This window comes from Gossypium hirsutum, chromosome D06 (genome assembly GCF_007990345.1).
Source record: "Gossypium hirsutum isolate 1008001.06 chromosome D06, Gossypium_hirsutum_v2.1, whole genome shotgun sequence".
Lineage (NCBI taxonomy): Eukaryota > Viridiplantae > Streptophyta > Magnoliopsida > Malvales > Malvaceae > Gossypium > Gossypium hirsutum.
In genome coordinates this window covers 26,540,406-26,612,494 of record NC_053442.1, presented here as the reverse complement: position 1 = coordinate 26,612,494, position 72,089 = coordinate 26,540,406, and the positions used below count along the sequence as shown (strand labels likewise).

At 33.7% G+C, this 72,089-nt stretch overlaps 5 protein-coding genes across 7 annotated transcripts; 1 reads left to right on the top strand and 4 right to left on the bottom strand.

Moving 5' to 3' along the window:
- Positions 1-29,390: 29,390 nt before the first annotated feature.
- Positions 29,391-30,298, bottom strand: LOC107900357 (pathogenesis-related protein 1). The gene has a single exon (XM_016825983.2). It carries the CDS (start codon positions 30,293-30,295, stop codon positions 29,747-29,749), a length of 549 nt encoding a protein of 182 aa, XP_016681472.1. The 5' UTR covers positions 30,296-30,298; the 3' UTR covers positions 29,391-29,746.
- A 14,450-nt stretch (positions 30,299-44,748) lies between these two features.
- LOC107901629 (uncharacterized) lies at positions 44,749-47,545 on the bottom strand. Of its 2 annotated transcripts, none has more exons than XR_005914577.1 (4): positions 47,121-47,545; positions 45,721-45,870; positions 45,122-45,202; positions 44,749-45,024 (listed from the first exon to the last, which is right to left on the bottom strand). XR_005914577.1 is itself a non-coding variant. In XM_041095431.1 (4 exons), the coding sequence occupies exons 1-4, from the start codon at positions 47,535-47,537 to the stop codon at positions 45,021-45,023; spliced, it is 636 nt and encodes a 211-aa protein (XP_040951365.1). In that variant the 5' UTR covers positions 47,538-47,545; the 3' UTR covers positions 44,749-45,020. The 2 variants fall into 2 exon arrangements, 1 of the variants encoding a protein (XP_040951365.1); XM_041095431.1 differs by having other exon boundaries at positions 45,122-45,186.
- LOC121218340 (uncharacterized) lies at positions 47,545-47,913 on the bottom strand (the record flags this gene model as incomplete). The annotated part of the gene is made up of 1 exon (XM_041095432.1): positions 47,545-47,913. A coding segment is annotated over exon 1 (369 nt), but the record flags the coding sequence as incomplete, so codon positions are not given.
- A 9,602-nt stretch (positions 47,914-57,515) lies between these two features.
- Positions 57,516-62,945, top strand: LOC107901630 (coatomer subunit beta-1). Of its 2 annotated transcripts, none has more exons than XM_016827704.2 (6): positions 57,516-57,798; positions 58,851-60,910; positions 61,147-61,656; positions 61,879-61,964; positions 62,259-62,502; positions 62,580-62,945. In XM_016827704.2, the coding sequence occupies exons 2-5, from the start codon at positions 58,865-58,867 to the stop codon at positions 62,461-62,463; spliced, it is 2,847 nt and encodes a 948-aa protein (XP_016683193.1). In that variant the 5' UTR covers positions 57,516-57,798; positions 58,851-58,864; the 3' UTR covers positions 62,464-62,502; positions 62,580-62,945. The 2 variants fall into 2 exon arrangements, with proteins under 2 accessions (XP_016683193.1, XP_016683192.1); XM_016827703.2 differs by having other exon boundaries at positions 57,516-57,821.
- Positions 62,946-63,271: 326 nt separating this feature from the next.
- Positions 63,272-64,648, bottom strand: LOC107901631 (putative peptidyl-tRNA hydrolase PTRHD1). Its single transcript, XM_016827705.2, has 2 exons — positions 64,208-64,648; positions 63,272-63,687 (listed from the first exon to the last, which is right to left on the bottom strand). Exons 1-2 carry the CDS (start codon positions 64,550-64,552, stop codon positions 63,505-63,507), a joined length of 528 nt encoding a protein of 175 aa, XP_016683194.1. The 5' UTR covers positions 64,553-64,648; the 3' UTR covers positions 63,272-63,504.
- Positions 64,649-72,089: the final 7,441 nt, after the last annotated feature.

Genomic DNA, 72,089 nt, shown 5'->3' with positions numbered 1-72,089 from the left:
TGAAATACACGAGAATGACATTACATGATATAATGAAGTATGAGATGAATGATGATACATGTAAGAAACTTGCTTGGTAACTATGTTCATCCATGTTTATTGGTTATTATATGTGTTTACATGGCTAACATGATGAGGATATATGTTTAGGCTTTTGGTCATGTCATGTATACTTACCTTAAATGTTATTAAATGATAAGTTAAATTCCATGTTATACGAACTTACTAAGCTTAAATGCTTACTCTGTGTTATTTTTCATGTTTTATAGTTATTCGAAAGCTCATTTTGGTTGGAAGATGGTCAGAGCAACCTCACACTATCCATCGACTCTTTTGGTATTTTCAATAAATTTATTCCGGTTATAATGACATGTATAGGTTATTTTGGTTAATATTGGTATATAAATGTTTTGTTGAAACTAACCATTTGTATGGCTTGTCATTGGTATACTTGATGTGTATATAAGTAGCCTTATCATGTTTGGTGTGTGTTTGGAATGGTTGAATGATGGAAAATTATAGGTATATTGAGAATTGGTTGATTTGGTATATTTAGAAAAATTATGCATATATGTATTTGGTTATCGAGGTAAATTTTGGAATTTGATTGACATGTTTTCAAATTGTTATTTGAATTGCCTATGGGTATATTGGTTGTATGTTGTGATAATACATATTTAAGACTTAATTTTAGCTTGATTTGAATGCTATGTTATGGCTTGTTGATGTGCAAATGATTGTGTTTAGGTTGGTACCAAATTGGGTGAGAAATATGGCTTGGAAATGACCTATTTTTATCCACACAGGTAAAGACACGGGTGTGTGTCTCAGCCCCCTGTATCTTTTAATTGCGCAAGCTAGTATGCTCAACACGGCTTAGCACACGGGTGTGTGGCTTGGTCGTGCGACCCAAGTCAGAGAGTTACATGAGCATGGACACAGTTTGGGACACGGCTGTGTGTCCTTATTTCGAATGCCCACATTGCCTAAGACACAGACGTGTCTCTTGAACGTGAGAGCCACGCGGCCTGACCACATGGGCGTGTGTCCCTTACACCTTTAAAAATTTTAAATGTTTGAAAAAAATTCTTTGAGTACCCGATTTAGTCTCGACTTATTCCAATCATGTATTGTAGGCCTCGATGACTCGCATAAGAGACAATATGCTTGTTTCTGATTGGTTTTCGACATGAATGTTATATGAAATGAGATGTTTGTTTAATTGATTTGTAAACTCTGGTATTGCTCTATAACCCTGCTTCAATAATGGATATGGGTTAGAGGTGTTACATTTATTGGTATCAGAGCTACGGTTTAGTCGATTCTCAGGCTAACATAGCGTATACGAGTTTAGCTATACAAGCCATTATATAACCTGTGATAGTGTGATATCTCTTGACTGTTTTAAAACTTATTTTCATATAGCAATGTAATCCAACCGAGCTGATTCCAAAGAAGCTGAGAGTAACGCTCAAGCCTCCGTTTAAGAAGCAACTTCGAGTGGTACAAGGCCCGTATCTAAGGGCCAAAGAGGAGAGGCTAAAGAAGCCTTCTTTCAGATGATGAATGAGTGGTGCACCGAATTTGTAAGAACGAACCCGGCTACTCAACAACCTCCACCCCTCTTGTTCCTCAATCAGTTCCTAATATTCCTCAAAGTACGGAGCTTATTAGAGCTGGTAAGCCACTTATTGATAAAATCCGTAAGTATGGTCCTAAAGAATTTTGAGCTATAGCTGAAGATGATCCTGAAAGAGCAGAGTTCTGGTTAGAAAATACTATCAGAGTTCTTGATGAATTATCTTGTTCACCGACTGAATGCCTTAAACGTGTGGTATCTTTATTAAAAGATTCAGCTTATCAGTGGTGGAACACATTAATTTTTGTAGTACCAAAAGAGAGGGTCACTTGGGAATTCTTTCAAATCGAGTTTCAAAAGAAATATATCAGTCAGAGATTTCTTGATCAGAAACATAAATAATTTTTGGAGCTTAAACAGGGTCATATGACAGTGTCCGAATATGAACCAGAATTTGTTCGATTAAGCAAATATGCTCAAGAATGTATTTCGACTGAAACTGCAATGTGCAAGCGATTTGAAGATGGTTTAAATGAAGACATAAAACTATTAGTTAGAATCCTTGAGTTGAAAGAATTTGTTGTACTGGTTGATTGAGCATATAAAGCTGAAGAGATGAGCAAAGAGAGAAGACAAGCTAAGATTGAAGTCAGAGCTTCGAGTATGAGATTGACGGGAAAGTCATACCAGTCAGCATCAAAGAAATCAAAGAAATATCATGATCGTTCTACTACTTCTGTGGGATACTCAAGTAGAGATAGAGGTACCCGACACTTCAGTTCTAAATCTCAGTCTACATTTGTAGTGACTGTGGGTAATACTAGAAACACCAAACCCATGTGCAATCACTGTAACAAACTACATTTTGCTGAGTGTCGAATGAAGAGTGGAGCATGTTTTAGATATGGTTCCTTTGACCACTATCTTAGAGATTGTCTGCAGAAATCTAGAAAAGAGAGTATGCAAACTTCGAGGCTAAGCAACACAGCTGCGAGAGGTAGACCACCTCGTAATCTCAAAAATATGAGTGATAGTCATGGTGCAACGAAAGACTCTACCGTAAGATCCTAAGCACGAGTACCAGTTAGGGCTTATGCTATTCATGCATGTGAAGATGCTTCTGCACTAGATGTTATTACTGGTACTTTCTCTCTTATTGATACTGATGTAACTGCTTTAATTGATCCCGGTTCAACCCATTTATATATTTATACGAAATTAGTGTCTAGTAAAAATTTACTTGTTGAGTCTACTGGATTCGTGGTTAAAGTATCGAACCCTCTTGGCCAGTATGTGTTGGTTGATAAAATTTGCAAGAACTACCTGTTAATGATACGGGGTTACTACTTCCCGACTGATTTGATGTTATTATCGTTTGATGAATTTAATGTGATTGTGGGTATGGATTGGGTAACTTTGCATGATGCTATGGTAAACTGTAAACAAAAGCATATCATATTGAAATGTCAAAATGGTGAGATGCTCCATATTAAATCAGATAAATTGAACAAGTTACCTATTATGATATCAGCTATGTCAGCACAGAAACATGTGAAAAAAGGTTGTAATCCTTATCTTGCTTATGTATTGGATACTGAAGTGTCTAAGTCGAAGACTAAGTCAGTGCCAATGGTTTGCGATTATTCTGATGTGTTTTTAGATGAGTTACTTGGATTACCACGGGTCAGAGAAGTTAAATTTGCTTTAGATCTTGTAACGGGAACAACACTGATATCGATAACACCATATAGAATGGCTCCTACAGAGTTAAAAGAGTTGAAAGTATAGTTGCAAGAGTTGACTGATAGGGGTTTTGCTTGACCTAGTTTTTCACCTTGGGGTGCACCGGTTCTATATGGTGCATTGACTACCGTCAACTCAACAAAGTTACAATCACGAATAAATACCCACTGCCTCGCATTGATGATTTTTTTGATTAGTTGAAAGGTGCCACCGTGTTCTAGAAGATTGATATTCATTCTAGCTATTATCAGTTACGAATGAAAGATTCGGATGTGTCTAAAACAACATTTAGAACTAGGTACGGACATTATGAATTTCTTGTGATGTTGTTTGGCTTAACCAATGCATCTACAGTATTTATGGATTTGATGAATAGAATTTTCAGACCGTATTTGGATAGATTTTTTATGGTATTTATTGATGATATTTTGATATATTCTCAAGATAAGACTAAACATGTCGAGCATCTGAGAATTGTTCTGCAAACCTTACGAGATAAACAACTGTTTGCTAAATGTATCAAATGTGAGTTTTGGCTTTAGGAAGTTGGTTTTCTGGGACATATAGTATCGGAGGAAGTCATCAGAGTTGATCCGAATAAAATTTTAGCAATTGTTAACCAAAAACCACCTAGAAATGTATCTGAAGTCAGAAGTTTTCTGGGACTAGCTGGTTATTACCAGAGATTTGTAAAAGGGTTTTCGATGTTAGCCACACTAATGACACGACTATTACAGAAAGATGTGAAATTTGAATAGTCTGACAAGTTTCAGCAAATTTTTGACCAGTTGAAAGCCTTGTTGACCGAAGTACCAGTTTTGGTTCAGCCTGAATCAGGTAAGAAATTTGTGATTTACAGTGACGCGCCATTGAACTGTTTAGACTGTGTTTTGATGCAAGAAGGTAAAGTAATAGCTTATGGTTCCAGACAGTTAAAGCCACATGAAAGAACTATCCGACACATGATTTAGAATTGTTAGATATTGTCTTTACATTGAAAATTTGGCGACACTATTTGTTCAATAAAAAATGTCATGTATTTATCGATCGCAAGAGTTTAAAGTATCTAATGTCGTAGAAAGATTTGAATTTGAGACAGCGTAGATGGCTCGAACTGTTAAATGATTATGAGTTGGTTATTGTTTATCATCCGGGAAAAGCGAATCTAGTTGCGGATGCACTGAGTAGAAAGTCTTTGTTTGCCTTACGAGTGATGAATACACAATTTTCATTTTCTGAGGTTGGCTCAATTTTAGCTGAGTTCAAAGCTAAACCGATGTTTCTACAGCAGATCTGCGAAGCTCAAAAATGTGATAATGAGTTTCAAGCTAAACGGATACAGTGTGAGTCGACTTTTGATTCAGAATTTCAGATAGGACTTGATAATTGTTTGTTATTCAGAGGTTGAGTTTGTGTACCGAGGAATCCAGAGCTTATACAGAAAATTTTGCACGAAGCTTATAGTGGTAGCATGTCTGTTCATCCGGGAAGTAATAAAATGTACAATGATTTGAGACAAACGTATTGGTGGCTGGGAATGAAACATGATATTTCTGATTTTGTATCTAGATGTTTTATATGTCAGCAAGTTAAAGCTGAACATCAGGTACCTTTAGGATAGTTACAGCTAGTAATGATACCGAAGTGGAAAAGGGATAGAGTTACAATGGATTTTGTACCAGGGTTACCCTTATCTCCGAAAAAGAATGATGTCATTTGGGTTATCGTTGATCGTTTGATGAAGTCTGCACATTTTATTCCAGTACGTACAGATTTCTCACTTGACAAATTAGCTGAATTATATGTTTCAAAGATTGTCAGGTTGCATGGAGTGCCAGTTTCCATTATTTCTGATAGATATCCGCGGTTCACATCACGGTTCTAGAAAAAGTTACAGGAAGCTTTGGGTATGCAATTACATTTTAGTACCGCATTTCACCCTTAAACTGATGTCAGTCCGAGTGTGTGATCCAGATTCTTGAAGATATGCTTCAATTGTGTTTTAGAATTCGAAGGCAATTGGGAGAAATATTTGCCGTTAATCGAATTTGCATATAATAATAGCTTTCAGTCAAGCATAAAAATGAAACCTTATGAGGCATTGTATGGTCGTAAATGCAGAACTCCGTTATATTGGACTGAGCTCAGTCAAAAAAAGAGACATGGGGTTGATATGATTCGCGAGACTGAGGAAAAAGTGAAAGTGATTTGAGATAGCTTAAAAGCAGCTTTAGATCGTCAAAAATCTTATGTGGATATTAAACGTAAAGATATAGAGTTTCAAGTTGGTGACAGGGTATTTTTTAAAGTTTTGCCCTAGAAGAAAAATTTTCGGTTCGGTCGTCAAAGAAAACTGAGTCCGCAATTTATTGTGCTGTATGAGATTACGGAAAGAATCAGACCTGTTGTATATAAATTATCTTTACCGTCAGAATTAGAAAAGATTCACAATGTCTTTCATGTGTCTATGTTACGACAGTACCAATCTGACCCTTCACATGTTATTTCTCCGATAGATGATGAAATTCAGTCTGACATGACATACAGTGAGGAACTGATCAAAATTCTGGCATGGGAAGTGAAAGAATTGAGAAATAAAAACGTAACGTAGCTTTAGTACAAGTTCTCTGGCAGTGAAATGGAATAGAAGAAGCTACATGGGAACCCAAAGAAACTATGAGAAACAAATATTCGAACCTCTTTACTGGTAAGATTTTCGAGGACGAAAATTCCTTTAGGGGGAGAGTTATAACAACCCGTTTTTAATGAAATCAAAACAGTGGTTTCGGGACCACAAATTTGAAGTCAAAGAAAAAATATTATTATTTTTTGGTCTACAGTATGATAGAAATACCGTATAAAAACTTCGTTAATAACTGTTTACATACCTAATTGGATGAAAAGAACTAAATTGCATAAAGTGAAAAAAATTGAATTCTAGTAGCTAAAAGGATTAAATAGCTATAGAATTTTAAATGGGAGGTCCTTATATAGTAAATATATCATTTAGAGTAGTTAGTGGATAAGAATGTATTCATCATTCGAAATTGGATAAATTATTAAGGTGTATTTTGGAAATTAGAGATTTAAAGTAATACTAAATAAAAGGAAAAAAGAAATCTATTTTCATCATCTTTCATAAAAAAACATAGAAACCCTAGCCATGGAAGCTTGAGTTTTAGCAAGCTTATGTTACTCATTTAGGTAAGTATTTTTGTTCCATTTTTAATCATTTTTATGTTTTTGAGATCTAATAGCTTAATCTAGCTATCTCGGGGATTAATTTGCAAAATAATTAAAGTATTAGGGTTTTTTCATGGATGATTATGCTTGAATTATGAAGTTTTATGATGGAAAATAAAAGATTGTTATTAGATAAACAACTTTTGTAAAAAGAATTTTGATGAATTTATCAATTAGGGACTAAATTGAAAAGATGATAAATTTATGGAAAATATATTAATTTCATGAAATACATGGGCTGCTAATGATTTGTATGAAAATTGGCTAGGCTTGAATAATGATTAAATTGTATGAATTTCATTTCCCGAGCCTAGGGACTAAATTGTAACTAATTAAAAGTATAGGGGCAAAATAGTAATTTTTCCAAAAATATTTGTTGGACTGAATTGAATATGAATTATATTAAATTGAGTTAAATTCATTTGTATTGATCCGCATAGACCTAATACGGAGTTAGATAGAGGCAAAGAAAAAGTATCGGATTAGTAGCCTACGTATCTACGAACATTTGCCGAGGTAAGTTTGTGTAACTAAATTGTACATTTATATGTTTGAATTGAAAATTATGTATCTGAATTGTATAATTTTCATGTATAAATACCGATCACATATTCGACAATTACTGAGTCCCGTTTGAACCTTAGAAATTCAGAGGATACAAATGACATGTCATTAGGGTTACTGTTTTGGTTGTGGTCCTGCATGTGTTGCAGACACACCAAAGTTCTCATGAGCTTTTCGATATTTAGCTCACACGAGCTTTCCAATTTCAGCTTTTATGAGCTTCTCGATATACATCTCGTATGAGCTTCCCGTTACTTAGCTCATATGAGCTTCCCATTATTCAGCTTGGAAGAGCTTCCCGTTTACATGCTTGTATGAGCGTGCATGTACATCAATTGACGAATTATAGTTTTGTACACTTTGAGTGTACTACAGGTGTATCCAACGATATTTTAGATGGTTCAGCAGACAAAGTTCTGATATGAGACAATATGAGTTTGAAATGAATTATTATGGGTATATATTTGAAATACACGAGAATGACATTACATGATATAATGAAGTATGGGATGAATGATGATACATTTATGGAACTTGCTTGGTGACTATGTTCATCCATGTTTATGGGTTATTATATGTGTTTACATGGCTAACATGATGAGGATATGTGTTTAGGCTTTTGGCCAAATTGATTTGGACATGTCATGTATACTTACCTTAAATGTTATTAAATGGTTAGTTAAATTCCATGTTATATGAACATACTAAGATTAAATGCTTACTCTGTGTTATTTTTCATGTTTTATAGTTATTCGGAAGCTCATTTTGGTTGGAAGATGGTCGGAGCAACCTGACACTATCCATCGACTCTTTTGATATTTTTAGTAAATTAATTCCGGTTATAATGACATGTATAGGTTATTTTGGTTAATATTGGTATATAAATTTTTTGTTGAACTAGCCATTTGTATGGCTTGTCATTGGTATATTTTGATGTATATATAAATAGCCTTATCATGTTTGGTGTGTGTTTGGAATGGTTGAATGATGGAAAATTATAGGTATATTGAGAATTGGTTGATTTGGTATATTTAGAAAAATTATGCATATATGTATTTGGTTATCGAGGTAAATTTTGGAATTTGATTGACATGTTTTCAAATTGTTATTTGAATTGCCTATGGGCATATTGGTTGTATGTTGTGATAATACATGTTTAAGACTTAATTTTAGCTTGATTTGAATGCTATGTTATGGCTTGTTGATGTACAAATTGTTGTGTTTAGGTTGGTACTAAATTGGGTGAGAAATGTGGCTTGGAAATTACCCTTTTTTGTCCACACATGCAGAGACACGGGCGTGTGTCTCAACACGGCCTAGCACACGGGCGTGTGGCTTGGTTGTGTGACCTTTTCCAGAGAGTTACACGAGCATGGACACGGGTTGGGACACGGCCATGTGTCCCTATTTCAATTTCCCACACGGCTTGAGACACGGGTGTGTGCTCCCTGCACCTTTGAAAATTTTAAATTTTCTTTGAAAAAAATTCTTCGAGTACCCGATTAGTCTCGACTTATTCCTAACGTTTATTGTGGGACTCGAGGATTCACATAAGGGACAATATGTTTGTTTCTGATTGGTTTTCGACATGAATGTTATATGTAATTAGATGTTTGTTTAATTGATCTGTAAACTCTGGTAATGCTCTGTAACCCTATTTTGGCGACTGATACGGGTTAGGGGTGTTACAGGATAGCAGAGAAGACTAAGCGCTCATCCTAGATGAATCGAAAAGGTACAATTTTAATTAAGTTTTTATTACTTTAGATATCACAGCTAATATCTTCTTTTGGAAAAATTTTAAAACTCTGGTTTTCCCTAAATTTATTTTCCGCTGTGTTTTCCAAACCCGTTTTTTTCCAACAATTGGTATCATGAGCCAAGTTGTATTCTCTCTATAAGTATAAACAAATAATTAAAATAAATTTCTCTTCTTCTTGAATGATTGATTACATAGAAAGTGACATTCTTTAAATCTTATGCATTTTTTGAGTTATATATGAGAATTGATGCGATATTATATATTTTTTATATAATTGTTTTTGTCTGAGGTTATGGTTCTTAGGAAATAGACCATGGACTATCATCTCCACGTAGGGCTATATTTTTTTAAAATTCATAGAATTCTTACGAACTGGAAATGGATATAGGACTTAAATGTAATTTTTCCAAAAAGAGTCCATGACGAGGAAAAGATGAGATGATGGTTGAAGACCCAAGGAATACCTTGTGGTGAAATTTTATGTAATTTTATTTTTCCATTTATTTTATAGAAATAGATTCATGAAAAACTTAGCTGGAAATTTTATTTTTATTACCTATCTCATTATATATCTGTTTTATAATTGTTTATAATATTTATATTATGTAATGTTATAATTGTGATATATATATGAGATGATCCACAGTTAATTGATTAAAAATAAGAACTGTGGTAATGAGAAAATACATGTGTTGTATTGTTCTATTCACTTCTTTAGGTTATTCAATAACTGTGAGAAGTGTAGTCATAAGAAGGTGCATGTCTAGGATTGGCTCTGGCTAGGAAAGACTTGGTTTTTAAGTGGTCAAATTTGACTCACCTCGTTTTCCTGGGACCGTACTTGGTGCACAGTTCACATTCACTTCTTTGGTTTTTTCCTTAAAATAAAATGTGGGGAATCAAAATTGTTTTTTTTATGATTGATTTATTCTTGCGAATGAATGTGAATATAATAAAATTGTCATAGCATGTCATGCATATATTGGAAGCATGTCATTTAGATTAGGTAAGAATGCCACTAGGACTATTGTATGGTCATTCTTGAAATTTGGGTTAAAAAACCTTGCATGTTTTTAAAATATTGAGTGGCAAAAGGTCATTGAACTATACCAATGGCCCCATTGATGGTCTTTAAGTGATAGCATGATAAAGTTTCGAGCTGGTTCCTACCCTGGCTGCACCCCAAGGTAGACTTTGTCATGTGGGTTCACTAGATGAGATTTCCTTTAAAGGACAACTAGTCATGCATGACTTTCAAAGAGATTGTCCCAAGATGACTCACAAATGAAAGCATGTTCATGATGGGTGTTGTGTCAATGGTTACACACTTAAGATCATCTCTTATTAAATAGTTTCCCAAGAAACGATATTTAAGCTAGAGATGATGCCCAAACATTAAACGATCATTAGTTCGTGTGGAGTCTTAAGGATTAAGATTCACGTACTAATTACATGTAATCAATGTTCTTGCTAGTTAATCATAGGACCCCAAGGCAACATGGTTGATGGGTGTGAGAAAGATCGTAGCAACAGAAAAAAAAATCAAGGTTTTAATACAAGACGCATGAATCATACTGCATTCTTGATATGTTGCTAAAATGAAAAATATTTGCTTAATAAAAAATAGTAATTAATGAATTCTTTATTTTTTCCAGTTCAAATATGTCTCATACTCCTCTTATTAGCAGTCTTACTGAGAATAAATTAAATGAGGATAACTTTCGAGAATGGAAATGAAACTTGCTGATAGTTCTCAACTGTGAGAAACACAAGTTCGTTCTTGGCGAAACGTGCCCTCTTGAAGCTTAGCCTAAAGCGAGAAATCGCTGGAGAGATTCTGAGTAGTGTGTTGCAAAAGCAACACGAGATTTTTCGTACTGCCAAAGAGATCATGACAAATTTGGAGGATTTTCTTAGAGGCAAAGTTACATTGGCTCAAAAATCCGCTATTATAAATTTGATAAATTCTGAATAGACAACCGACACTCCAGTCAAAGAACATGTGCTTAAGCTTATGGGATTCTTTGCAGAAGCAGAGGACAATGGGGCTGAACTAGACGTGAACAATCCAATTGAAATAGTGTTCAAATCCTTAACCAAGGAGTTTGTTGGTTTTAGGGCCGCTTACAACTTGGGGAAGAATGCGCTTACCTTGACTTAGCTCATGAAGGAATTAAAATCCTATGAGTTGATGCTGAATGGTGGTAAGCCAGTTCAAGAGAAACCTGAGGCAAACTTAGCTGTGGACCCCTAATCCTCTAAAGGGAAACAAAAATCTAAAGGAGAGAAGATGTAACAGCCAAAACCCGACCTAGATGTTATGGCCGAATCTGAGAGTGTTACAAAGAGGGATTTTGAAATCAGTGTTACTTCGATAAAACTTTGTATGGTGGTCTGATAAATCATCCAAGTTTTATAACCTATGTTCATTTATATAACTATTACTTAAAGGGTTATTTAATTAACTCATTTGCCAAAACATAATTTACAGCGCAAGCCTTAAAAACCGTTATATTTTAGAAATCTAGTTTGTATTTTCAAAAAAACCTTTGTTTTCGCAAAACCGTGATTCTAGTCAAATGACACAATTAAAGAGTTAGAAACGCATGCAAAACCAAAATAAAATCAAATAGTCCAGAGAGTCCAATAATTACAAAACTCTCAGAAATAATTCTTAATTTAAATAAAAACCATAAATTAAAACAGTTCAAGAACGTGTGGTCACTATGAGACTCCGTCGTACCGATCTGCCTAAGTCTGTGGATTACATGTATAGAACGAATAAATAGATGTGAGTTTTTGTAAACTCAATGTGCAACCCAACAGAAGTAGACATGCAATATACACAGAAATCTTATATACAGTCAGATACAAATTCGGATTTAAGTCCATTACAAATACAGATAGCAAAATCAAATAAGCATAACAGATATACAGAATCCTACCTCCATCCTCAACACACCATCTTCGACCATCCCATCACACCATGTGGGGTTAAAAACACTCACCCATCCCTACACACCATATAGTGTTGATACGACACATAACAGATAATATGCAGTCAAGCTTCCATAATATAGGCCAAGAGTCGCCATACAGGTCACTTCCTCTACATATACAATTCTCACCCCAATCATAGATACATAATACAGATACAGAAATATCATGCTTAACATGCTCATATACAGATAACATATATACATAACCAGAATAGTCAGATACACATATCAGTGTCCTACTCAGAGAAGACTATCAGAATATCAGATCACATAATTTAAGGTTTGGCTAGCCCTTACCAATCCTACAGTAGGCCCACAGTCGATCGGAATGAACCGTGCAACCCTAGGATAATTTTAGAACTATAGGCTCACATGCTCGTGTGAGCCCACACGCTCATGTGGCCTACACACCTAAACTGGCCTTGCCTATGTGGCCCATACGCCCTACTTGGCCTAGCCCACCATCACACGGTCGTGTCTCGCACACGGCCAACCACACGGCCGGGCACACGTCCGTGTGGCGTCGACAATGCTCTTTTTCGGCTTTCGTCAAACCTTGATTTTTCGTGTTTTGGGTACACACCTAGTACGATTTTGATGTGAAAACAATCCCAAGCCTTCCGAAACCTAAAAACAAAATACCCAACTTCGATTTAGAAGATTGATTAACTCATTCGTCAACAAAAATCCAACGCGAAACTAGCTTACCACTGACCACAAACCACCACTAACGCGTACTAAGCCGTTGGGCTGCAATTTGCTACTTCACGGTCTTCTTCTACGCAACACATATTCACAGAGATTAAATCCCCTACTCACCATCTCGCCCCTTACCACTCGAACCAGCAGGCTCATTTTGATATGAGTTTACTAAAGATAAAATATAGCCCAACCCACCAAGGATAAGGCTAGAATAAAAAAAATAACCAAAATTTTCCAAATGAGGGACTTGAACCGAAGACCTCATACACACACCCAAAACACTTAACCACTGAAGCAGATACACACTTGTGTCAAATTTCATAAAAACAAACTTAAATTATTCAGGGCATTACAACTCTACCCCATAAAAGAAATTTCATCCTTGAAATTTACTTGATCCAAACAGATGAGGATACTACTGACACATCAAGTCCTCAATCATAGATACATAATATAGATACAGAAATATCATGCTTAACATGCTCATATACAGATAACATATATACATAACCAGAATATTCAGATACACATATCGGTGTCCTATTCAGAGAAGACTATCAGAATATCAGATCAAATAATTTAAGGTTTGGCTAGCCCTTACCAATCCTACAGTAGGCCCACAGTCAATTGGAATGACCCGTGCAACCCTAGGATAATTTTAGAACTATGGGCTTACATGCTCGTGTGAGCCCACACGCTCATGTGGCCTACACACCTAAACTGGCCTTGCCTATGTGGCCCATACGCCCTACTTGGCCTAGCCCACCATCACACGGTCGTGTCTCGCACACGGCCAACCACACGCCAGGCACACGTCCGTGTGGCGTCGACAATGTTCTTTTTCGGCTTTCGTCAAACCTTGATTTTTCATGTTTTGGGTACACACCTAGTACGATTTTGATGTGAAAACAATCTCAAGCCTTCCGAAACCTAAAAACAAAATACCCAACTTCGATTTAGAAGATTGATTAACTCATTCGTCAACAAAAATCCAACGCGAAACTAGCTTACCACTGACCACAAACCACCACTAACGCGTACTAAGCCGTTGGACTGCAATTTGCTACTTCACGGTCTTCTTCTATGCAACACATATTCACAGAGATTAAATCCCCTACTCACCATCTTGCCCCTTACCACTCGAACCAGCAGGCTCATTTTGATATGAGTTTACTAAAGATAAAATATAGCCCAACCCACCAAGGATAATGCTAGAATAAAAAAATAACCAAAATTTTCCAAATGAGGGACTTGAACCGAAGACCTCATACACACACCCAAAACACTTAACCACTGAAGCAGATACACACTTGTGTCAAATTTCATAAAAACAAACTTAAATTATTCAGGGCATTACAACTCTACCCCATAAAAGAAATTTCAGCCTTGAAATTTACTTGATCCAAACAGATAAGGATACTGCTAACACATAATCTTTGAGCAACTCAATCCATCGGTGTTGCCTAAGATTCAACTCCTTCTAAGTAAGGAGGTACTTGAGACTATTGTGATCAGTGTAGATGATACACCTCTAACCATACAGATAGTGCCTCTAGATCTTTAACGCAAATACCACAGTAGCTAATTGAAGATCATGTGTCGGATAAATCCCCTCGTGTGACTTAAGCTGACGGGACGCATAAGCCACAACCCTACCATCTTGCATTAGTACACATCCCAAACCGACATGTGATGCATCATTATACACTACAAACTCCTTACTAGATTCAGGCTATATCAGAACAAGAGCCTAAGTCAGAACAGACTTGAGCTTCTCAAAGCTTGATTGTTGCGCCTCAATCAAGACAAAAGGAATACTCTTGTGTAGAAGCTTAGTCAAATGAGCCGCAATCAGTGAAATCCCTTCAACAAACCGTCGATAATAACCTGCAAGACCCAGAAAACTGCGGATCTCAAATACGTTATTAAGCTGCTTCCAATCAAACACGGCTTTAATCTTCCTAGGATGAACTCAGGTCCCCTCAGCAAAAACCACGTACCCTAAAAAAGTTACCTCTCGCAACCAAAACTCATGCTTGATCAACTTAGCGTAAACTTGTTTCTCTCAGAGTATTTGAAGCACCACTCTAATATGCTTATCATGCTCATCCTCAATCTTAGAGTAAACCAAAATATCATCGATGAAGACCACGATGAACTGATCCAAAGACAACTGAAAAACTCGGTTCATCAGATCCATAAATACAGCCGGAGCATTCGTCAGACCAAATGGCATAACTAGGAACTCATAGTGCCCCTAACGAGTCCTAAATACCGTTTTATGAATATAAAATTCCTTAACTCTAAGCTGATGATACCCAGATCAGATATTTATTTTTGAGAGCACTGAAGCCCCTCGAAACTAATCAAACAAATCGTCGATCCTCGAAAGTGGATACTTCTTCTTCATAGTCAGTTTATTCAAGTGCCGGTAGTCAATGCACATCCTCATGGTACCATCATTTTTCTTCAGAAACAGAACTGGTGCCTCCTACGGAGACACAGTAGGACAGATGAAACCACGATCCAAGAGCTCTTGAAGTTGACCCTTAAGCTCTATAAGCTCCTTCGGTGCCATTCAATAAGGAGCGATGGACACCAGAGCTATACCCTATAGGAGCTCAGTGTCGAACTCAACTTCCTGATTTGGAGGTAAACCAAGTAAATCCTTAGGGAAAAATCCAAAAATTATCTCATTCTTCTGATATTCCTAACGGAAGAGTCCCAACAAACTAAAACACTAACGTAAGCCAAATACGCCTCACACCCTTTTCAAACCAATTTTTAAGCCACAAGAGCGGAGATTACATTAGACAATTAATCTCGACGCTTGCCAATCACATCCCCCTCCTTATCATCCTCGGTCTTCAGAACGACCCTCTTAGTCGTACAATACAAGCTAACTCGATGCTCAACTCCCCAAACGGCAGCTCTATCAAAATTTTCAGAAACACAACCTCTTATACCTCTAATGGAACATTTCTATATAATCTACTAACCCGAATAGATTGCCCCAACGGGCTCAGTGCAGTAATCTCACCAGAAGTACAATCAATAGGAATCCTCAAGTTCTCGAAAACAGTACTAGCTACATATGAGTGTGTAAAACCTATGTCTATCAAGCAGTATAGGGAACATAAAAAATAAAGAACGTACCCGTGATCATATCAGGGGTGATTCTGTCCTCCCAGTGTCGAGTAGCATAAACCAGTACAAGCTACCTCACCTCAGACTGATTAGAACCTCTGCCCGGTGCTCTCTATCCTCGGCCCATACCATTACCTCCCCTAGCGGGTCCACGGCCCCTAGGTGGCTGCTGTACTGCCCTCTTAGGCTGAATAGAACTTAGTCATGAAGTTTCCATCGGATTAGCACGATGTGGACAAACTCTAATTCGATGCTCCAAAGACCCACACCGTAGACATGCCCCTAATCTCCTCCAACACTCGCTCGGATGGCACCTACCATAGTCACCGTAAGACTGAATCCTAGTAGGAGAAACAAGAACCTCCACCCTAACAGGCCCATCAGGTCTAGCACGTTTCTTAGGCCTCTAAACAGAACTAAAGGGCTCTGAATCCCTCTTATTCTTACCTCTCTCTCAGTCTCTATTCTGGTGCTCCAAGCGCTTAACCTCCTTGGCGATCTTCGCCTTATCCACAAGAACTACAAACTCTCTCTCCCTCTGTGGAGCAATCAGAACCCTCAATCTGTCCTCAAAACGAATACATTTCTCATACTCAGATGCCATCATGCCTCGAGCGTAGCGGCTAAACCTCAGAAACTTAGCCTCATACTCGACCATAGATTTATCACCTTGCGTGAGATTCATAAACTCACGCATACGAGCATCAACATAGCTCGTGCCGACATACTTCCCTTAGAAGGTAGTCTTAAAATAATCCCAGTTCAGACGATCTGATTGAGTACCCTCTTCAACTGACAGCCACCACTAATAAGCCTCATCGCGAAGCAAAGAGACTGCTCCCTTTAATTTATGCTTAGGAGTATAGTCGATGTTGTTCATAATCCTTTCGGTGGCCTCCAACCAATACTCGGCCACAGTAGGGGCAACTTCAGTGACACCCCTAAACAGCTCAGCTCTATTGGACCAGAGTCGTTCAATTATCGAACTACGACCCCCAGATCCAGAATGAGGTCCAGTGATCCTGTCCAACACTCTCAACATAGCTTGGGACAGTGCGTCATCCCCAGCCGAGCGACTTTGAGACCCAGTCTCAGTAGCAGGTGAAACCCGTGTCTCACTCGTATCTAAATTTGACATACTACCCAGAGAGTAAGACTCATCTCGAGCCCCCTACAGCGCTCGCCGCGCCCACGAATACCACGATCGTGAGTTCCACGAACACTTATCGTAATTTAAATTTATCTACATTATAAACTTTTATGCATCAGTTCCAGTGTTTATTAATAGATATTTTATGCTTAATTTATCAGAAGTTCAGAAGTATTTCAGAGGTTTCAATCTCTAACTAACTCAGTATAGTTTTAGAAAGTACTAACTATAGTGATTTAAGAAAGTTTTATCTAAGTTCAGAAATACTTATAGGATTAGTGTCAGAGACTCGGTGTACCACATACTTACTCAACATTATCCAAATAATTTGAAAACCAGTTTTTTTTTTAAAAACAAGTTTGGAACCAAAAAAATTCATAGCCCGATGTTTACAACCTAGCTCTGATACCACTAAATGTAACACCCCAAACCCAGCCTAAAAGTTATGGCTGAATCCGAGAGTGTTATATAGAGGGATTTTGAAATCAGTGTTACTTCGATAAAACTTTGTATGATGTTCCGATAAATCATCCAAATTTTATAACCCATGTTCATTTATATAACTATTACTGAAAGCATTATTTAATTAACTCATTTACCAAAACATAATTTACAACGAAAGCCTTAAAAACCATTATATTTTGGAAATCCAGTTTGCATTTTCAGAAAAACCTTTTTATCGTAAAATCGTGATTCTAGTCAAACGATGCAATTAAAGAGTTAAAAACACATCCAAAACCAAAATAAAATCAAACAGTCTGAAGAGTCGAATAACTACAAAACTCTTAGAAATAATCCTTATTTTAAATAAAAATAATAAATTAAAATAGTTCACGAATATGTGGTCACTGTGAGACTCCATCGCACCGATCCACCCAAGTTTGTGGATTACCTGTATAGAACGAACAAACAGATGTCAGTTTTCGTAAACTCAGTGTGTAACCCACCAGAAGTTGACATGCAATATACATAGAAATCTTATATACAGTCAGATACAAATTCGGTCTTAAGTCTATTACAGATACAGATACCAAAATCAGATAAGCAGAACAAATATACAAAATTCTACCCCCATCCTCTACACACCATCTCCGACCATCCTATCATACTATGTGGGGTTAAAAACACCCACCCATCCCTACACACCATATAGTGTCGATACGACACATAACAGATAATATGTAGTCAAGCTGCCAGAATATAGGCGAAGAGTCGCCCTACAGATCACTTCTTTCATATATACAATTCCTACCCCAATCATAGATATAGAAGATAGATACAGAAATATCATGCTTAACATGCTCGTATACAGATAACATATATACATAACCAGAACAATCAGATACACATATCAGTGTCCTACTCAGAGCATACTATCAAAATACCAGATCACATAATTTAGGGTTTGGTTAGCCCTTACTGACCCTACGGTAGGCCCACAGTCGAGCGAAACAACCCGTACGACCCTAGGATAATTTCAAAACTATGGGCACACATGCCCGTGTGGGCCCACATGCTAGTGTGGCTTAGCTGTATGGACTCACATGCCTAAACTGGCCTTGCCCATGTGGCCCAAACGGCCTGGCCCAAAACCCACATACTCATGTGGCCCATACGGCTACACTCACACCATCACACGGTTGTGTCTTGCAAACCGCCAGCCACATGGTTGGGCACACGTCCGTATGGTGTCGACAGTGCCCTTTTTCGGCTTTCACTGAACCTCAATTTTTTATGTTTTGGGTACACACCTGATACGATTTTGATGCAAAAACAATCTCAAGCCTTCTGAAACCTAAAAACCGAACAACCAACATCGATTTAGAAGATTGATTAACACATTCGTCAACAAACCATTGCTAATTAGTACTAACCTATTGGAGTGCAATTCGCTGGTTCACGGTCTTCTTCTATGCAACACATATTCATAGCGATTAAATCCCTTAGCTACTCACCATCTCGCCAAACCAGAAGGTAAAGTTCTAACCGATAATTTGGAAATCAAAAGCTACAGAAATACTAAACTCCCACTTACTGAAACAAAAGAAGGAAATCGAAAAACCAAGACGCAAAGATTTGATGACAATTTGTAAAAAAAATAGAAAGAGGTAGTAAAAAGAAGAGAAGAACGAGAATGTAGAGAAAAGCAAAACAAAATCGACGTCATATTTTTAGGAATAGAGAAAAATTTTGAAAAAATAAAATAAAATAAAATAACCAATTTGATTACAATCCCACTACATCTACTATCAACCCAACCAACTCAAACTCTCTCAGCCAACCGAAATAAAAATTAACACCTTCGCTCTTGTAGGGATTCGAACACAGGACCTCCAGCACAGCAACCCTTTACCACTCGAACCGGCAAGCTCATCCTGATATGGGTTTACTAAAGATAAAATATAACCCAACCCACTAAGGATAAGGCTAGAATAAAAATATAACCAAAATTTTCCAAATGAGGGACTTGAACCCAAAACTTCATACACACACCCAAAACACTTAACCACTAAAGCAGATACACACTTGTGTCAGATTTCAAAAAAATAGACTTAAATTATTCTGGGCGTTACAGAAAAAGCCGACCAAGTCTTCGGTTCCATCTCGTGTGGATAGGAAGAAAAAGTCAAAAGATCCTCAAAAGATCAAATGTTTCTTCTGTAGTAGGAAAATACATTTCAAATCATACTATAATGAGTATTTGGATTACCTAACCAAAAAGGGAAAAAGTATAAAACTCTTTATGGTTGAAGCTTGCTTAGTGGAAGAATCAATTGACAACGGGGTTATTGATTCTGTAGCCACTAACCATTGTGTGGTTCTTTACAAGGGTTCAGCGAATCGAGAAGTCTGCAAGATAGGAGCCTCTCGTTGCGGACCGGATATGAGAGCTATGTTTCAGTCGAAATAGTGGGAGAAGTTATTTTACACTTTGATAATTTTAGAAAGATTATTTTAAAAAACGTGTTTTATGTACCTCATTTTAAGAGAAATTTAATTTCTGTAGCATGTTTATTTTATAACGGTTATACCATGACATTTAATAAAGGGATTGCTATTCACAAAAATTGTTCTCTAATCTGTAATGGATGGATGGAAAACAATCTCTACTTTATCAAACCAAATAACTACTCAATGCTTCAAACTAAAATAGTGAACAAAAAGCTTAAAACTTCTCACTCTAATGAAAGGTACCTATGACATTTAAGACTTGGTCATATTAACCAAGAAAGAATCACTAGACTCGTGAAAGATGGTCCCTTAAGTATGCTTAAGGAAGTTAGTCTTCCACAATGTGAATTTTGCTTGGAAGGTAAAATGACTAAGAGGTATTTTAATGCGAAAGGTACAAGGGCCAACCAACCTTTAGAACTTGTGCATACTGATGTACGTGGTCCCATGAGCATCAGTGCCCGAAGAAGTAATGAAAAAGTGAAAAAGTGAAAAAGTGAAACCTTTGGAACCAAACTTTACAACTATTGTCGATATGGATATGTGTATCTAATGCACTGAAAAAGTGAAACCTTTGATAAAGTTCAAGAGTTTCATGCAGAAATGGAAAAACTATTAGGTTTATCCATAAAGAATATTCGGTCTGACCGAGGTGGGGAATATTTTCTGATGAGTTCTTAGAATACCTCATAGAGAATGAGATTTTATCCCAATTGACTATACCGGGCACTCCACACCAAACAGGCGTAGCTGGGAGAAGGAATAGAACCTTACTTGATATGGTTCATTCAATGTTAAGTTATTCACAACTTCTTACTTCCTTCTAGGGAGATGTGATACAAATGGCTTGCTATTATTTGAACGATGTGCCAACCAAGTGTTCTTGTAAGACACCTTATGAACTGTGGTATGGAAAGAAACCCGCTCTAAACCACTTTAGAATATGAAGTTGTCCAGCACATGTTTTGGATAATGATGCAAAGAAGTTGGAGGCACGGATAGAATTGTGCATGTTTGTAGGATATCCAAGAGGAACAAAGGAAGGATTATTCTACAACCCAAAAGATAATACAATTAAATTTTCTACTCATGCTACTTTTCTCGAGGAAAGCTATATGGATAAATTTAAGCCTTGAAGTAAAGTGGTATTTGAGGAACTTTTGGGAGAGGTAGAATAATCACCAAGTTCAATTCTCGCTATAAGTTGTAGATTAACCTGCAAATGATCAACATCATAGGAGAATCCGTCCTAGTGGGAGAGTTCTAAGAAACCAGACTTCTTCATCTATGATGGTAGTATTTATAATACGGAAGTCAATAATGAGGATGATGATCCATTCACTTACGAGGAGGTTATGTAAGACGTTGATTCCAAGCTCTAGAAATAGGCCATGAATATCAAGATAGATTCTATAAAATCCAAAACTATGTAGGAACTTGTAGACTTACCGGTTGAGATTAAACCCATAGGGTGTAAGTGGATCTACAAGAAGAAGAGAAATATGGAAGAGAATGTGGAAACACACAAAAATAGACTTGTAGGGAAAGGCTACAAACAAAAAGAATGAATCGATTACGATGAGACCTTTTCTCCAGTAGCCATGCTCAAGTCTATCCGCATACTCTTATCCATTGTCACTGCTATTGATTATGAGATCTGGCAAATGGATGTCAAGACAAAATTCTTGAATGACTATCTTGATGAGACTATTTACATGGCTACCCCAATGGCTATGTTGTTAAAGGAAATGAGAAAAAAGTTTGCAAACTGCTAAGATCCATTTATGGACTTAAGTAGGCGCCCCACTCATGGAATAAAAGATTTAATCAAACGATAAAGACTTTTGGATTTGAGAAAAATGTTGATGAACCTTAGGTTTATAAGCGTATAAAAGACAAAAAGATGGTATTCCTTATTTTGTATGTCGATGATATTCTACTTATCGAAAAAGATGTAGGAGAATTATCATCGGTTAAACTATGGATAGCTTAATAGTTTAGCATGAAAGACTTAGGTGTAACTAGTTATATTCTTGAAATTCGAATCCTTAGAGATCGAAAGAATAAAATGATAGCTCTATCTTAAGCTTCATACATCGATAAGGTACTAGAACGTTTTGCAATGTCCGATGCAAAGCCAAGCGTTCAGCTAACCGCATCAAGATTTCATTTTTATTTAAATGATTGTCTTAAGACAGTGGAAGAAAAAGAGCAAATGAGTAAAATTCCATATGTTTTGGTAGGTCGAAGCCTTATATATGCGATGCTTTACACACGTTCAGATATCTTTTCACAGTAGGAATGGTTAGTCGATATCATGCGAGTCCAGGTCTAAGGCATTGGCAAGCTATAAAACATATATTAAGGTATCTTAAAAGAACCAGGGATTATATGTTTCTATATTCTTGGGAGGACCTTACTCTTATTGGATACACAGACTAAGACTTCCAAAGCTATAAAGATTCAAGGAAATCGACATCAAAAAATGTATTCGTTCTAGGTCGTGGAGCCATAGTATGGAGAAGTGTAAAAAAAACTTGTACTGGTGACTCTACTATTGAGGCCAAGTATATGGCTGCTTCTGAGGCAAAAAAAAAAGCAATATGGCTTCGAAAGTTCTTAACTGAACTTGAAGTTATTCCTGGTATGGAAAAAGCTATAACACTGTATTGTGATAATAGTGCTGCAATAGAAAATACCAAGAAAATGAGAAGTCACAAGAGGACGAAACAAATTGATCGAAAATATTACTTGGTACGAAAGGAAGTAGCCGAATGAATTGTGAATGTGATGAAAGTAGCTTCTGAAAATAACCTTGTGGATTTGTTTATTAATACTCTTGTAATTAGGAGATTTAACAAACACGTTAAGGATCTGGGAATGCAAAACATGACGCATTTACTTCACTAGGGCAAGTGGGAGATTGTTGGGAAATGTGCCTATATTGTAGTAAACATGTAAATGTTTTCTATTTATTTAAACGATGAATAAATAAATAAAGTTAATTTCACATTTCACGATTATGTCTTTTATATTTTGCATGCATCGCGAAATTGTGACAGGCAAATATTAGCTCATTGATTGTCTAAAGTTCAAACTAAAGATAAGTGACATTGTAAAGAACGTTTACATTGCGAGAAAGACAACTTACTTCAGTAGATAATCTAAATGAGTCTGTAATCCCATAACAGAATTTGATTCAAATACTAAAAGGGATTATTATGCCGTCTACAATTCCAATTGGGGAGATGGCTAGTCTTGGCTATCGGAGCAGTTGACTCCACGAGTAGAGACATAGATGTATTCATTGGTAGAATGATACATTGGACTGGACCCAAGATGAATTAATTCTAAATTCGTTTGTGAATTAATTTACTTGTAACATCTATGGTGTGATTTACCAAAATTTTGAGTTAATCATTGACCATGCGTATGCAACTCATGTGCATTGATATAAGTGGAGGCTTATGCTCTAAAGATGATCGAGCCTATAGTCAGTATGTTGGGTACATGACTTGTGTATGACATGGCTTTACTAGCAACGGTGGAATTCATAGCTCAATTAAAGAGTTAATGATATCCTCTCATTGGCATTGTGTGGATTGATAAATATGAAACGTGACCAAGGGTTGCTTGTTCTCGAACGAGTAGTTTATCACAGTTATTTGTTGATAGTGATCATATTAATCATTAAGAAAACACAATGGTGACAATGAGATAAAATAGGATTGTATTGAGTGAACGAATTTAACTCAAAAGAATCAATGATATCATATAAGGGTAACACACACATGACGAGGTCATTGGATAAAGTAGTTGAATGAATTACTTTTGTAAAGAGTATACAATAATGAATTTTCAACCATGGTACTTCTTGTGGACTGACTCCATGATTAAGTAATTATGAATTATCGAAATGATGTTTCTAGATATAATTGCAATCACTAGAGCCTAATTGTATATGTCTGATTGGCCCCTCCATTAGCTCAACAAAAGCTCGATCGGACTACATTTGAATCAGAAGAAAATTCTACGACTTTGAGAATAATTTAATTGAGTCAACTTATTCGATGTGAAATTAAATTAGGAGCTCGTAAGAATTGTTAAACTAGAGAATTTGATTAAATAATTTTCTTGAAAAATTAATTTGGAAAATCTAAGTGATTCGAAAATTTAATTTTGATAAAGTAAAATTAAATTAATCAAATCAATTAAAATTAATATAATATTTTTGGAAGTTAATTTTCAAGTTAGATAATTACGGCCAATAGGTAATTGATCTTGAAAATTGGACCTGAGATTGTAAGTTGGGCCCAGGTGCCCAAAACTGAGACTAAGACCCAAAAACTGGTCGAACTGGGCCTAATATGTGAAATTGAGCCGACGGTTCAACCGATGGCTAGACTGAATTGGTTGGGTCGTTATTTACCTTAACCGAACCGACAGCAGTCAACTGGCTCGGGGTGTAGTAAGGGTGTCGCATTTGCATCACTGGACACGGCAGTGTTGGTGGCTATGATGACGATGGTTGGTTATCGGTGGTTGAGTAGTGGAAGAGTTACACTCTTATCGGGACTCTACTAGAGAATTTGATTTTAGATTAGTTATTCCAAACATAATATTATTTTAATAGTTTAACATTAAATTTAATTGAATACTTATCTTAATAGTATTTTATTAATTTAATATTAAAGTGATTATCTTAATATTAAATTTAATTGAATGTTTATCTTGTAGATAAAAATTCTATTATTTTAATAAGATTTAATATTAAAATTAATCTAATATTTATCTTGATAAAAATTAGATTAATTTTAATATTAAAGTGATTAAGTTTAATCATAATTGAACTCTCTAAACTCTCCCTATATAAATAGAGTCTTGGGTCATTATTTACACACACTTGAATTCAAGAGAAAGTTGTAGAGAGAAAATTCTCTGAAGAGATTATTCCAGAGAATTTCTAGAGATATTTTTCTGACTTACAACTTGACCCAAAAGTTTAGAGAAATTACAAAATTACCCCACTGGTAATTTTTGTGAAAAATTTTCTGATTTGAAGCGATCCCACACTCGGAAAACGTGAGCTTGAAGATAGTGGAGAAGACTACTCGATCAAAATGCTCATCCTAGACTAATTGGAAAGGTGCAATTTTAATCAAGTGTTTATTACTTTAATATCACAATCAAGATCTTGTTTTGGAAAAAAAATTAAAACTCTAGTTTTTCCCTAAATTTATTTTCTGCTGTGTTTTCCAAACTTGTTTTTCCCAACAGGTTATTGTCAATCGCTTTAAGGTGGTTTTTCCAAAGGTTATTGTACAAGAACAAGTCAGGTTCATAGTAGAATGCAACATTTCTTACAATATCATTATTGCATAAGAAGTCATCCACTCTATGAGAAGCAAGCAAAAGAGTAGGAAATGGAAGGCTGTGAAGATCAATATTAAGAAGGCTTATGATTAGATTCACTAGGAATTTATTGAAGCTTCTTTTAAAGCCATATATATTCCTGATCTCTTAAATAATGTTATTATATCTGCTATATCTAGTTCTACTATGCAGACTCTCTAGAATGGAGTGTCGTTTTTGAAATTCAAACAGCCAGGGGTATTCGGCAGGGGTGCCCTTTATCACTGTACTTATTCGTTATGTGTATGGAGTGGCTTGGCCAAAACATTCATTTGAGAATATAACGTGGTCGGTGGCAACCTATCCACCTTAGTCATTCAGGTCCAGCTATCTCTCATTTGGTGTTTGCAAATGACCTTATCATTTTTAGGAAAATGGATGAGAATCAAGTTAGGTTGCTGAGTGGAATCCTAAAGGATTTTTGTAGTTTTTTCGGTCATCGGGTGAATGTAAGGAAATATAATATTTTCTTCTCTAAAGGAGTTAGTGAAGAGATTAGGAAACTCCTTAGTAGCATGTTGGGATTCAACAGGTTACAAAATCTTAGTTCTTATCTGGGAATCCCTCTCCTTCATGAGAAAGTGACCAATAGTACTTTGAGGTTCGTTGTTGATCGGGTTCGTAACAAATTACAAAGTTGGGAGGCTAGAAAATTATCCTTAGCTAGTATAACAACCTTGGCTTAGTTAGTTTTGTTAACAATACCAAGCTACTTCATACAATCAATGAAGATCCCTAAAGGATTTGTCAAGAGATCGAACAACTAGTTATACAGTTCATATGAGGGCATCGATAGGGGAAAAGAAGATGACGCTTGTCAGTAAGGAGACTATTTGTCAACCTAGATCTCGTGGGGGCCTTGGTTTTAGACATTTGGAAGACCAGAATACGTCCTTCTTGATGAAACTTGGAGGCTTTATGAGTTTAGGTTCTCAAATCAAAATATAGAGTCTCTACTAGATTACCTGAATCCTTAAATAAGGGGTGATGTTCTTTTCTATGGATAAATCTCTCTAAAGTTTGGCCACTTGTCAAAGAGAATCTTTTATAGTCTGTCAGGGATGGTAATTTGGTCAATTGTTGGCACGATCCTTGGATCCCAAATTTTAGACCTCTGATTAATCATATTCCCCCTTTTTCAAATATGGAGAGAGAGACTGTGCTTAGTGAAATGGTTACGAAAGATGGGTTTTAAAATATTGATTTATTTTTCTTATGGGTGGCAGAGTATGTGGTTAAACACATTATGGGTATCCCTCCACTTTAGCTGGAAGCCGGTCTGAATAGGATCACTGAGGCTAGATCCTCAAATGGATCCATTTCAATCAAGAGCACTTTCTGGAAATTCAAGGAAGGGTCTTAGAATCCAAAGAATGTCATTTAGCAGCTCCCCTGGAAGTTTCAAGGCCCTCAGTGGGTTAGATATTTTATTTGGCTCATTCTCAATGTAACACCCCTAACCCGTCTCCGTTATCAGATTAGAGTTACGAAGTATTACGGCACACATTCAATCAAATGACATCGCAAAACCATTCAAATATTAATTTAAATATTAATATTCAATCCAAACATTAAGCATAGCATATATGCACTTTTAAGCCTTAAATCGAGCTTACGGGGCCTTAAAATAATTTGGGAACAATCAAGGATTAATTTGAAACAAAACAAAAAATTTTAGAAAAATTTAAAAAATTTGGAAATAGGGGTCACACGGCCGTGTGACAAAGCCCAGACTGTATGGCTTAAGAACATGACCATATGGACAAATTGTGTACAATGCGAAGTAAGGGTCACACGGTCGTGTCATAAGCCGTGTCCCAAACCATGTGATTATTCAAAATGAGGTCACACGGCCGTGTCGCTAGGCCGTGTAACTCTCTGTGACCGTGTGGACAAACCTGCACCTAAAAATTAAGAACACACGGCCGTGTAGTGAGACCATGTGTGGCACACAACTGTATGGCAGCCCGTGTCCTAGGTCGTGTGCACCTTAAAAAGCGTACAAAACAAGGCAAACTTCCATCCAAACCTTAAGGACCAAGCTAACTCAAAACCAACCATATTCATACCTTTAAAACATATTCAAACAAGCTTAAAATATACCAAAACATATAGCTTAGGTGCCTAACCAATGTGTTCTCATTGACATCACAATTCACTTATCAAACTCAAATCATGTATCACACTAAACAAAATTGCATTCAAGCTCTTAAGTCCATACATAAAACTCATGCCAAACTTACCATTTCTTCCTATTCAATCACATTCATTCTTACCACGATTCAAATAGTTCCCTAATATTTATATCAAATGACCAAAATAACTTTATATGAACATATTCATACTAAAACTAAAGACACATACAACCGCAAGCTATTACCAAGCTTAAACATTTTTACATCAAACTTATAAGTAACACATGAAATAAATATTTAAAACATATACAAACACAACTATTACATGTCATAGAACCCAAAAATAAACATATCAAAACCTACCAAAATGTATCTAGATAGTATGATCTTCAAGTTGATCCGATCGTCCGATTCCACAAAACGTTATCTACAAAGAAATAGGAAAAATGACACAATTAAGCTTCAATAGAGCTTTGTAAGTTCAACGATTGAATCGATAAAACTTACTGTATTAACATATCAAACGCACAATAATAGTTAATAGACAATAATCCTGTCATTCACAACCATTCAACAGGTGAATCTTTATGTTTATACACACATTATATAACCTAATCAATTATTCTAAATCAATCAATGCAAATTCTCATTTTATACATTTAGAAGATCATGTAAACATTTATAAAATTAAGTAACGAATCATATAACCATTGAAAACCTACCCGATGAACTATATAAACGGATTTGGATACGCGGTTAACCATCCAGAACACACCAAAACACTCAAACGAGACAAAACAATTGAGAACACACCTGGGCACCAAGTGCTAAGCTCGAAGGCCTTACATCCGCCCCCGGTAATACACCAAAATCATTGTAAATATAACACGACAATCCGCAATAAATGCTAGACTCCGGTATACTCAGTGAACAATAGCAAGTCAATAATCACCATCTCAACACAAGTTGCCGAACCCATGAACAATATAGAATTAAAGATTTGATCAACTTGGCTTTATTTCTAGTATTTGCTCTGGGAGTATGTTAACTCATTCTTTTCTTTGTCTCTAGCTTTCACTCTACTTAGTTAGAATTTAATTGAGATGAAAATAATCTTCAAAAATTCAAAATATTATAAAAAAAATTTCTCAAAATTTTATAAATATATATTCAGAAAATTAAAAATTACTAAAAAAATCTTAAAAAAACATAAAAAGGCTAAATTATATATATTTTTAAATTTCTAAAATGATAAATTTGAAAGCTTAAAAAGTGAATTATGAAATCAAGTTTATCAGATTAATTATCTTGTTTTCTTCTCCCTTATTTTATTTTAAAATAGTTTTCAAATATATATGGTATTTATGTTTTTAACTTGGAATTTTGGTCATATTGTTAACAAGGTTTCAGTATGGTCAATTTAAATTTTTTTAGTTTAACTCAAACATATTTATTTGACTCAACTCGAATCTCATTTCTCTATACTCGATTCGAAAAAAATTCAAATTAATTTTGATGATAAAATAGAATTTTGCAACTTTATTAACTTAAAATTTTGCACTCGATTCGGTCTGATCCTCGCATCTAATTGAGATGGTAAAGTAACTCGAGCTTATTAGTGGTTAGGTTTTTATTTGGTTTACTCTTATAATTTTTTTAATAAAATAAATAAGGTAAAATAACATATGAGTTTTTAATTAAAATGTTAGAGGCCACGGATTAACCGCCCATCCCTAAAATTTTACCAAACTAACTCCCTTTCGATTTTATAACTACTTTTATTCATTTTAATTATAATTTTTTAAAACTTTTACAATGCTATTAGAAATATTATCACACCCTCACGCATATGAAATTATGTATTTAAAACATGATTTTTTGAGTGATAAATTTAAGGTGTTGCTAACCCAATAGACATAAACTTATGCAAATTTTTTATTATTTTTAAATAAAAAGACTAAAGTACTTTTAAATGATATAATTTATTTCAGATGTGAAAGAATATTAAAATATTGATTGGTGACATCAACTTAAGTAAAGGGCTTTATAAATAATATAAATAACATTTTAACTATTATAATAATATGTAATTTAAATAAAATGGGGGGTTTAAGACAGAATTGAGATTAGAGGCAACAAAAATTAGGAGTAAACCCTATTCGAAACGAGTGATACACCTCTGTCTTTCTTGGTCTACTCTACCATCATCAAAGCCAACCATATTGGGTTAAATACTAGTTTATATACCGAAAACAGTTGGAAATGGAACAGCATCTGAATATTAAGAGTGAAAGCAATTAAGAACGATTTAACACCTTCATACTATGTACCACTGCCACACTTTGCACAAATTTCAAATCAAAATGGCTTTTGGCCTATCACATTACCATGGGGATCATAGTTACAAGCGATCAACGTATCTCCGCTTCTGCACACAACTTTGGCGCATCCAATCTTCAAGCTATCCTTCCAAATCATTTGAGTATAATGTAAGCAGTCTTTATTTTTGGTGCATGTATTCTTTTTATGGTCGTAGTAGTCTTTCTCCTCCGCCCACGCGGCCACTGCATCGCCTGGTTTCCAATCCTTGCCGCTGCCCCAGAAGAGATTCTCCCCGTAATCGCTATTGGAATGGATCAAAGCACAATCTGCTTGCCTCTTATGTGCCCACCAGGAAGCAAATTTTGCCAGCTTTTTGCTCCATTTGAGAGGAGGCAGCCGCCGCTCTTCTCTTATAATGTTGTGAGGTATTAGATACTGTTGAATTGACATGTCAGAAGCTTGGTTAAGTAAGCGTCTGGACATAAGTTGCGAAGAATCTTCGTCGGTGGAGTATGAATAAGATAATGAAACAAGTGAAGAAAGGAGGAGGAAAGTTCCTTGTGTAAACTTGCTTCTCATCTCCATAGATTTTGGAAGTGCCTTTTGATTGGAGATCACAAGTCAATAGTATATATATAGACCCTTGCACTGAATGGTAGATTTTGAAAGGGAAGGGGGGTGGGGGGCGGGATTTGGGTTATTCTCATAAGATGTCCTTGAACTATAGTCCAAATTCTAAAATAGTCCCAAACTTCAAAATATTTTAATTGAGTCATTAAAATATTAGTATCGTATCAATTAAGTACTTCCATCAGCCTTGCCATTAGCTTAGACGTTTAATGTCATTCCAGATATGATCATGTGGAGCATATTTAAAACGTTGTCGATCCAATTATATACATTTGTGCATTTACTATATGAACATGTTGAAGGGAGACCGACTTCTTCTAACTTTTCAAAGTGTCACTAGCTAGATCAAGTGGTAGCTAGATGCCTAACAATGCCATATAAAGGTATGGGTTCAAACACTACAAAGCGCAGAAGCTTACATTATTTGGTTAATAGTCGTGAGTCATGCATGGTCCATTCCTACGAGGTGCTCCCACTCAATTGAATTTGTTACCTCTTCAGAAGACAAAATCCTAACTAGAGACAATGCCAAACATGTTAAGGGATTCGCCAAATTTTGGTGGATGATACTGTGAAGATTTCTCTAAAAAGGATTGACCTCCCATCAACAAAACGATTTAAATTTGACATGTTAAAAGAATAGCACTCTTAGATTTTAATGAGACTTTGTTTTTTTAACATGTCATGTCCATGTTATATATTTATGTTATATATATTCACACATGTTTTCATTTTTTATCATATGTTTTTGAAAATGTTTAGCATCATATCCAAATTGGCATTTAAAGCATAAGTTGATAGTATGACATAAATGATACAATTCATATACTTTGAGACTTTGAGGACTTAATTAGTTAAAATTTGAAGTTTAAGGACCAATTTAGAATCTGAATAATTGTTTGGAGATGTTTGGTGAATTAACCCAAAAAGAAATTGATAATAGAGATAATGTATTTAATATTTATGATAGTAAGAAAGAATCATTTCACATGGTAAGAAGCAAAGTTGCAATAGATTTGAGGTGTATAACATTCATTGGGAAAATAGAAGTCAGAGGGTTGGTTAGACTTTCAACTAAAAATAACGGCTTCTAATCATTGTTAGCATATGATTAACCAACACTGTTCATTAGTTTTCCAAAATTGGTGAATGAAATTATGCAGGAATCTAATGATGTGATAATTTAATTAAGAAAAATAAAAAAATATTAATAAATTTATTTAAACATAATTGTTTTTTTTCAAGTTTTAAACTTAGAATTTATGTCTTAATTTTTAAGATTTATTTCATATTTTTTATTAAAAATTTAGAGTTGAGAATTTATATCGAATACCGAATATTAAATTTATATTAAATAAAATGATTAGTATTTATTTATTGACCATTTAATTAATTAATAAGGTGGCTGTAAATAATAATAATAATGGGAAGGAAATGAATATTGAATAGTCCTTAATCTAATGCAAATCTGGCATACCAAAGCACATGGCAAATTGAAGAGAGCTGGTCTCTAAAATACTTGAGGGAAAAACCTTCGATTGTCACGTTAGGGCATGTGAACAAATGTTAGAAACATTAATTAAACCACAAAACCATATCTATTTGTTTACTTTGTAAATGTATTGGTATTTTTTCTTTTTAATAATATTAACGACATGTTTGGTTCGTTAAAATAAGATATAATACGAATGGAATGCTATTATATGGGAATGAAATAAAAATGTAATAGGTATTAAATAGTTTGGTCAAATAAAATGAAAATAAAGAATAAATTAGGAATAGACATAAAATGACATTATTACCATTATATTAAATAAATATATTTAATTTATAAAATTAAACTTATTTTTTTCCTAATACAATATATTATTAATTAAAAAACGAAGTATTTAAAATATTACATTATATTTAATATAATATATCATATTTAATATTATACATCAAAATATTTATTGATAATATATTAAATGAATATAAATAATATGTTTACAAGATTTTAATGATAACCTACTAAATATTTTTTTTAATAAAAATATGGCTTGCATATTTTATTCAACAAAAAAAAATAAAAGAACAACTGAAAAAACTACCCTACAAAAATAAGGCCCAATCTGAACCCATTTAAAAGCTTAAAGTTTACCTAAGCCCATATCCTAAAAAAACAATCAAACATTGAAAACTTAAAGAAACCCTACTCTTAATCCTGCAGCTAGATTCCTCTTTTCAATACATTCCTTATAACACTTCTAACCCGTATCTGTCATCAGAATAGGGTTATGGAGTATTACCGTAAATTTTAACTTTAAACATTTAATTCTAAACATTTCATAAATCATAACATAATTCATTCAAACACGTGCATATCGTCCCTAATTCGAGCTTTGAGGCCTTAGAAACACTTTAGAAACAATTCGGGACTAAATTCGAATCATCTAGAACTTTATTGAAAAAGATAGAAAATTTCACATTGTAAGCGTCACACGGCCGTGTGACTCACACGGTTGAGACACACGCCCGTGTCTTAGGCAATGTGAACATCCGAAATAGGGACATACGACTGTGTCCCAGTTCACGTCCGTGCTCGTGTAACTCTCTGACTTGGTTCACACGACCAAGCTACACGTTCGTGTGCCAAATCGTGTAACTCTCGAAATGGCCTCACACGCTCGTGTGCCAGGCTGTGTGCTAGGCTGTGTAATTTCCCGACTTACAACCCTTTGAAACCTACTGGGGACACACAGCCATATCGCATGGTAGTATGTTTTATAATAAATTAAACTTGGTGGCCATAAAAGTTGAAAGGATATGTTAAAATTCACCTTAACAAGACGTTGAATTATGTATGCTATTTTTGACATGCACGGTGTTTGAAATGCATAGTTATAGCTCGATAACTCATTTGATAAAAGGTTGTAATTTTATAAATACGGCTTGTGTGTCATGCCTTACTACTATCCTCTTGTATTTCTCTTCTCATCTTACTCCCTCGTATGTAAAACGAGTTTCTGCATATTGTAATTTGCAAGAGTTGTTGTGGGCTAGACGAGAAGGAAAATGGGTCAACTAGTGTGGACCGATAGCTTGTGAAACGGCTTACACCTTTAGGTTTCTTTTGGCTTAGGTTGCACCACCTTAGTTTATGGGCTATAACTATTGCATTTATTTATTGCTTTATTTATTCATGTATGAGATGCTATGGATGTCTAAAGCATGTCAAATTTTAAATATGTTAAAATTTGATAATAATGAACCATATTAATTGATGAGATCAATTAAATAGCTAAATGGACTAAAGTAAACCATAATTGGTGAGGTGGAACAACCTTAACAAAATCCCTCTATTAAAATATTAAGTCAATATAGCCTTCCAATTTTGCCCTCGTTAAGGCCTCGATCAATACTGTGTAGGTTCTGCTAAAGCGAAGTACTAGCATTTATCTTGGTTAAACGCGAAGAATAAACAAGTGATGTTCGCTGGTTAAAATTGGTTAATGACTTAACTAGATTATTCTAATAGGATTAGAAACCTAGAGGCAATTAATTTGGATAAATCATAATATGATTAGAACAAGAGTTGTTCACTAAACTTTAGGAGTTACATATGATGTAATTAGCAAGTGTTGCTTACCTAGATAACCATAATCTTGAGAGTAAAGCCAAAGCTGACTTAAGAGGAGGTGAAATATGGATCCTTAACCCACTTGAAATACTTTTCGAGAAAGTCTTTTCAAAACTAATATATGAGGGTTATTAATTTTGTAATAAAATAGTGGGAACACTATTTAATAAAGTCATTTTTAATGATTGATATAAACTTGGTAAATTTACACACGCATATTTTATTGTTGTAGATATATTATGGCTGCAAACACTAATACACTCTCATTGCGATCGGTCTTTGAGAATGACAAATTGAATGGTTTGAATTTTCTTGACTGGTTCCGTAACTTGAGGATTGTCCTTAAACAAGAACGAAAATTATATGTCATTGAACAACCGCTTCCTAATGAACCACCCGCTAATGCCTCGAGGGCTGATAGAGATGCTTACAAAAAGCATCTCGATGACATGGTAAACATTGGATGTCTTATCTTGCCACTATGAATCCTAAGCTTCAGAAGCAATATGAGGACATGGTTGCTTATGAAATGATTGAGCACCTAAAAGAACTTTATCAGGGGCAAGCACAGCAAGAGAGGTTCGATATCTCTAAGGCCCGATTCCAATGTAAATTGGCTGAAGAAAGCCCAGTAGGACCTCATGTTCTTAAGATGATTGGCTATATTGAAAGCCTATCTAAGCTTGGGTTTCCATTGAGCCAAGAGTTGGCCACTGATGTTATTCTGCAATCGTTGCCGGATAGCTACAGCCAGTTTGTCCTCAATTTCAATATGAATGAAATTGACAAGACTCTGCCATAGTTGCTCAGTATGTTACAAACTGCTGAAGGCAACATGAAAAGGTTGGACCCAAGACCATACTGATGGTCTGTAATAATAAGGGCAAAGGAAAGGCCAAAGTTCAGACAAAGCCCAAGGCCAAAGGTAGGCCCAAGCCTGGAAAAGTAAAGGCTGCATTGAAACCTAAAGGTGGGGTAGCTAAGGAAGGAAACTGCTTTCATTATGGTGTGACTGGACATTGGAAGCGCAACTGCCCTATCTATCTTGAGGAAGTCAAGAAGGCCAAAATAAGCGGAACGTCTGCTTCAAGTATTTATGTTATTGATATTAATTTATCAACTACTACTTCATGGGTATTAGATACTGGTTGTGGTTCTCACATTTGTACTTCTATACAAGGACTACAAAGAAGTAGGACTTTGGCTAGAGGAGATGTGGACTTGCGAGTTGGAAATGGAGCACAAGTTGCTGCATTAGCTGTGGGAACATATAATTTATCTTTGCCTAGTGAACTTGGTTTATGTTTAGAGGATTGTTATTTTGTGCCCAGTTTGACTAAAAACATTATTTCAATTTCTTGTTTAGAAAAAATTGGTTTTGAAATAATTATTAAGAATACTTGTTGTTCATTTTATCTCAATAATGTTTTCTATGGTTCGGTACAATTGATTAATGACCTCTATATTTTAGATCAAATGAATCCCATTTACAACATAAATACTGAAAGATCGAAAATAAATGACTCAAATCAAACTTATCTATGGCAGTGTCATTTGGGCCACATAAGTGAGGAATGCATATCCAAGCTCCATAAAGATGGTCTCTTGAATTCATTTGTTTTTGAACAATTTGAAGTATGTGAATCTTACTTATTGGGAAAAATGACTAAATCTCCTTTTACTGGTAAAAGTGAATGAGCTAGTGATTTATTGGGCCTAATACATTCTAATGTACGTGGGCCAATAAATATACAGGCTAGAGGTGGATTTCACTGCTTCGTTACTTTCACTGATGATTTCAGTGGATATGGGTATGTCTATCTCATGCTCCATAAGTCTGAGTCCCTTGAAAAGTTTAAGGAATTCAAAAATGAAGTACAAAATCAACTAGGCAAAACCATTAAGACACTTCGATCTGATCGAAGTGGAGAGTATTTGAGCTTAGAGTTTGATGATCTTTTGAAGGAATGTGGGATTGTCTCACAACTTACTCCCTCTGGTACTCCACAATGGAATAGAGTTTCTGAGAGAAGAAATCGAACTCTGTTAGACATGGTTTGATCCATAATGAGCCATGCTGATCTGCCGACTTTTTTTTAGGAACATGCACTTGAGACAACTGCTTTCACACTAAATCGTGTTCCATCTAAATCGGTTCAAAAGACGTCATATGAGATGTGGACTGGGAAACGTCCTAGTATGTCTTTTATGAAAATTTAGGGTTACAAAGCTTATGTTAAATGTCAGATGTCCACTAAGCTTGAACCCAAATTTGAAAAGTGTGTTTTTGTGAGGTATCCGAAAGAAACCAAAGGATATTATTTTTTTAATCCCACTGAGAACAAAATACTTGTTGCTCGGACTGGTGTCTTCCTAGAGAGAGAATTTGTTTCTAGAAAAGAAAGTGGGAAAAAGATTGAACTTGAAGAAATTTGAGAATCACAAAATACCACTGAACCAGAGATAGAACAATAGTAAATTCTACAAGAAATTAAGGAACAAGTAACTGTTGTAGAAACATAACCACCGCGTAGATCTTTAAGAGAACGCCAAGCACTTGAGAGATATGAATTTCTCATTACAAAGCATGGTGACGTTCTTCTTATAGATCAAGATAAGCCTAGGACTTATCAAGAAGTGGTGACGAGCCCAGACTCTGAGAAATGGCTTGAGGCCATGAGATCTGAGATGGATTCCATATATGAAAACCAAGTATGAACTTTGGTTGACCCACCCGAAGGGGTTAAACCCATAGGGTGAAGTGGGTTTTCAAAAAGAAAATCGACATGGATGGTAATATACAAACATACAATGGGCAATTAGTCGCTAAAGGTTTTCGCCAAGTTTATGGTGTTGACTATGATGAAACCTTTTCTCCTGTAGCTATGTTTAAATCCATCAGGATCTTGCTCGCTATAGCTGCATTTCATGACTATGAAATCTGGCAGATGGACGTCAAAAAAACTTTCCTTAATGGGAAACTTGAAGAGGATGTGTACATGACACAACCTGAAGGTTTTGCCAATCCAAAGGATGCTAGAAAGGTATGTAAGCTACAGAGATCCATTTATGGATTAAAGTAAGGTTCTCGAAGTTGGAATCTTCATTTTAACGATGCGATCAAGGAGTTTGGTTTTATCAAAAATGAAGATGAGTCATGTATTTACAAGAAAGTTAGTAAGAGCACTATAACATTCTTGGTACTATATGTGGATGACATACTTATCATAGGAAATGACATACCTACCTTGCAGTCTATTAAGACTTGGTTAGGAAGTTGTTTTTCTATGAAGGACTTGGGTGAAGCCACTTACATCTTAGGAGTGAAGATCTATAGAGATAGATCAAGACGACTACTAGGCCTAAGCCAAAGTACATACATAGAAAAGGTTCAGTATGGAAGAATCTAATAGAGGATTCCTACCTATGAGACATGATATTTCACTCTCGAAGGAAATGTGTCCTTTAACTCCACAAGAGAGAGAACGCATGAGTAAAATTCCATATGCTTTCGCTATTGGATCTATCATGTATGTCATTTTATGTACCCGTCTAGATGTCTCATATGCCTTAAGTATGACGAGCAGGTACCAAGTAGATCCCGGTGAAGGCCACTGGACCACAGTCAAGAATATCCTTAAGTACTTAAGAAGAACTAAGGATACGTTCCTAATATATGGAGGTGAGGAAGAGTTAAGTGTAAAAGGTTACACTGATGCCAGCTTCCAAACCGACAAGGATGATTCTCGATCACAATCAGGTTTTGTGTTTTTCCTTAATGGTGGTGCTGTGAGCTGGAAGAGTTCAAAGCAAAGTACAGTGGTCGATTCTACAATAGAGGCCGAGTATATTGCAACCAGTGAGGCAGCAAAGGAAGCGGTTTGGATCAAGAAGTTCATTATTGAACTAGGGGTTGTGCCTAGCATATCAGATGCTATAGAACTCTGATGTGATAATAATAGAGCCATTGCACAAGCTAAAGAACCTAGATCTCACTAGCATCTAAACATATACTTAGGCGCTACCATCTTATTCGAGAGATTATCAATCGAGGGAATGTAGAGATATGCAGAGTACCTACAGATAATAACATTGTTGATCCCCTGACCAAGCCTATGACACAGCAGAAGCATGATCGTCACACTAAGTCACTTGGTATTAGATATATAAGTGATTGGTCTTAGTGCTAGTGGGAGATTGTTAGAGTATGCCCAAAGATCAATCATGAGATGGTTGTAATAAAATACTTGATTTATCATGTTTATTAATATAAGGCGTTACCATTATTATTTCAGTTTCTTTTCTGTGTGTATAAATAAACTATTTTATAATAATGTCCTGAGAATAATATGATTTTTCTTAAAAGGTCCTTAGTCAAGTATTATTGTTGGCTAGGAAAACGATAATGCATTAAGGCTAACATGTAGTTGATTGATGATAAAGAGTTGTCATTGATATGGAGTGTCAAAATCGATGCATGAATATCTATGTTAGAAAACAACATATTGGACTGACCCGTTATGAGTATGTTTCTTGGATTATTATGTAATTTTCACAACATTACTCATATTGATTAATATGTATATGATCCTCAGACTTGAGATCATCATAATCCTAACATCGTGAGTTGTATATTTTGATACAGTCAAACATACACCGTAACTAGTTGTTCTATAAAGACTGATGTTGGATATACCACGATCTGTGTAGAGGGATATGGTTGATCGATATAGGATAAGTCCCTCCTAAATAATGGGAGTAATATCTTAGGCCACTTGATTGAGTGAGACTAGAATTGCATGGCCATGCTCAAATAAGCTGATATGAGATGTCATACTTATTTGTATATCATAATCTACTTTAAGATATCAAGGAACATGGAATGGACTATGCAAGTGTGACTATTCCATGACTTGTGTCCAATCCAGAGATAAAGGACTTAAGGATTATTGCATAAAAGGTTAATCATAAAAAGGTTATGTCGAATCATGATTTCTTGTGACTTAGGTAGCACTAATGCATTGTTAGGTGCCACTCATTGTTTGTAACATTGGAATCATTCTAGTATTACTGCCAACGTTACAATAACCTACAGGGTCACACCCTATAGTTGAAATGAACGAAATAAAACATAGTTGGTATTGTGTTTGGTTGTCGCTTGAATTAAATTAATTATAGAATTAATTTAATTGGGTAATCAAATATCGAATACATTATATGTACAAGGTTGTTGTACACATAATGAGAACATGAATTTGGTTCGTATATAAATTCAAATAAATATATAGTTTCCCGAAATCATTATTATAATTAATGTAATTATAATTTTCGATTTAAAAAAACATTGTTATATTTATTCAATTTCTAGAAACCTTAAAAATAGATATAAAAAATCCCGTTTTTCTTGGCTTGGTGGGTCTAGCAGCCGTCAAAGCAAAGTATTCTCCAAAATAGTTTTGGGGATTCCTTCCGTTCATTGATAACTGGGTGGATTATGTAGAGGCCGGAGTCACGATAGATTGCGGCTTGGTTCGATAGTAAGTCAGATTACTCATTACCGAGGTGTCGCTGTCTACTCAGAATAAAGATTCGGTTATTTCGAAACCTTTTTTTCACCCCGATTCGTTCCTCACACATGGATCCATGGTTAGGATAGCTGGATGTTTTATTTTTCGCTGCGCCGTAGAGGTGCCGGTGTTCCAACAGTGTGCTAGGCCGTGTAATTGCCTGACTTGCAACCCTTTGAAACCTAGAGGGGATACACGGCCATATCGCATGGTAGTATGTCACACATGGCTGAGACACACGCCCGTGTCTTAGGCCGTGTGGACAAGAAATAGGCCAAATTCAAGCCCTTTATTTCACCCAAATCAAGCACAGACCTACAAGCCATTTGTACATACAATCAAGCCTTAAAACATACCTAAAACATGCATAACAAACTAATTCAATAGGTCGTTTATCCTTACAGCCAGTATGCCAAAAGGCACCTCAATCACCAATCATCAAATCAATCTAAACATAAACATATTTATGCATGAATCAACCATACAAAAACTACCTACTTCCATACCAAGCCATAGCAAAATTGACCATATACCAAGTCACAATCAAACATACCAAATTGGTCATTCAAAATATATATTCACTTGATCATTTCAACACCAACCATTTAAGCATCAAAATACCAAAAGTTCACCAACCATAATACCACATATATACATGCCAAACATAACAACTAGATCATTAATACAAGTCCACCTATACATGCCATTATAACCATGACCAAAACATTAAAATCTACCGATATATCTGTGGGATAGTGTGATAGGTCTCCGACGCGCTTCCAAACTGAATGAGCTTCCGATTATCTATAAAAACATAGGAAAGAAAACTACGTAAGCATATAATGCTTAGTAAGTTCGTATAACATAAAACATAACTTACCATTTCATTACATAACATTAAAATTTAACCTGATATAATCCAACCAATAGCTTGGCACAAGCCTAAGCACCAACAACAACACATGTTAGAATACTTGAACATCATTCATATGAATTTAACATAGATAACCATTACACTTGAACATAATTCAATTGGATTTGTCATCTTCCATAACATAACATATTTTCCATCTATCTCACCATTTCAAATCTTTTTGATAAATACATATATTGGTTTATATTAAACACTTAGCATTTCCTTTCCAATTCATGCCCATTGAACCATTTAGAATATCACCAGATACACAAGATAGCTCACATGAAGTGTGCTAAACATATAATCGTAACATTTTCCTTTCGTTTACATCGTTGCTCACATAAGTTGTGAAATGGACCTGCTCACATGAGTTGTGGGTCAAAATGTAAGCTACACGATGCTGCTCACACGAGCTGTGGAATATCCACAACAAATGCAGGACCTCAACCATCGGTAGGACATTTAAAACCAACACCCAAAACATGAAAACCTTAATGACATGTCATTTCTATCCTATGAATTCTTAAGGTTCAAATGGGGTTCTATAGTCGTTGTAACATCGTTGGGTTACATTAATTAATTACATAACAATCAACAATTTACATATAGCTCAAAAGATAGCATTAAAACATTACACAATTACACGAACTTACCTCGATGATAAATGCATAGAAACAGAGTCGACTAATTCGAAGCTTTATCTTGACCCGATCTAAATCCGTACGAGGTCTAACTTGATATGCAAGATAGAGATTGAACCGAATGATTCAAAGCCCTAAATATGTTCTTTCTTCTTCCATTTCGGTGGAGGAAGAAGATGAATCAAATAAAATGGATTTTGTTTTATTAATTTTTAACCTCAATTACCTATTTACCTTATACCGTTTAAAAACTTTAATAATTTCCATAAAACCAAACTCATAAATGTCCACTAACACAAAAATGGTATAATTACCACCTAAGTACTCTTATATTAAGGTTCTATAGCCATTAGTTACCTTTAGCTACTAGAACTCTACTTTTGTACCTTTTACGATTTAGTCCTTTTGACTTAATTAGGCATGCAAACGTTAAAATTTCTTGACGAAATTTTAACACGATCCTAATTTAGTCCTATAAACAATTTAATAATAAAATAAATATTTCCATGTCAAATTTGTGGTCCCAAAACTATTGTTCTGATTTAACTGAAAACGGGCTATTACATTCCTTCCTTCTTTGTAGTTATTTCACCTTTGCAATGCTCTAGAAGATGGCTAACCTTTCTACATGTTCAGGAGTTCAGATAAGATTTTAATTTTTTTTCTTGTTTCAGATACTATTAACTAGTTCCTGTGAATCTGTGTAACACCCCTAACCCGTATCCGTCACCAAAATAGGGTTACAGAGCATTACCAGAGTTTACAAATTAAACGGACATAAATTTCAAACTTTTCAAATCATATCAATAAAGACATTAAAACCGATTTAAAGCATACATATTGTCTCTTAAACGAGCCCTCAAGGCCGAAATTACATGTTAGAAACAAGTCGAGACTAAATCGAAAACTCAGAGAATTTTTCAGAAAATAATAAAAATTTTCAACATTGCAGAGGTCACACGGCCAAGAGACACGTCCATGTCTCAGACCGTGTGGGCATTCGAAGTAGGGGCACATGGCTGTGTCCCAGCCTGTGTCCGTGCCCGTGTAACTCTCTGACTTGGGTCACACGGCCAAGCCACATGCCTAAATAAGGCACCAAAATCAAGCATAAACAAATCATATACATATGGTGGTAAGTACTTAATTAAGGGTAATTATTGGCTTAATTAATAATTGGGCAATGTAATTGATTCTAGGCTAAGTAGCTTGCATAGTTGAAACAAGAAATAGGAGAAATCTGAGTAACTTAACCTAGGGTTAGATTTAGTGTTAGTTTACTTTAATTAGTTTAGTTCATTTTATTATCTTAAATTGGATTTAACACTACTAATTCGTAACTTGATTAGATTAGTAATTATTTTCGATAATTGATTTAATAGTGATTTTCTCCAATCTGCAATCCCTTGGATATGATTCTCGGAATACTTACCAAATTGTTTCGCTGTAAACTAACTATATTACAATTTGACATGTACGCTTGCATAAACCGCACTTCACTCTTATCTTCATATTTTTGCATGATTTTACACTCTTAATGTTCGAACGTCAGGAGGCGATCACCATGCCATGCAACTTTATTGGAACCAAAGCATGATAAATAATTTCAATGCTGGAAGGGAAGATATGTTGATCCATGTCTTTGATTCTCATACCGGAGAAGAGCTTAGTATGTGCTTCGAGATTGTTAGAAGAACAACAAAATATATATAAAGACAATTTTGAATTTCATATTCCTTAATGCCTAAAGTGGATACATTTTTGCATTGTCTTCTACTATTATTTCAAAGATAAACTTTATTTTAATATATTGGAGTCCCAAAGAACTCCATCTTTCATTTGTTTTGTTTTTTAAATTATGTTTTATTTTCATGTCAAATTTAAGGTATAATGATTTCATGTGTTGGGACATTTTCAAAATATTTATAATGTTCCAATAGTTATAAATGACATGTTATCAGTGATCCAAAAGTTATATCACTTGCATATTGGGTAAGAGTTGTCACTATTCATAGTGATAAGATATGTCTCTTAAATATGAAAAGTTATGTCACTTGGTTAATTAACAAAGAATTATAATTACTCAAGTATATAACTATTCATAGTGTAATTTCATTTGCATGGTACAACAAAAAAACATAGAAATAAAGTTTCTTTATATTCCCCCAAAAATAAAAGTTTCATGTGCTTAGGGCACTTTCAAAGGAAGACACTTGATATTGTTCTTGAGTTAGTAACTCCCTGAAACATCAATGAAGTTGTTCTTTTGTTAAAGAAGGAAGTGATGAAAACTCAAAGTGGAGAACTTGAGAAGAACGAAGAATACAGACAAATGCTTATTCAAGCTATCCTTTCTTGCGCAATCAAGTTCCCAGAAGTTGCAAGCACAGTTGTGCATCTGATGATGGATTTCTTAGGAGACAGTAATGTTGCTTCAGCTATTGATGTTATAGTTGTTGTTCGAGAAATAATTGAAACCAACCCTAAACTTAGGGTGTCCATTATAACACAGTTGTTGGACACATTCTATTAGATTCGACCTAAATTTCATTTTGACTGTTTCTATCAGTGTAAACGTTGACAACCGTTAAACATCATTGTATCCTCAAGATTCATTTATCACTAGCTCTTTTACACACCAAAATATTGGTGAGGTGAATAGAACCTTAAATATAGAGGCATGGTCACATGCATTGAAGCCTTTAGTTAATTTCTCATAAACTTGTTTTTATCCCCACACACCAATATTTGTTCCTAGTCATTTTTGTCATATCATTTAAACATCATCCACTTCAAATTGTCACGTCAGCACCATTAAATTTTAACAGTCCAATCAACATTTTTCGTTAAAAAAAATCAATTTGACTGAAAATGTAACATTAAGGGTTAAAGTGCTAAAAAAGTAGGTTAAAACGACAAAAGTTGTAAGCGATAAGATCAATTTTGACATTATGCCTTTTAAAAAGTTGCAAATTAAACTTGATGACCCCGTGACTGCAAATTCGTAAAGCTAGTTAGATGTTGGAATACAATGTTTTATATTGGTACTAGGCATAGTGATTAGTACGTATTATATTGGTCTATAATTCATATCGAGTAGTTTAAGTTTTGTCGCAGCACTACACCAAAATAGGCTTGTAGCGGAGTTTTTTTAATAGCGCCGCAAAAAATGCCGCCATTGATAACGTCGCTAACTTTTGTGGCGTTTATGTGAAAAAACGCTACTAAAGAACATGATCTTTAATAGCGCTTTACCCACAAACACTGCTAAAGATCATGACCTTTAGCGGCGCTTTACCTACAAATGCCGCTAAAGAACATGACCTTTAGCGGCGCTTTACCCACAAACGCCGCTAAAGAACCTGACCTTTAGCGGCGCTTTAACCACAAACGCCGCTAAAGAACATGACCTTTAGCGGCGCTTTGCCCACACACGCTGTTAAAGAATATGATCTTTAGCGGCGCTTTTATCACAAACGCTACTAAAAGTACGTTCTTTAGTGGCGTTTATGGAAAAAGGTCACTAATTTTGGCAAATTTGTAACATCCGATTTTCATCCATATACAAATCCTTCTTGTAACATAAAATCCAACCAAAAACGGAAAATTTAAATGATACTTCAAATTCAATGAAAGATATATGATATAAATTGATAACTGAATTATAATTCAAAATATTCTTACAATAATATTAAAATTAACAATGTTAAAAATATTCTTACAATAACTAAAGCACACTAAAATGTTTACACAATCACTTCCCAAAAACAGGTGCAGCAATAACCACAAGAAAAAAAGAAGGAAAATACACAAATCCAGAAACAACAGTTTTTGGCAATCAATTTTTTAGGAGTAATACCGAAAAAATAACCCCATGGTTTCAACAAAAATGACACATTACTTAGAAGTCTCCTTGCTTTGTCTTCAGTTTCAAATCTTAACTGCAAATAGAAGAATAGAAATGCATTTCAGATTCATCATATTTGTTCACATGACAAATCAAAACCCAATGTTCACAACTAAAACTACACAAAATACCTGCAAATGCTGCAACAGACTAGATCAGCCTGAATGTCCTCTTGCAACAGGGTTTCCAAATTATCCTATCAAATGAATGTGCTGTCAATCAAAATCTTGTTAGATGAAACATATTTCGGCAGATCTTTATGGGAGAAATGAAGGCAGTTTGTAACTCATCATTTTTCAGCAAGCCAGGCAGTTTGCCTTCAATAATGAATTTTTTTATGTAAAGTCTAATTGAAGGTTGTGCAGTGGACACCTAGCTAATTTCCATTTATGCAGAAAATTATAGTAGACTAATGCATGCTTCAGCCCTAACAAACTTTAAGAAGACATTTATATAATGTATTAAACAGGTTTTTAAAAAGGCATAACCTTTATTTTCAAATAAGGTATATATCCCACATAGGTAGGCTCAACTTTCTTAAGGATTTTCATATATTTGGAAGATCATGTTCATGTATCCATGTCCAAATATGCATCAAACACAAGTGTCAAACATGAGCACTTCAGAAAAAAATGATGAGTTAGAGTAACATAGATATAGTAGCATAGATCCCCCATGTCAACACTCAATAATAATTAATGGCTAAGAAGGAAAAAAAAGAATTAGGTACCTTAATTTCAGATATTGTGACTTTTGTCAGATTCAACTGTTCTAGAATGAATTCTTCAACAACCTCCATTGAGACCTTATCAGTCACAACTGAGTATCTGACTATAGATGAAAAGCTAGAAGCAGAGAAGCTCAAAAAATCCAGTAGCAGCTGCAAAATTAAGTTTACCAAGATAAACAGAACTTTTAAGATAATAAGAGATATTAAAGCAGTTTCAGAATTGAAGAAAATATCTTTACAAAATTAATGTTACTATAGGTGAAAAATATATATATGAAACAATCATTATCATAATCATCAAAACTCCTAGTTGACAGCAAGCACTCTTCATTTTATTTAAAGCACCCATGTCCAGCACATATGCAAACAAAGGTATCGAGATATGATCATCCAAGGACATACCCAAGTCTGAATAACATAGCATATTATAAAAAATATATATATAGATTTTAAACAATTGAACTGAGGACCCAATATAAAGTCCTCAGTTAATCATGGATTTCTAAAGCTTAATCCTGCCATATTCATTAAATCATCCAAAAAAAAGCATTTTAGGAAGGAAAAACAAAAATAACCTTAAAAAATCCAAATCAACAGGAAAAATATTTTCTGAAAACTTAATATGATCAATGTAAAAAACCCCACTGTTAACTTGAACCAGAACCACTTTGAAGTTTAACTATAAATCTAAAATGGAAAAACTGAAAAGAAAAGACAACATAGACTCCATATCCAATGAGGTTAAAGAGACAAATAAAGAGGATTGAGGCAACAAAAACAATATAATTTTTTCTTTTTAAGAAAATGAAATCTGTCCCACATTAGAAAGAAATATGAAAAATGCTCAAATAACTCATTGTGAAAGTGAAAACTGAGAGCTAAAGCTAATATTATAAAACATATATATAATATAAAAAGTTAAGAAAGAGAGTAATTTTGTACAAAAGAAAAGTTTGGATCAAAAAAAGGGAAATAAACTTTGAGTAATTTAATTATATAAAATAATTAAAAACAAAGACTAAATTGGAAAAAAGATTTGTTTTTCCATAATGAAAAGGAGCAAAACAATGTTCAAACTTATGTGAAAAAGACTTAACAAAGATAATATTAATAACATATTTTTTATTTCTTAGAAAATGGTAAGAAACACATACAAACTTTGAATCCAAAACTAGAATGTGGCAAATACATAACACAGGCAGAATCAATCTTATGTTCAAAAGCAAATGTGCTTACTCGCCCCCCCCCCCACACCTCCCCCAAAAAAACTATAAAAATAAATATTAAAAGTTAATGCTGTTAATAAAAAAATTTAGAAAAAACGAAACTTTGAATCTAAAAATGAAATTATAGGGGAAAAATTAGTTTAGAACTTTGAATGTGGGCATATGAGAAAAGACCTGTTGGAACAACCAAACAAACGAAGCATGCATCTCTTTTTGAACTCTAACAAGAACCCCTTGTAAATTTTCATAAAACAAAAGCTCTCGCATCTGCAAAGTGTAACTATGAAGCTCTTGGATTATAAAAACCATTGAAGAAAACGCCTTCTTCATTGAACAATAAGTCAACTCCCCAGCATCACGAAACCCTTCTTGCCATTGTAGTTTCCTCTTCATAATCCGAAGCGAAAGCGGAAGATCCACGCTGTTGGCTTTACGTTCTATGTTTGATGGGATTATTTCTTCTCCTCTTTCCAACCACGACGGCTTCAAAGATTCAGAATCTAAATCCTTCATGTTAATTTCGCTGATAGGTTTATCGCTGTCGTCCGGTGACTGGAATCTTTTTTTAGAATTCTTCATCAGAGAAGTCATCGACTAAACTAGCACTGCAAGCTCTTTTTAAAGTTCTGGACCTTGGATAGAGAAACTCACAGCATCGGGAGCGTTGGAGAGTGGTGGAGTGAGCACCAAATAGAGCTGACCGGCGAACCGACTTCAAACTAAGTACAGAAGGTGAAAAGGTAGCTGAAACTAGAGCTTGAGAGGAAGATGGAGGTTGAGGAGGAATCGACTCAACTGATTCAACTGATTCAGTTTCGAAGTTGTTGAAGAAATCGGCATAGGCGAGCTTGTTGTCGGAAGTGATGATGCCTTCGTCGAAGATCTCCGGTGTGTCAACATCGTCGACTTCCATGGCTGAACCTTGGTCGTCTGGGTCCGTCACGAGTTCCATCGGCATCGGCCTCATCTTTCCCCTCTTTTCTTTAGGCTTCTAGGGATTTCTTTCGTTGATTTAATTTTAATTATTTTTGTTGAAATATCTTTCCCCCCTCATCTTTCCCCCCTTTTCTTTACAATTGATTATGGATTTTGCTTCTAAAAACGCCACTAAAAAATTAAATTTTTGTAGTGAAACGACACGTTTTGAAAAAATTCAATACATATTTACGGCATTTTTCGTCTAAACACCGCTATTGCTTACCTTTTGCGGCGTTTTTCTCATAAACGCCGCTAATGATTGACTTTTTTTACAGTTTTATATTTAATTATTATATAATTCATATCAATTTTAAATAAATAAATTTTGAAAATTTAAGTAATACTTAAAAGAATTAGATAAATTTTAAAATTTTTATATAATTTTTTATGTAAGAAAACAAAAACAAAAACAAAAAATTTTAAAATATGAAAAAAAACTTTAAAAAACTATATTAATGATAATTTTAATAAATTAAAATTCATATTATCTCTTTTACAATTATATAATAAATTATTTAATATATAAATTAAAAAACCTAATCAGTCATATACCCAAAACACTTTAAAATTATTTTAAATAATAGTATTTTAATTTTTTCCATTTTTAAATCTATTTTTCTATGTTTTTACTTTCAAATATTTTCTACGTATCATTTAATAAATCTCAAGTAAACCTTAAAACTTAAACCATTTAATATATATAAAGTTTATCTATTATCTCTTAAATAATTTAAACTATAATCATAATTTAATACATTAAAATTAATATTATCTCTTTTACAATTATATAAGAAACTATTTAATATATAAATTAAAAAATACTAATTAATCTAAACCCTAAACCCCTAACCCCTATCTTATAAACCCTAAATCATAAAGCATAACCCCCAACCTCTAACCCCTAAACCTTAAACCCCAACTCTTAAACCATAATCCATAATCCCTAATTATTTAAATACTATAAGAATAAAATTTTAATTATTTAAAAAAAAGAAAATCAAGAATTGTAGATTTAATGTTGATATTATAAATTACTGGTAAATTCAAATAAAAATCTATCTTATCTAAACATTTTAAAAATATATATATTTTTTGAAATTGTTAAATTTCAGTCCTATATAAATGAATCACCATCCTGTTTCAACATTCGGCTTTTGAAATTTCAATGGAGTTTATAGAAATTATTTTGTTAGTTTAATTAATAATTGGGTGTTTTTGTGAGATAATAAGTAAGAATGGCGCCGTTGAAGCATTTCATAAGGTTCATCCACATTTACAATCTAAAACTGCACTTACTGTAAAACAACTTCATCGAACCGGGTATCACTTTCAGCCTCCTATGAACTGGATTAACGGTATGTTTTTCTTTTATTTTTATTTTTTGGAGGAGATGGAATTAAATTGTATATTTTAGGATAGTCAAAAATATAATTTTACCATTTTAATTATATTTTTATAAGGATTAAATAAAATTTTTATCATTTTTAGGGGATTAACATGTAATTTTACCATTATTAATTTAAAAGTGTATAAGTTATAAAAACGCTTAGGTGAAAATTGTTTTCATTTCAGGGCCATTGGCTTCCATGTTTAGTAAAGTTAATAAAGAATAATTTTTCCCATCTATTTTGAGCTGATTTAATAAATAATATAAATTTAAGGGTTAAAAAGATAAAAAATTAAACGAAGGGTTGTAATGATTTTTTTGTAAAGTTAGAAGGATAAATAAATCATTATGTCTATTTTATTTATATAAAATTTTAAATAATAATTGAATTAGTTTAACACGTGATGCCGCCTTTTATTCCATATATAAGGTTATGCCATATATTCTGCTTAAAAGAACTTATAGTATTTTAATTTTTCCATTTTTAACAAATATTTTAAATTATTTTAAATCCCTGAGCATTAGCGGCGCTTTTTAGAAAAACACCGCTAAAAATAGAGCATTAGCGGCGCTAAAGCCCTGAGCATTAGTGGCGCTAACTCAAAAACGCCGCTAAATTCCTGATCATTAGCGGGGCTTCCTCAAAAACGCCACTAAAGCCCTAAACATTAGCGGCGCTTCCTTAAAAACGCCACTAAAACCCTGATCATTAGCGGCGCTTCCTCAAAAACGCCGCTAAAGCCCTGAGCATTAGCGGCGCTTTCTCAAAACGTCGCTAAAGCCCTGAGCATTAGCTGTGTTTTCTCAAAAACGTCGCTAAAACCCCGAAAGCCCGTAGTTGGGCATAGGTTTTTTGCAGCGCTTTTTGGAAAACGCCGCTAATACTTATTTTTAGCGGCATTTTCCAAAAAGTGCCGCTAATGCTCGATCTTTAGCGGTATTTTTTATCCAAACGCCGCTAAAAATGCCGCTAAAAGCCTGTTTTGGTGTAGTGCAGTCAATTGTTTTTATTTATATTGGTTTATACCAATCGATGCATACTTGCTCATATTGGCTAATATAAGATTTTGAAAATTTAGATTAATAAATAATATATTGTTTTATATTAATCATCTTTATTTTGATAATTACATTTAAAAATATAAAATAATAAGTAAATTAAGTTACTGAAAACCTAATAAAAATTTTAAAAAATTTATATTTGTATATAAGTATATTTATATGTATGTAAAGTATAATATGTATAATATATAATTTATTAACAAACTAAAATTTAAACTATAAATGAAAATTGTGTTTTAGCTCGATTGGCATCGGTATTGTTGCCGGTGCAAGAGGACATGAGTTCAAGTACGCTGAAGCGCATTATTCTCCCAATTAAGGGTTGGAAAGGGGTTATGGGTAGTTCTAAACATTGTATCAAAAAGAACAAATATGATACAAACCTATAACAAGATTAATGTTAAAAAAATAAACTATAAATATATATAAAAGAAATTTAAATATAAATAAATCTGGAGCAATATACTGAAAACGTACTTATATTAGCATGTATTAATACCAAAACAAAAGTGATACCAAATAATCTATTTTTTTAATAATTGACATAAATATATAATAATGATTTGGTTTCTATAATGATTTTGTTTTCGTATTTTGTAATTAGAGAGTTAGTACTCACACATATAGTAGAAACATATCATATTTACTCGCACACATTACGTTCAAAGGGAACTATCCAAATAAAAGTCTACCACTTGCTCCCTAAAAGCTTAAACCCGAGTGAGTTCTATGAGGTCTAGAATAGTTATGAATTTATGAAATCTAAATCCTAGTTTTTAAACTCAAATTCAAGTTTCCAATAAAAAATTGTGAAAATTGAAAGTCTCTACTTCTTCCTAAATTTGATATTGAGTAAATTAATTCTTCCAAAAAAAATGGAGTAATTTAGTACTTATCAATTTCGAAAGTTTGTAACTAAGAATAATTAATCATGACACTCATTTTTTATGTCAATTTATCCTACTTTAATGGTACAATAACAAAATGATTAGTCGAAAGTTATTGAGAACTATTTATAAAGAATAATAATTTATTTGGCCCTCCAACTTTACAAAAAAATTTATTTTAGCCCTCTATTTAATTTTTCATCTTTTTTAACCCTTAAAATTGTGTTGTTTGTCAAATCACCCCAAAATGAATGAAAAAGTTAACGTTTATTAACTTTGTTAACGTAGCAGACACGTGGATTGCCATGTAGATGTCACGTCAATAATTCATTAATTTTTTAAAATTTAAAAATTCAAAATTATAAAAATTGTTTTTAAAAAAGTATAACTTATTAATATTATTAAAAAATAAAAGGTATAAAAATATTTTTATTTTAGAAATTTAATTAATTGTTAATGTATCAGTAAAGTTAACAAACATTAACTTTTCCATCCATTTTGGGGTGATTTGACAAACAATACAAATTCAAAAATTAAAAGAGATAAAAATTTAAATAGAGAGCTAAAATTACTTCTTTTTTTTTAAATGAAGGGTCGAATAAGTCATCTGCCATTTATCAATAGGGTATTCAATCTACAATGTATATCTCATGCAACACATTTTAAATTTTAAGAATTTTAAAATAATAATTTTTTAAGTTTATTTTTTCATATATTCTTATTGAAAATTTTAGATTTTTTTTAAAAAATGTTTATATATATATTATTTTTAGATATATTTTTAGAGTCATAATTAAATTGATAAATGTGTAAATATTAAGGTTAAATTTATTAATTTTTTTATAACTCAACGAAATTGATGGAATGTGTAAGTACCGAAGCTACATCTAAAGAAGTGAACTAAGTGGTTAATTATTCTTAGTTGCTCATTCTTGGAATTAATTGAAGTAAATTGTTTTCTTTTCTTTGGGTAAACTGTACAGTTGCTCATCCAATTTTCATAAGTTTTCATTTTGAGTACCCAAAATAAAAATTTGTATTTTAGGTATTACCATTAACAACCATTTTCATCTTGGTCAACCACCATTAATTCAATATTCATTTTAGGCACCCAACTTTAGTAAATTTTCATTAGTCAATCATTTTATCATTTTTTAAATTAATTTTAGGGAAAAACTTGGGTTTTACAATGAATTACTAGGGTTTTTTTATAAGAACAAACTATTCTCTCTTTTTAATTTCCTTTTCCAGAATTAATTTTAGATTTTTTTAGTAAAAAGAAAAACCCTAGGGTTCTACAAGGAATTATCTGGGTTTTTATAAGGAAAATGGTTTTATCATTTTAATTTCCTTTGTTTTTTTTTCCTTTTTCTTAGAATTAATTTTAGTTTTTCCCCCAATAAAAGGGAAACCTAGGGAAATTATTGAGGATTTTATAAGGAAAAATCATTTTATCTTTTTAATTTTCTTTATTATAATTTTTTAGAATTAATTTTAGGGTTGTTTTTCAATAAAACTTGAGTTTCATCTTTACAACTGAATAACTCAATTCCTTTTAAAAACTTACAACTTGTTTGGTTGAATGGAATGAGCCATTAATTTAGGCCTGATTCAATGGGCCTACTACAATGCATATGTTTGGTTCCATGTATTGGCTCATTACATGCTGGTCAGTTTAGCTCTCTATTCCCTCCCTCCCCCCCAAAACAATGAATTCCATTCATTGCTCCCATCTCTGAATTGCAATTCAACGCACTAAGGAATAAAGAAAAAGCTTGCCATTATTGCCTTTTACCACTCTCAGCCTCACCAAACACCTCAAGCCACCACACCCCCAATTGGGTCTCCTTGTTCATGTTCAGTTCTTCTCATCCCACGACGATCACCTTAGTAAAAAAGAAGTAGTTGACAGAGTTATCTACATTGTAACAAACTTCCCCAAATTTGATCTTCGTAAGGTCCTTACCCCCCTCAATCTCACTTCTGTTGTTACAATTTCATCTCTTTGCTCCTTTACTTGTATTTCGTTAGTAGGGAGTTGTGAAAAAAATGATTTTTTGAAAAAAATTATGGTCAATTGGTTGATTCGATGTCTTAATTATTTTAGGGAATGAAATTAGGGTTAGAAATCTAAACTTGTTTTAAATGATCCATCTAATTGCATTTGATTTTTATGGGCATTTCAATTTACTGCTTATCCATGTAAGCAAAATTTCAAGTTGATTGTCTCAATAGCAAGTGATGAGACGAGAACTTAAATGACCTCTCTTTGTTTTTCAACCAAAAAAAACAGAACAGTTCATAAGACAATTAATAGCAATAGTAACTAAAATGGGGGGAATACTAAAATTGAAGTGTACTTGGAGCTGGAATTGAGCTCTCGAGGGAGCTCGAAGAAGCCATTGAATTGTGCTTCACAAAAAACAAAAGTAGAGAAATGTAGCAAGAAGCATGAAAAATATCAGCAACTATTTCACTCGATCCAAATATGCTACAATCGATTTAAATATGTTTCAATTGATTTAAATCAGTTACAAGCAATTTAAACCAGTTACAATCGATTTAAATCTTTTTCAAATTATTTAAATCTACTACAATCGATTTAAATTTATTTCATCGTTATTATTGGTTTGCTTTGGAAGCTTTTAGCATTGTGGTTATTTTAGCTTGATTATGGTGGCATATTTGCTGCTCATTATCTTCTTAGTTAGAGAATTGTTTCATCTTTGCTCTTTAATATGATTTGAAGATGTGTAACACTTTAGTATCTTGCAGCAATGACTCATTTGTCTTTCATAGTACAAAGTGATAGGCGAAAAAGAATTGGTCTTGCATTGGCAATATGGTTGCAAATGTATACAGTTGTGAGGTGGTTCTTAATTATGTTGAGTGTCGTCTCTAGCCTACAAACTTATAGACCAAGGATTAGATCATACATTTTAGATTTTTATGCTCAAAGAGATTATGTGAAACGACTTGTACATGCTAGTACAAGACATGTATTAAACAAGTTAGGATAAATAGATTTGGTTTTTTCTAAATTATGTGAGATGTTACAAACTTTAGAAGGATTGAAGTCATCAAGGAACATGCTTGTAGATGAGCAAGTGACAATGTTCTTACATTTTATTGCTCATCACCTTAAAAATTGAGTTATCAAGCATCACTTTAATAGATTTAGGGAAACCGTTAGTAGAACATTTCACAATGTATTAAATGGTGTGATACGCTTATAAGATGTGTTATTTAAAAAGCTAGTTCCAGCTAATTCTACAGACACAAGGTGGAAATGGTTCAAGGTATTGGAGTAAGTATATATATTATTTAGAAATAATTCACTTGGTTTAGATTTCAATATTGTATCCTAACTTGACTTTTACTTTATTTGTAGAATTGCTTAGGTGCTTTAGATGGAACCTATTAGTTGATAAATTTAGAAATCGAACTCGAAAAGGTGACATATCAACAAATATGTTAGGTGAAAAAAATGATAAATTTAGAAATCAAACTCAAAAAGTTTTTGTTGCTGATGGACGAGTTCTTCTAGATGCCATTACTAGGAGACATGGACTAAAAGTTCCTCATGGTAAAGTATAGACATGGAGGAAGTTGAATTATTTTTTTTAGATCATACTAATATTGAAAACAATACATTGATAAATATCGTTTTCTGAATATAGGTTGTTATTATCTAGTTGATGCTGGTTACACAAATTGTGAGGGATTCCTTGCACCTTTTAAGGGACAAAGTTATCATTTGAATGAATGACGCCAAGCTCATTGACCAAGTACTCCGGAAGAAATTTCCAATATGAGACGTGCATCAGTGCGCAACGTTATTGAAAGATGTTTTGATTTATTAAAACTTAAATGAGGTATACTTAGTAGTCCATATTTTATCTTGTGAGGGTGTACAATTAATCATTATTGCTTGTTGCTTACTTCATAAATTTATTCAAAATGAAAAGAGTCTTGATCCTATTGAAGCGATGCTAAGAGAAGGTTTAAATAGTAATGTGATAGAGGATGATGAACCTAATATAATTGATATAGCAAATCAAATGTTCAATGAATGGCAAGCATCTAGAAATTAATAGGTCTGAAAGTGTTGTTTGAAAGGATTTATATTATTTTATTTATCTTTGATGCTGTGTTTATGTTATTCTTGTATTAATCGGTTGTTTTTTTATCTATGAATTGATTATGTGCAATTTCTTTAAAAGTATGTTAGGCTTTTCACAATCAACTGCAACTTCTTCCCAAAATTCCAGAGGAACCAAAAAGGAATGGGTTCCGAAAAAAGATATTGTGTTGATTTCATGTATAGTAGACTTGCACAATGTTGAAACTTTTAATGCAAATATGAGATTCAATGATGGTTATTTATTTGAATTGGAAAGAATGATGGAAAACTTTTATTCATGTAATGCTAAAGGCTAAACCTAATCTTGAATCAAGGATTAAGACATTGAAAAAGGATTGGGCAATTATTTACGATATGTTCAAAGGAAAAGACAACAGTGGCTTTGGTTAGGATGAGCATAGGCAGATGATTGTTACTGAAAGTGCAGTATGGGACTCATATTGTATTTCTTTTCTTCTTTGACTTACTTATATCCATATAGTATATAACACTTATGAAATATTTTTTATAAAGTCATAAAAAAGTTGGGCAATTCAAAACTCGAAGTTTCCCTTATTATGAGCAACTTACTTCCATATACACAAAAGATTGAGCCACAAGGAAAGATACTCAAACAATTACTGATATTTTAGAAGAATTACATCTGAGGATGTTGCTAATGAAAGGAATACTGAAGAAGGAAGCAATGACAGTGGATGCGAAGTTGGTGTTCCTTAGATAAGATGGATGTCTTGGCTACACAATCGCATCCGTCTAATCCAAACAAAGCTAATTCTACATTTTCAAAGAAGAAGAAAAAGATTTCTGAGGTTAGTGAACCAATTTCTTCTACTTCACTTATCGATGCTATCACATTATTGGGTGATAATATTAGGACTCTTGAATTAAGTAGGAGCATTGCCTCTGGAATGCTCATTCAAGAAAAAGTACAAACTCTCTATATGTCTTTAGGTGAAATAGAAGGTTTAACAAATGATAAGCAGTTGATGCATTGATCAAAATTCTTGAACATCCAAAGCAAATGCTCGTTTTTCTAAGTCTACCACCTTCTATGCAATTTGCATGGTTGAGAAAATTTATTTCTACCCATTAAAGATGTGGCTGTGGTGGTGGATGAATATAACATTTTGTATGTCATAGAGTTTCATCACTTTTTGTATGTGTAGATGGGTGCAGTGGTGAACTAATATCACTTTTTGTATGTAATTGTAGGTTTTGCACTTTTTTGTATGTGTAATTGGGTGTGGTGGTGGAGTAATATAACTTTTTGTATGTAATTGTAGGATGATATAATGACATGGAAGTATGTAATACTAATATTGTCACTTTTTGTATATGTGTAAATGAGTCTTCTACTATAATTGGACTTTTGAAAGCTGACCATGATTTGTTATGTTAAGATGGATGCTGAGATGATTATTGGATTATGTTGGTGCTACTTCTCTAACAATATTTTTATCTGGATAGTAACACTCTTTAACAATACTAACGATGTTATTAAGGAAAAATATAATGTTACTATAATGGAATATAATGTTGGATATTTGGTAAACATATTTAAGTAATATAATTGGATCTTCAATTTATAAAACATAAAGTTATGTGCAAATACAAAAGTAATAGTATACAATAAAGTATATTAAAATATAATTGATTTAGATGTTAAAAACAACTAAAGGGTATATTTGTCATTTTAGCATTTAACACTTTTGGTTTTTAATAATTTTTACAAAAATAAAAACATAATTTAATTTATTAGAGGGCATATTCGTCATTCGAGTTTGTTTTTTTCTTTTTTGCTATTACATATCTATTACTCTCAACCAAATGCATGAATATTATTACAATACTCATCCCATTATATCCAACCAAACCACTATTATGCCTATTCAATTTCATTACAGTTTTATTTCATTCTCATAAAATAGCTATTCCACTCTAGTGAATCAAATGTGCCGTTGTATTTTTTTCTTTTTTGAAAAGAATAAAATTAATTTAAAAAGAAAAGAAAAGAAATGAGTGATCAAAATATAAACTTACTAAAATTGGATGACTAAAATGAATGTAAAATAACATTATTTAACCTCAAATTAATGGAAGCAAATTAATAGAAGGTGACCAAAAAGAAAATAGTTGCTAACACAATTTTATTTTCGGCAATTTACCTTTTTTCTTTTTTGAGAAAGACCAAATTCTATACCATCAAAATGGAGAGGGAGAAGATGAAGTTTTTACCAAATTGAAATTGCCACAAACTCACCGTCTAAACTCGAAATACATCTTTAGATCTGGTAGAACAATAATAAGGGGGGGAAAAGAACGAAAGAAAGAAAGCAAAACGATGCGCTTGTTTTGAAGATCGAATTTCCCTCATTTCCATCCGCTAAAAAAAGTGTCAGTTTCTCTGATCGTTCGAGGTTCATCGCTCTCTATATGTCTCCAATTTTCGAGATCTGTGGATTTATTTTCTACACAGTTTCGCGGCATTTTTCTGTTGTTGCTGGTTTTTTTTTTGTTTGTTTGCATTAGAAGCTTGAATGTTTCGATTTAGGTTTCGGATTTCCTAATATTGTGATTTGAAATTTTGATCGAATCCTTTGTAGTAATACTACAAATCAGAATAGAACTGTGCTCTGTGGATTCAATATGGTTTTACCTTTTTACACTTTCCATGTATAGTTGCGCTTTCGCACTGTATATTTTTGTTTGTTACTTTCGTAATGCTTTGATTTTACATGATGAATTCAGCATTAATATTGGAATTAAAAATATGAAAACTAACATATCTCATCCTTTTCTTTCTCAGTAGACAGATCAACGGTGATCTTACATTAATAATTTTCTGAAATAACCACGATTCAATTGTGGCATTAAGGCCGATTTGCCTGAGTTGTAAATTTAGCTCCTTTTTTTCTGTGAATTATGAGATACCTAGTTTAATAGCCCGTTAAGTATTTGCTAGCAGTCTGAAAAATATATGTTTGCTTTATAGTTTTTCGTGCAAGATTCTAGCTAAGTTTTTATCTAAACAGTGCATTAGTTGGTGACCTTATTGTTTAGAAGTGTTCAGGAGCAATGTTCTGTGCATGATCTGTCTGCAAATGTTGTAGTTATGATATGTTGTCATTACTCAAATATGCACATTGGAGGTAAATGTGAGAGGGTATTGTTTAGGAAGATGGTCATGGAGCTGATTTGTCTTTTAAATTTTCACCGAACTTATGGCATTTGAAGCAACTGGCAATCTTTTTACTAAATTGGTCCTATTTTAATTGGCCAACAAAAGTTTTGTTCCTGTTGTAAGACTTTCTGAATGATTTGTATAAACTATGTTTAAATTTCTTGTTATAGATGCATATTTTACACTGATATAATTTTATTCTAGTCCCCGCATTGAGAACCACCATTTGCATTATATATATATTGATGATTTGAATTTTGTTCAGAAAAGTAGCAAGAAATGGAAAAGTCTTGTACACTTCTTATTCACTTTGACAAAGGAACACCAGCAATTGCTAATGAAATTAAGGAAGCACTCGAAGGCAATGATGTTCCTGCAAAGATTGATGCCATGAAGAAAGCAGTTATGCTTTTGTTGAATGGTGAAACCCTCCCCCAGCTTTTTATTACCATTGTCAGATATGTTTTGCCTTCGGAGGATCACACCGTCCAAAAGCTTTTGCTTCTATACTTGGAGATAATTGAGAAAACTGATTTGAAAGGGAGGATATTACCTGAAATGATCTTAATATGCCAAAATTTGAGGAACAATCTTCAACATCCTAATGAATATATTCGTGGTGTGACCTTGAGATTTCTCTGCCGCTTGAATGAGGCAGAGATCATTGAGCCACTAATCCCTTCAGTTTTGCAAAATCTGGAGCATGGGCATCCATTTATTCGTAGGAATGCTATATTGGCTGTCATGTCAATATATAAGCTTCCACAAGGCGAGCAGCTCCTGGTTGATGCACCTGAAATGATTGAGAAGGTCCTTTCGACAGAGCAGGATCCATCTGCCAAGCGAAATGCATTTCTTATGCTATTTAATTGTGCACACGATCGAGCCATTAATTACCTTTTGACCCATGTTGATAGGGTTTCAGAATGGGGTGAATTGCTTCAGATGGTTGTGTTAGAGCTGATTCGTAAGGTTTGCAGAACAAATCGTGGGGAGAAAGGGAAGTATATTAAGATTATTATATCTTTATTAAATGCCCCCTCAACTGCAGTTATTTATGAATGTGCTGGCACCCTTGTTTCTCTGTCATCTGCTCCTACTGCTATTAGAGCTGCTGCAAACACTTATTGTCAGCTTCTTCTTTCTCAAAGCGATAACAATGTGAAGCTTATTGTGCTAGATCGGCTGAATGAGCTCAAGTCTTCTCATAGTGATATTATGGTTGATTTGATCATGGATGTGCTTAGGGCACTTTCAAGTCCAAATCTTGACATCCAAAGGAAGACACTTGATATTGTTCTTGAGTTAGTAACTCCCCGAAACATCAATGAAGTTGTTCTTTTGTTGAAGAAGGAAGTGATGAAAACTCAAACTGGAGAACTTGAGAAGAATGGAGAATACAGACAAATGCTTATTCAAGCTATCCATTCCTGCGCAATCAAGTTCCCAGAAGTTGCAAGCACAGTTGTGCATCTGATGATGGATTTCTTAGGAGACAGTACTGTTGCTTCAGCTATTGATGTTATAGTTTTTGTTCGAGAAATAATTGAAACCAACCCTAAACTTAGGATGTCCATTATAACACGGTTGTTGGACACATTCTATCAGATTCGAGCTGCACGGGTTTGCTCCTGTGCCCTTTGGATCATTGGAGAATATTGCCTTTCTCCATCTGAAGTTGAGAGTGGCATAGCAACCATCAAGCAGTGTCTTGGAGAGCTGCCTTTCTACTCTGTTTCTGAGGAAGCGGAAGCTATTGATGCTTCAAAGAAAACTCCTCAATCAAACTCCATTACTGTCTCCTCCAGGAGACCTGCTATTCTTGCTGATGGTACTTATGCAACCCAGAGTGCTGCATCTGAAACTGCTTTCTCCCCTCCTACCATTGTTCAGGGATCATTGACTTCTGGGAATCTCAGATCTCTTCTCCTCACTGGCGATTTTTTCCTCTCTGCAGTTGTTGCTTGCACACTGACTAAACTTGTTCTGAGACTGGAAGAGGTACAGCCTTCAAAAGTTGAAGTTAACAAAGCAACCACACAGGCATTGCTGATCTTTGTCTCTTTGCTGCAATTAGGACAATCTCCTGTTCTTCCACACCCAATTGATAATGATTCTTACGATAGAATTGTTCTGTGCATAAGATTATTCTGCAATACTGGTGATGAGATCAGAAAAATATGGTTGCAGTCTTGCCGTCAGAGTTTTGTTAAAATGCTTTCAGAGAAACAGTTGCAAGAAACTGAGGAATTAAAGGCAAAAGCTCAGGTTTCTCATGCACAACCAGATGACCTTATTGACTTTTACCATTTAAAGAGTCGAAAGGTAAGAACTTTTTTGGTGGTCATTAACTTATGTGCATGATTTAACATCTTTGGTTTGTGCGAATATCTTGCCATGCATGCAATTTCTTTTCTGGGTTAAGCTTGTATTTTGTTTGTTTTGATAGAATTTTCTGCTTTATCCCTTTGGTTCACCTTTGTGCTTTTGCATCTCTTTGATTATTGACTCATTATTTTTTTTCTTGGTTTTTTTGTCAAATTTCCTTTGCTAACTTCCAGGGTATGAGTCAGCTGGAATTGGAGGATGAGGTTCAAGATGATTTAAAACGAGCAACTGGAGAGTTTGTCAAGGATGCAGATGATGCAAATAAGCTCAACCGCATTCTTCAACTGACAGGATTTAGTGATCCGGTATATGCAGAAGCATATGTCACCGTCCATCACTATGATATTGTTCTTGATATTACTGTTGTCAACCGAACCAGGGAAACCCTTCAGAATTTGTGCTTGGAGTTGGCTACTATGGGTGATCTGAAACTTATGGAGCGTCCTCAAAATTATACCGTGGCTCCTGAATCTAGCAAGCAAATAAAGGTCAACATCAAGGTGTCTTCAACTGAGACTGGAGTCATATTTGGCAACATCGTATATGAAACTTCAAATGTGCTTGAGAGAACAGTAGTTGTTCTGAATGACATTCACATTGATATCATGGACTATATTTCTCCTGCTGTCTGTATGGATACTGCATTCAGAACCATGTGGGCAGAATTTGAGTGGGAAAATAAGGTATTGCTTGAACTATTTCCATTTTTACTATTACCACATTGCATTTACAGCCGCCTTATTTCTGTTAGTCAACTGGCCAATATGGATGGCTTTCAAATATAATTTGTTTCTTAGGGTAACTGATATGCAATTTTGAAGCTTCTCCTGGGACTGAACTTATCAGTTCTCATCTGCATTGATGTTTCAATTTTATTATTATATTTCGTTTTGTTTGTGATTCAGGTTGCTGTAAACACTGTAATTAAAAATGAGAAGGAATTCCTCGACCATATTATCAAGTCAACTAACATGAAGTGCCTCACTGCACCGTAAGTTTGTCTTGTTTAGAAATATTATATAAATTTGAAAATAAACCGAGCATCCTTTGGTTCTGTGTACCAAGCTGTAGGTTGCACATTATTAATAATACAGCCTGATATATGATTTATAAAATGGTCACTTTATTGTTGTGAAAAAGGTATTTGAATCTGTTATCAGTTTGTAGAATGATAACCTTATGTTGGTTTTGCAATACATCTGTTTGAACACAGTAGTAAATTCACTCAATTGAGATCCTCATAGATTATTCTCGAATCCTTTTTGCTGGCTGGTTTGCGTTTCAGATCTGCGCTAGATGGTGAGTGTGGATTCCTGGCTGCGAACTTGTACGCAAAGAGCGTGTTTGGGGAGGATGCGTTGGTAAACGTGAGCATTGAGAAGCAAGCTGATGGGAAACTGAGTGGGTACATCCGGATAAGGAGCAAGACCCAGGGGATTGCTCTTAGTCTCGGGGACAAGATCGCTCTTAAGCAAAAGGGAGGCAGTTGATGCAATAATATTTCGACATCAATTGTTTCATGGATACTGGTAGTCATTGTTAGTTAAATCTGCTATTGAATTTTGAAATGCATAGTAATTTTGGTGTTTTATGTTTGAAAATACAGGATATTTAGGTCCTTGTTTTGAAAAAATGGCTGGGCTGCCTTCAATCGTCAATAGTGTTGTGCTATCTATCAGCAGCGGAGGGGCACCAAACACTTGACATGTGTTGTATTTGGAGTTTACATATTTGGTAACTAGAAAGGATCTTTGAACCCATAGCTAAAATAGTGCTTTTTGGCAATGTTAAAACGGGAATTTTATTTTATTTCGCTGATTCTTTGAAGAGTGTTCCTCTCAGACATCTATTAGCAGTTCCTTCGCTCCATAATCCTCAGAGTTGTAAATGAACATTACGTTCGGTTCAATGAGTAGTTTTGTTTTTGTCCATTTATCAAATTAAATTAATGATAACAAAATTTGAAGGCTCATTCGATTCATTTATGTTTATAAAAAAGTTTTATTTTTATTTTTTTATGTTCATTTACTAAATTGTCTGTTGTTCAATTATTATATAATATAATTATTTAAAATTGTTTTTACATCTAAAAGAGATTTGTTTGTTTATGAACATTATTTGTGAAAATATTCATGAACATGAACAAGTTAATTATTAACAAACACAAACTTAAAAATAAACAAATTATTCGTTCATTTACGGCCTAGCTATCCTTATCCTTGCTTGTGTTTGTATGCTGTTTTGTGATTTATAATCTGAATTAAATTCAAGTAGTACTATCCAAATCGGAACTAAAACTACAGAAATTAGAGTGTGCATTTCATCTTTTATTTATAAAGAAACAAAAAAAGGGCCAATCTTCTTGAGTTTAGAGAGAGTCCTAGGCAAATAGCTCTAGCTGCTTCAATACTGAATATAAAAATCTAAACTCGTACAGGGAACATATGTCAAGAGAATCATAGTTTAGAACAAAAGAGGGATTCAACAGAATCAAGCTAAATTATTATGATTTAGAACCCACCATCAAACAATCACTTGCAAAGTTTCAATTTCTTGAAAAACGGCGATACCATGGACTTGGGGTAGGGTTTTGTAGCCAGGCAAGTTGGGAAGTTTTCAGGCTGTTCAATCCACAGTTTATGAGCAATACCCGCCGCCAACAGCTTTTCTGACAAGTTCAATATCTGGGTTTCTCCCTTCACCTCAAGTGTTACCTACATGTTCCAAAACCTCACCACTTAGCTCATCATCCACAACTCTAGATACAGCACCAAATCACCCTACAATTAACACCTCATGGTTTTCATTGTTATGAGATATGGTCAAATTTTTGTTTAATTTGAAACCATGAAATATGCTATATTTACAACAGTGTAAGAAAAGAATTGGATAGGTATCCAAAATGTTTGTTTTGCATTAAACACCCTTGTTGGATAGTTTTATGGGATAAATGCCTCTCTCCTTTGTTTCTCAGTTCTGCTATGGGATTATTTGTAACTTAAAAATGATCAATTCTCATTACGTTTGGGGGGATAAAACTCCAAGCAAATCAAAGGTCTACAACAAACCCAGTATGAGAAGAGAAAATAATGTGCCACAATGAGGATTGCCTCCAATTGACCAAAAATCATAAACAGGGTTTTTCAAAACAATACACTACGCTCTGTTGAATGTAAAAGAAATCATTCATGGTGGGAAAAAAAGAAGAAGAATAAACACAAGAACATTGGTTACCTTGTGCATAGAGTCAATGTTATCAGGGCTGCAATACTGGAGGGTGTGGGGGTCGTCCTTGTGAGACCAAATGGCACTGACCGAAGCATGGCATCCCTGCGTCACCACGCTCCCCAAAGGCCACTTGTCTATTAAGTCTCTCCGAAGCACCACGTACTGCAGCAGCACATCGTCGTCGGTCGGAGGATCGGTTTTGGTGGCGACAGGTTCGGAGCTTTGTAGACTCATTGAGGTCGAAAGGTTCCGACAGGGATGAACCCTAATATTAGAAAAGCTTCTCGGGGAAGGGCGGAAGCAACCAAGGAATGTGGTGAAGGAACACGCAGGCTGAGCTAGTGCGGCCATCGACAACTAAAAACGCTGCGTTGCGTAACTTGGTTGTGGATTTTCGTATTGAGAATTATAAAGGTATTGGGCCGGATTTATGGATTGGACTGCCTCTTTGTAAAATGTAATGATTTCACTCTCCAATTAAAATCTTACCTAATTCACATATTACCGCTTGGATTTCAATTTCTCCCAACTTTAATTCACAACATGAAATAATCATTCTATTCACACACACACACACACAAGTTTGAAACTAAATATAATAATACATCAAATATGTACGATATTAAAATAAAAAAGTAGATTAAATTGTGAGTAAAATGAATTTTAAACATGTGAATGCATCATATTAATAGTACTAAATGTACTACAATTCTTTACCATGATGTTATCATCAATTTTGAGTTAACGTCGAGTTGATCTATGACATCAACTCAAAACTCAATCAACAACGTTATGAATACTAAAAAATTCTATAACACGCATATATGTATGGAAATTACATATTTAGAACATAGAAGTGTGTTTAAAAATAACATAAAATAAATAATAAAACGTATGGTTTAAAAATTACTAATAATAACACATGAAATGTGTACAATATTAAAATGAAAAAAAGAGATTAAATTGTGAGTAAATTAAAATTTAAATACTCGAGCACATTACAATTATTTATCATGGTGTTGTTATATTGTTATCATCAATCCTGAGTTAGCGTCAAGTTGACTTGTGACACCAACTCAGTCAATAATATTATTATAACACCCCAAAATTTTTGATGTCATAACTCATATCAAAGACGTAGCTAAGTAAAAAAATTTTCGAGTACGAGTGTCAGTTAAATGTAAATTATTGATTAATTAAATACGACATCGGAAAAAGATATCAAAACTAAATGTGATATACTAGAAGTAAAATAACTTATGGACTAACCACAAGAGTTAGGTGAGATGGCAAGGGTTTCTCCTACCTTAACCAATGGTCAAAGGTTTGATCCTCGCCTTAGGTATGGAGTAGCTTTAAAACTCGTGGCCAGTATTTACCCCCTTAATGGGCTTACAGAATACGGAGGATTAATTATTGGGCTCGCTCCAATAGATACATTAAGAAATAAAAGAAAAAACTTATGGACCAAGTTGGAATACGAGAATTGTAATACTCACTTTTCACCATTATTGAAAAAATTGATTTCAGATCGAAATTTCTTAAACTAAGTTGTTTCGAAAAGATATTATTATTATTGTTATGAATATCTTATTAAGTGGATGTCCATCAAAATCAAAAATTAAATTCTAATAGTCATTAGAATTAGATCTCTACTTCATTTATACTTCTTATGCCTATAAATAGAAACTTTGAAGAAGCATTGTAATCATCCCGTTGATCAATAAAAAACATTCTCTATTGCTTCTCATATTTTATTTGTTCTTTACTCTCTCTATCTCTCTTTATTTTATAACACGTTATCAGTACGATCTTGCTCAAAGTGATAAAACCTTTTATCGACGATAAAATTTATTCTCCATGATTTTCAAGATCTTAGATGACAAGATTTAAAGTTTTTACAGGAAGTTTCTTTTATTTAATGCTTCATATTTGATTGTTTTTAGCTAATTCATGATCAATTATAATTATTTTGATTAACTTATATTATTTTTATGTTATTAAGGATGGTGAATGATTTGATATTGCTATCTATATGAAATTGTGAAATAATATCCATTCTCAAAGTTTGCTATTGATAAATTTTAATTGGATTCAAAGTCTACTATTGGAGTTTAAATTTGCTTACTTGTTGATAACCATCAAAGCTTCGTTGAATAAGAAAGGTACATCAACTTAATTAGATCTCTATCTTTACACTTTTTCTCAATAATAGCATCTTTAGATATTAAATTAATTTGATATATGGTTTAAATATTTGAGATGATTTTATTTTAAGTTTTGGTTTCATGGATTACTTATGGTTTCAAACATCTTATTTGTTCATGAAAATGAATATTTATTGATTTCTTTATGTTGCTATAGTAGATTTTATAATTAAATTATGTATTTGGCTAAAAATATATTAGTATGTAAATTTGTGTTGATAAACCTATGAAATTTATGATTGTTCAGATTTGATTTAGTTCGAATATAAATTACGTTCCTTTAATGTCTATTATTATTTTAGTTATACAATTTGAAACTTTTCAATACTCATACATGCGTAGTTCTAAATTTTTTGAGGAATGTCGAAATTGATTTTTTGGGTTGGTTCTAATATTGAATTTCAAGTTTAATTGTTGTCATTTTTAATTCTTGAATTATTTTGGTTGAAAACATTTTCATAAACTTAAAAATGATCATTACTATATTAATTTGACCGTTTGCATTTCTATGAATATGGTTTGTATTAATCATTTGTTGTTTGATAAGAAGAATTAAAACAACTTGTGTGGTTTGATTTTATAAATGCCTTATATTTTCTTACTATACAATCCTAGGAAACTTATTACTTTCGTAAAGTTGTTAAAGGTAGTTCATACACTTTATATTTGTTAATTATTTAGAGAAATTATATGAGCAATTATAAATGGAAAAGTTTTAGTGAACATGAGATGTATGATTCTGAACTAACTTTCATACATGTCTGCAATGGTTTATGAATTTTTTGTTGGCACTAGTATTATATCAAGTTTGATATTTTAAATTCCAATTTTATCTGTACATTTGATTTATAATGAATTATTTGTTCCACTGATTTTTCTCCATTCCTCAAAGTGAATGTAACAATACATAGCAATTATAAAATGGAACCTCTTGTCATTATTGACAAATAGATGAAAAGAATATGGATGATTCGAAAGATTGCTAATTGTTCATTCTTAGAACAAAATGACCAATAACTCATACTAATTAATCATTCCTTGAAGCGAATGATATCTATATAATCTTATTGGTAAGGAATATGATATATGCTTACACTATTGTTCGGATTTTTTTTTTGCTCATTCCTTGAAGTGAATGTTTGCAATAAATATAACAAATTGTATAATCACTTTTGATTATTTATGTCAATTTGAACATTTGAAGATTTTGGCGTATTCCCTAAAGTGAATATTGCAAATAATTGTTTGCATCTAATATTTCTTTTATTGAGTTAATAACATTATGGACTTCACATTGATGTAGACATTTCCAGAAGTAAATGTCACAATATTGCTTATATGTAGATACAAAATAAAAAGAAAGATGATAAAATTATAAATTGTCAAAATTTATATTGATATTATTAGTACAATTGAAAAACATGTTAAAGTAAACCAGAAGTTTACTGATACAAATACATTTACTATTTGGCGTGACCAGTTAGACTATCCTGAATTATATATGATACAAAAATTAATTAAGAATGTATATAGACATTTATTAAAAAAACCAGAAAATTCTTTCATTTAAAGAATTCTTATGTGTTGTTTGTTCTCAATGATAATTGATTATTACAAACTCACTGGCTAAAGTTGAGATTTAATCTCTTGCATTTTTTAAATGAATATAGGCTCATTCATCCACCAAGTGGATGGTTTTGATATTATATGATTTTGGTAGATGCATCTACAAAATAATCACATGCTTTATCAACTCGCAACCTGTCATTTGCGAGATTGCTTGTTTAAATGATTAATTCCAAATTATGCAATTAAAATGATTCATCTTGCTAATATTGGTGAGTTTATATCCCAAGCTTTCAATAATTATTGTATGTCAATCGGGATAAAATTTGAACATCCTGTACTTCATGTTCACACATAAAATGATTTAGCTGAATCGTTTACCAAATGCCTACAACTAATAGCTAAATCATCACTAATGATAACAAAATTTATTATTCCAACATGAGATTGTATTGGTTTACATGTTGTACACGTCAAGCCAATAAATTATAAATACTCCCTATTATAATTTATTTTTGGTCAAGAGCCAAATATTTCCCATCTTACAATTTTTGGATTTGTGGTATATGTTCCAACTACTCCACCGCAACGCGTAAAGATGGATCATTATAAGAGATTGGAAATGTATATTTATATGAGTCTACTTATATTATTAAATATGTTTGAGCTATCAATTTGAGATTTAGTTATGACATGAGTTGTCAGTTTTCCCAACATTAAGGGGAGAGAATAAAAAGCTGGATTAATAAAGTACTTGAAATGAATTATCAATGTCTAATATCCTCGTACAAAACAATGTGAACCAAAAGTTCAACAAATAATTCATTTTACAAATCAACTGTCAGATTCATTAAATCTCACATACCAGTTGAAAATGCTCCAATACGAATTGATGTCCTAATAGGGAAAACTGTTAGTGCTAAAGAAAGTAATCCACGCCTGAAGCGTGGAAAGCCAATCGGTTCCAAAGATAAAAATTCTCGTAAAAGAAAATGAGTAAACATTCAATATGGTCATATAGTGGAGGCGGGGGTTCCTGAAGAGACCCATGACATAACTAATTATAAAACTCAAGAAGAGATTCAGGTACCTAAAAGTGAAAATGAAAATGATGAAAATAAAGAGATCTCAAAAAGTTATGTCAATACGAGAAAAATATAAAACTGGAAAAAAAATATAGTTGCCAACAATAATTTTACTTATGATGTCATTGAAATAACAAAAGAAAATGATGATTCTAAGCCAAAATCTATTAAGGAATATAAAAATAGAAAATATTGGCCAAAATGAAAAGATGAAATTCAAGCATAATTGAATTCACTTTTAAAACGTGAAGTTTTTGGGCTTGTAGTCCAAACACCTAAAGCTGTAAAGCCAGTAAGATATAAATGGGTATTTGTGCAAAAACAAAATGAAAAAAAATGAAGTCGTAAGATATAAAGCACGACTTGTAGCATAAGGATTTTTGCAAAGATCTGACATTGATTATGAAGAGACATTCTCCTGTGGTGAATACAATTACGTCTAGATATCTTATTAGTCTGATAGTAAGTGAAAAACTTGACATGCATCTAATGGATGTTGTTACTGCCTATTTTTATGGTACACTTGATAGTGAAATTTATATGAAAATCCCTGAAGGATTTAAAATCCTAGAAGGATATAGAGTTTCTCGGAAAAATTGCTCGGTCAGATTAAAGAAAAGTTTATATGGATTAAAACAATCTGAACGTATGTGATACAATCGTCTTAGTGAATACTTGTTAAAATATTGTTACAAAAATTATCCAATTTGTCCATGTGTCTTTATCAAAAGGTTTGGATCAGATTTTGTGATAATTGTTGTTTATGTTGATGATTCAAAATTCAGTAAATTGTTTAAATAAAGAATCTGAGATGAAAGATCTTGAAAAAATAAAATTTTGTCTTGTCTTACATATTGAGCATTTAAAAGATAGAATTCATGTTCATCAATCAACTTATATGGAAAAGATATTAAAGAAATTTTACATGGATAAAGCACACCTATTGAGTACTTCGATGGTTGTATGACCGTTAGATGTGAATAAAGATCAATTTCGTCATTGCAAGAATGATGAAGAGTTTCTTGGTCCTGAAGTACCATATCTAAGTGCCATAGGGGCATTGATGTATCTTGCAAACAACACAAGACTTGATATAACTTTCGATGTAAACTTGTTAGCAAGATTTAGTTCTTCTCCAACACGTAGACATTAGAATGGAATTAAACATGTATTTAGATATCTCAGAGGGACTATTGATATGGGGTTATTTTATTCAAATGATTCAAAATCTCTATTAGTCAGCTATGCTGATGCTGGATACTTATCAGATCCACATAAAGGTCGATCTCAAACAGGTAATTTTTTTACATGTGGGGGTACTACCATATCATGGCGTTCAACAAAGCAAACATTAGTTGCCGCTTCTTCAAATCATACAGAAATAATTACAAAGCATGAGGCAAGTCGAGAGTGTGTTTGGCTAAGGTTATTGACCCAACATATCCAGAAGATATCTAATTTGCCTTTACAGGAAAATATTTCAACTATCTTATACGAAGATAATACAGCATGTATAGCTTAATTGAAGGGTGGTTAATTCAAAGGTGACAGAACGAAACATATTTCACCAAAATTATTCTTCACCCATGATCTTGAGAAAAGAGGTGATATAAATGTTCAACAAATTTGTTCTAGTGATAATTTAGCAAATATTTTTACTAAGGCATTGCCAACTTCAACATTTGAAATACTACTACACAAAATTAGGCTGCGTCAACTCAAAGATGTAATGTAATGTAATGTAATGTAATGTTTCCATTAGAGGGAGTTTAAACACAAGTTGTACTCTTTTCCTTTAACCAAGGTTTTGTCCCATTGAGTTTTCCTGGTAAAAGTTTTTAACGAGGCAACTTGTAATAGAAGATTGTGTACTATTTTTCCTTTATTAGGTTTTTTATCCTATAGGGTTTTTCCTAATAAGGTTTTAATGAGACACATTATCTATCAATGGATATCCAAGGGGGAGTGTTATGAATACCTTATTAAGTGGATGTTCATCAAGATCAAGATAAGTTTTGATGTACTTTACATTCTAATAGTCATTAGAATTAGATCTCTACTTCATTTATACTTCTTATGTCTATAAATAGAAACTTTGAAGAAGCATTGTAATCATCCCATTGATCAATAAAATACATTTTCTATTGCTTCCCATATTTTTTTTCTTTACTCTCTCTATCTCTCTTTATTTTATAACAATTATTATTCAGTCAAGAGGTCTAAGAGATGAATATGGAAATATAGATAAGAATTATTAAATGATTTAACTAAGAGTAGTAATTGATGCATAATGACTAAATCATACGCTAGCAAGATTTAGAAGATTGGATGAAGAATTAATCAAATGCCTTAAATAATAAAAAACTAATTTTGTAAGTTAAGGGAGAAGCATCGCAAAAGCCATAGATTTCCACTCAATTTCTCATGCTTAAATCTCAACCATTGATGTTTTAATTAAAAAGGTTAATAATTGAATTAAATAAGCTAAGTGGGAAAGAGAAATGGATGATTTTATATTCTTTTTCTTTTTCAAACGATGGCAATAAGGAATGAAAGAAAGGAAATTTTTTCTTCAAGCTCCTCCATGGCTGTTGAGCTTCTATTCTCCATGTTCGTGAGCTTCTATTAAAGGGATAAGTGATTTCTTCCTTAAATTTTGATTAATTAATGACTTAAGGTGATGGCTAGGCATGTGCCCATACATGTGAAGGTTGAATATTGATAGGAAAATGCTTAATGGACATGGTAGAGTACTTAGAAAGTATAGAGAGAGAGTAGAGAAAACTTGAACAATAAACATGTTTTTGGAAGCCTTAATGTTCCTAGATTATAGTTCTAAAGTCAAAATTACATTTGAATGGAATAATTTCGAGTTATAAGAAATTCAGACATTTAAGTTTCAAGTACCAAAGGCTAAGTATTCATGAAATCTTAATTAAGATTAGTCATTACATGGCTATCTAGTGACTTCATTTTCTAGTTATGTGCTTTGTACGTTTAAGTAGAAAAAGAGTTAAAACAAAAAGCTCC

Coding starts and splice junctions, on each gene's coding strand:
- LOC107901630 (XM_016827704.2), top strand. CDS start 58,865: ATGGAAAAGTCTTGTACACTTCTTATTCACTTTGACAAAGGAACACCA. Junction 61,657..61,878: donor AATTTGAGTGGGAAAATAAG/GTATTGCTTGAA, acceptor TTTGTGATTCAG/GTTGCTGTAAACACTGTAAT. Junction 61,965..62,258: donor ATGAAGTGCCTCACTGCACC/GTAAGTTTGTCT, acceptor TTTGCGTTTCAG/ATCTGCGCTAGATGGTGAGT.
- LOC107900357 (XM_016825983.2), bottom strand. CDS start 30,295: ATGGAGATGAGAAGCAAGTTTACACAAGGAACTTTCCTCCTCCTTTCT.
- LOC107901629 (XM_041095431.1), bottom strand. CDS start 47,537: ATGACTTCTCTGATGAAGAATTCTAAAAAAAGATTCCAGTCACCGGAC. Junction 45,871..47,120: donor TTGTTTGGTTGTTCCAACAG/GTCTTTTCTCAT, acceptor TTAATTTTGCAG/CTGCTACTGGATTTTTTGAG. Junction 45,187..45,720: donor TCACAATATCTGAAATTAAG/GTACCTAATTCT, acceptor TTCATTTGATAG/GATAATTTGGAAACCCTGTT.
- LOC107901631 (XM_016827705.2), bottom strand. CDS start 64,552: ATGGCCGCACTAGCTCAGCCTGCGTGTTCCTTCACCACATTCCTTGGT. Junction 63,688..64,207: donor ACATTGACTCTATGCACAAG/GTAACCAATGTT, acceptor TGGAACATGTAG/GTAACACTTGAGGTGAAGGG.